The sequence below is a fragment of the Pogoniulus pusillus genome, chromosome Z (assembly GCF_015220805.1).
Source record: "Pogoniulus pusillus isolate bPogPus1 chromosome Z, bPogPus1.pri, whole genome shotgun sequence".
Lineage (NCBI taxonomy): Eukaryota > Metazoa > Chordata > Aves > Piciformes > Lybiidae > Pogoniulus > Pogoniulus pusillus.
This window is the reverse complement of record NC_087309.1, coordinates 26,409,284-26,481,372: the sequence shown is the minus strand read 5'-3', so window position 1 is coordinate 26,481,372 and position 72,089 is coordinate 26,409,284.

Here is a 72,089-nt window from a genome sequence, read left to right as displayed (position 1 = left end):
GTGAGATGCTACCTCCTGAGTGGATACTTTGGTATTGAAACACCATTATGGGAAAAGTAATTTGAACATCTTCAACTATAAACCCATAATAGCTATTTTTCACCTGTTTTCTAAAAGTTTTGCACTGCAAACCAATATAGTAACTCAGTACTGAAGAGTCAGTGTTTAATTTTTGTAGGTGTAAACTGTCTTTATGGTGATAACCCAAGCTTCTTTTCCTAAAGTTATTCACAGTATCACAGTATCACAGTATTATCAGGGTTGGAAGAGACCTCACAGATCATCAAGTCCAACCCTTTACCACAGAGCTCAAGGCTAGACCATGGCACCAAGTGCCACGTCCAACCTTGCCTTGAAGTGCCCCAGGGACGGTGACTCCACCACCTCCCCAGGCAGCCCATTCCAGTGTCCAATGACTCTCTCAGTGAAGAACTTTCTCCTCACCTCCAGCCTAAATCTCCCCTGGTGCAGCCTGAGGCTGTGTCCTCTCGTTCTGGTGCTGGCCACCTGAGAGAAGAGAGCAACCTCCTCCTGGCCACAACCACCCTTCAGGTAGTTGTAGACAGCAATAAGGTCTCCCCTGAGCCTCCTCTTCTCCAGGCTAACCAATCCCAGCTCCCTCAGCCTCTCCTCATAGGGCTTGTGCTCGAGGCCTCTCCCCAGCCTCGTCGCCCTTCTCTGGACACGCTCAAGCATCTCAATGTCCCTCCTAAACTGGGGGGCCCAGAACTGAACACAGTACTCAAGGTGTGGTCTAACCAGTGCAGAGTACAGGGGCAGAATGACCTCCCTGCTCCTGCTGACCACACCATTCCTGATGCAGGCCAGGATGTCACTGGCTCTCTTGGCCACCTGGGCACACTGCTGGCTCATGTTCAGGTGGGTATCAATCAGGCATTAAAATCCCACCTTTATGTTTACCTGAACTTAAAAAAAGAAGATTCAGAAATAAAATGTCCTTGAGGAAATAACATCCTGATTTAGAACACTCAAATGAAATGTGATTTTTAGAAGTGTTAAACGTATATGATGTTCAGATGAAATCAAGAGGAACAGGACAGTGTTGTTTAGCCACAGTTTTACACCTTCATATCTAGTGAATGCTTGTGGTGGAGGGGCAGCAGCCCCAAAACTGAGGCTTCTCTATGCCTCTACATGCCTGGACATGTTTTTCTGACAGGGACCCACGAGGCAGTAAACAGGTTGTGTAACACACACACGCCCAGTCCCTGTACCCCTGGGGTCTGCCCAGGTAAGCCCGTGGGTGGGTCCAGGCAAACAGCTACTGCCTATTAAGGTAAGGTTTGGGTTACTGCCAGCCTGATTGGTCACTTTAGATGTCCAAATGAGCCATAAATCTTGGCTCAGAGTCTTTAAAGAGAGGTGCAAAGGAGCACCACATGTTCGGACTGTTCAGAGTGTTCAGAAGTTCAGACTTAGAGGTTCAGACCCAGCTCTCTGATCCATATAGCAGCACCCTGCTGCCCTGACCTGCTTGCATGGCCTAGACACAGGATCAGGCCTTACTCTGTTGCAAACATTACTGAGGCTCAGCCCTCTTGAATTGATCTCAAGGTGCAGTTAAGCTGTCTGCAAACCCTTTGAGAAGCAGAGCGCATGCACGCCTGCACTTCATACATATATGGGGAGCTGAGACCCCCCTGCTTAAGCCTAGAGCAGCCATACATACTGGCTTGCTATCCTGCATTTATCTATGGAGCTCAAGTCTCCCTGCAGCCCGGCAGACCCTGATTGACAGCTGTCCTGTAGTCTGGAAAGATCCAGGCCCAGCAGATCTTTCAGACTGACTGCTAACCTACAAACACAACCTGCTAGCTGTGTGGCGACATGGACAAATCCTTCTCCTGCACCTGGAAATCCTGCCAGCTGATCATCCCTGGACACCGGCATCCAGAAGAAGCAGCAGCACCAAGGCAGAGACCACTTCACTCCAGGAGAGACGGTTAGAGAAATCCTGTTTATCCCAGAGACTGGGAACACTTATCATTCATCTGCAAGCCAGGACAGATTCCAGCTTCACCAAGACCCAAACACTGGGCACACTCTGTGACACAATCCCGGGAGGGTGATTAATGTTTAATACTTAAGAGGAACACATTTAAGCAAGCTTTAATTCCTTTGTAATATAAGTTACCTCTATGTTAAGAGCAGACACAGTTTCTGCCCCTGCTGGGCAATATCGAGCCCCACGTTGGGCGCCAATTAAAAAATGTGATGGTTTGGGGGTTACCCCACCCCCCCACACTTTTGTATTTGCCCCAGCTAACTCAGACGGACCCTGGGAATATAGATGAAGCAATTTATTTACAGCTAGCAGAATTTACAAGCAGCTATTTACAATATATACAGTTATATACAATTATATACAGAAATATACAAAGGATAAACAATACAAAAGCACAACTCCCCTCCCAGAAACCTGAGTCCCCAGGAGGGGCTCTCAAACCACCCCAACACCTCCCCCCGTCCCTCTCAACCTTACCCCAGTTCTCAGGAAGAAAAGAGGTGCAGCCAAGAGGTTAGGGAGCAAGGTTAGTAGGAGCAGGGTTAATGAGATGTGACCAGGTCTAAGGCAAAAGCAAGAGTGAGAAACAAAATGGAGAAAAAGTCTTTCTTCTTCCCAAAGTTCTCAGCGTGACTGTGAGAGAAGTAGACACAATTGTTTTTCATTTCACTGCCTGTTATCTAGTTCTGTTACCAAAACATTCTAGCTTGCTTCAAACTAGCACATGGAACAATTGCAGTTGCTCTTAGGAGCTGAAGAAGTGACAGCTACTTTCCTGGCATTATTGCCTCTGTTTCTGCCACTCTGCAGATCCCTGACCCTCTTTGAAAGAGCTGAAGTAGGTTTACCATCCCATTTGTTCATGTTCTCCCCGTATGTGTCACGCAGAAGTATCCACAGTGACGCACGTGATTGCTGCTGTCTGGGTGGAATTTGTCTCCTCCTGGGCTGGAATTGCCTTGCAGGAGGTGGGCGTCTGTTCCTGACTGCAGAAACATGCACCCATTCAGATGATGCAGGAACGGTATCCTTTACCAGATTGGAAATTGAGGTTGTAAGATCCTCCTTCAGTTCTTTCATAGTATTTTTCATCTCTGTGGTCATAGTTTGTATGGCAGAGATTATACCAGAATGTGACAAGCTATCCTCAATCTGCCTGAGCTGGTCAGTGAATTCACCAACAGTGAAAGATCTTCCATTATCACTCCTTGACAGAAATTTACTGGCCAAGATGTTAGCATAGGATGAAGGAGCAAGCTTAATCAGCTTCTTCATGAGACCTGTTCCCAAAGGAATATCGTCAGGCTCATGAGTACCATGATCTCCATAAAGCACTTCCTTCACAGCAAACTCCTTCAGAAGCTTAATTCCCTGCTCAATGGTGTTCCACTTCTTGGCAGCCCATGGCAAATCATCTCGGGAAGGATATCTCATAGCCACAGCCAGCAGAAGGCGTGTCCACAAGCTAACCCTACCAAGAGGACTTGCTAGGTGTTTGTCCACTCCACTCTCCTTAGTGAGTGGTCCCAGCTGCTTGGCAGACTTGTCTCCTACCTGCAGAGCATTAGCACCAATGCCACGGCATCTCACTAGCCAGCTTAGGATTGGCTCACCTGATTCCCTTGTGTATTCCTTCCTAACTTCCCTGACCTCTCTGAGTGGATCCTTTGAGCCTTGGATGTCATCTTCCTCCTCTTCCTCCTGTTGTTCTGGTGGTGCCGGGCCTAACACAATCTTCCTCATAGCATTCCTAAACTCATTGGAACCATCCTCTCTCCTGGCAGCTAACCTCACAGCACTCCTCTCACTTGAGTATTGTTGTCTCAGCACATCTACAAGGTCTCGCAGACTAACTGCCTCCTCTTCCTCCTCTTGCTGCTGATCACCAGAGGTCCCCTGTCTTACATCCTCCTGCGAACCACTCTTGGTCTTAGCTTTTGCCTTAGCAGGTGCCAGAAAAGCCTGAGCAGCAACAGACTTGGATGTGTCTGCTGGAGGATTTGAATCTTTAGGAGTCTGACTTGGAGGGTTTGAATCCTTAGGGGTCTGACTTGGAGCATTTGTATTACTGGGGGTCTGACCTGGAGCATTTGTATCCTTAGGGGTCTGACCTGGAGCTTGTGAGTTCAAATCTGCCTTGCTTTTAACAGGAGGATTTTGGTTCTGGTCTGCTGGCTGGGGGTTCAAATTGGCTGAGCTGGTGTCATTAGGATTTGGACTGACTGGGCTAGCGTTACCAGCATTAGCATTAGCATTAGTGGGATTATTTGCCTGTCCTCCTGGGATGCCTGCCAACCCTGAGGTGTTTTGATTGTTGCTAGGAACATTCTGATTTTGGGTATTTGCCTGTGCTCCTGGGGCTCCTGCTAAACTCTGCGGCTTGTTTTGGTTATCCTTATCATTGTTTACGTTATTGGCGGGAACACTGGCTGTCTTCCCAGCACTCGGAGAAGGAGGGGCAGAGGCTGGCAAGGGGGAAGCTGATAACTGTGTTCCCTTGTTTTTCTGTGAAAGAGACTGCTTCTGAGACACAGAAATTTTCCTAGCTCTTACAGAAGCTGGTTTTGAATTTTTCACCAATAATGCCAAAATTAATATGAAATTTAAAACTACAAGAGCCAGTATAATGCCCAGCATCCCTGCCATGCTTTGTTTTGAGTAGAAATCCTTGCAGGGATTTGGCATTTCAGTTTGGGGCTGGATGACCCTCATGAGAGCAGTAGATAAAGCAGACTCTCGATTGATTGTAACATTATTGACAAAAACTCTTGTAATATCACTAGTAATATTCTCAGTGACACTAAAACCAGCATAACCAAGAATAAAATCACCCCAGCTCCAGAACATGTTTGAAAGCTTAACTTTAGCCTTCTTAAAAACTACATGAAGCAAGAAATAACCAATTTGATCTTTGATCCAATTGTACACAAAAAACCAGAAAACAGGCCACACAGCAATCCCCACCAAGTACAATAGCTGCTTGATTAGCTTCATCTTAATTCCCAGAGCTAATTTCCACTCACTGAAATATCGAGCCCCACGTTGGGTGCCAATTAAAAAATGTGATGGTTTGGGGGTTACCCCACCCCCCCACACTTTTGTATTTGCCCCAGCTAACTCAGACGGACCCTGGGAATATAGATGAAGCAATTTATTTACAGCTAGCAGAATTTACAAGCAGCTATTTACAATATATACAGTTATATACAATTATATACAGAAATATACAAAGGATAAACAATACAAAAGCACAACTCCCCTCCCAGAAACCTGAGTCCCCAGGAGGGGCTCTCAAACCACCCCAACACCTCCCCCCGTCCCTCTCAACCTTACCCCAGTTCTCAGGAAGAAAAGAGGTGCAGCCAAGAGGTTAGGGAGCAAGGTTAGTAGGAGCAGGGTTAATGAGATGTGACCAGGTCTAAGGCAAAAGCAAGAGTGAGAAACAAAATGGAGAAAAAGTCTTTCTTCTTCCCAAAGTTCTCAGCGTGACTGTGAGAGAAGTAGACACAATTGTTTTTCATTTCACTGCCTGTTATCTAGTTCTGTTACCAAAACATTCTAGCTTGCTTCAAACTAGCACAAGTTGTTAAAAGGCATTAAGCCTAAGCGAATCTTTCTCTCTGTCTATAGTTGTTGATAATTTGATATTTCTATTTAATAATCCAATCCCTGTATATATATCCCAAGCTGTTTTCATAAACTTGCACATCGAACTTGATTACATAGTTGTTGGGGGTGGTACAAATTTGTAAATATTAATTTTAATAAATAATTTTATAAAAAGTTAATACCACCTCAAATTAATTTCTCACCTCCCCCTAACAGAGGAGGAATAAGAGAAACCCCTCCACCACAATGCTCACTTTGCTAGTCTAGTCTACACTGGTTTTGAAATATACTTGTTGCTCTCTGACAGCTCTTTGAAGTTATATCTGATTCCTGAAACTGTTCAAGCTGGGGTTGGACAAGGCTTTGAGCAACCCAGTCTAGTGGAAGTTGTCTCTGCCCATGGCAGGAGGGGTTGAAGTAGGTGATCTTCAAGATCACTTCCAATTCAAACCAGGATATGATTCTATGTTTCAGTCTTCACCCTAAACTGTTCAGAGAAACCAAACCTATTTTCAAGTTGAAATGGCCTGAGAGCACACTAAAAGCGAGCTGTGATGGCACAAATTTCTGTGCCCTTTGCTGACTTAAAACGTTTCTTCACCTAGAGAGCAGGCATACAGCAGGGTGAGTTACCCCATCTTAGGTGAGGTAACAGTGATAATCTACTGCAGTCATTTATACCATATCCTTGTCCCAAGGGCACAGGCTGCTCTGTAGCTCCCAGCATCTTTTACAGCTAGTACATGTAACATTTGTAAGGCAGAATTCAAATGGCCTGTTTTAGATGCCTACTGTAGATAAGAAGAATCATGTCCCAGAAGTGATATTTCTTTCCAACACTTTCCCCCCCTCCCTGATTCTAGAGAATTATCTTAGATATAGGCATCTCTACCAGTCATGTCTAAAGTTAGGCAATATTAGTCCATATCAACATTATTTAAGTTATGACACTCTGTGTCTGAGCCTACACTGCCTTTGTCCATATGACTGTTAGATAAAAATAACAACATGTAAGTGCTGTGGCCAAAGGTAATGCAGAAAAACAAGCTCAGTCTCATCTCAGTTACCATAACTATACAACCTGTGTGACAAGCTGACTCCTTCTAGACAGCTCAAAATGTAGCCAGGAACCCTGAAGGCTTCATTATCAAATTAGTGAGAACTTCAATATCTCAAGACGTTTCTGAGAAGGGCTGCCTTTTTTGACCACCTGACTTGCTAAACCACAAAATCTGCTAGGTGTCTGGCTTGACATACTATTAGTATGTTTTATTAACTTGCCACAGATAATTATTAAATGGATGTGGTGGATGTGGTTTATCTTGATTTCAGTAAAGCATTTGGCGCTGTCTCCCACAGCATCCTTTTGGCTAAACTGAGGCAGTGTGGTCTGGAAGATCAGGTAGTGAGGTGGATGTGAGCTGGTTGAAGTGAAGAAGTCAGAGAGCTGTGGTCAATGGGATGAAGTCTAGTTGGAGACCTGTAACTAGTTGGGTCCCACAGGGGTCAATACTGAGATCAGTACTATTCAATATATTGATCAATGACCTAGATAAGGGCAGAGAGTGCACTGTCAGCAAGTTTGCTGATTACACAGTGCTGGGTGGAGTGGCTGCCACACCAGAAGGCTGTGCTGCCATTCAGTGAGACTTGGACAAGCTGGAGGGCTGGACAGGGAGAAACTGAATGAAATTCAACAAGGGCAAGGATAGAGTCTTGCACCTGGGAAAGAATAATCCCACAGATCAGGGGACTGGGAGCTGACTTGCTTGTGAGTAGTGAAAGGGAAAGGATCTGGAGGTCCTACTGGGTGGGAGGTTGACCATGAGCCAACAACGTGCTCTTGTGGCCAAGAAGGCCAATGCCTTTCTGGGGTGTATTAGAAGGGCTGTGGTTAGTAGGCTGAGAGAGGTTCTCCTCTCCCTCTACTCTGCCCTGGTGAGGCAACTACCCTGGTAGGGTAGTGTGTCCAATCCTGGACCCCTCAGTTCCAGAGTGACATAGTACTGCTTGAGAAAGTCCACCATATCACCACAAAGATGATTAAGGGAACAGAACATCTCTCTTATGAGGAGAGACTGAAGCAGCTGGGGGTCTTTAGCTTGGAGAGGAGGAGACTGAGGAGTGACCTCATTAATGTTTATTAATACATAAAGAGTGAGTGTCAGGAGGCTGGAGCCAGGCTCTTCTCAGTAATGCCCAATGACAGGACAAGGGGCAATGGGTGGCCCCCATTGGATAGGAAGGCATAGGAAGTTCCATGGACGTATGGAGAAAAATATTTTCACTGTCACGGTTACAGAACACTGGAACACTGTGAAAAGTAATATCCCCATTTCTATAAGATCTATGGGTTTCTCTTTTTCTGGGAAGTTAGTGATGTCCACCTTGGAATAACTCAGACAGAAGCAGTACAGTGCTTAGTAAGCAAAACAAACTCACATATTGTCACATATAGAGATCCAGTATGAAAGATAAGCAAAGGCAGAGAATGCCAAAAAGGCATTCCTAAAGGTGTAAAACCACAGCCAAAGAAGAACTCAAAGTCTGCTGTAAGGTTGCTTTTACCAAAGTGTGTTTTCCCAGGACCAGCCTCTGATGTAGATTTATCTTTTTTTCATTTCCCTGCAAATGTCTTTTTGCCTTTTTGAGTATGAGTTGCTATGTTCTATTAGAATCAGAAATCATTACCTCCAAAATATCTCTGGAAAAAAAATAAACATTGTTCATAATAAAAGAAAGCAGTAAAAGGAGAAAGCGAGGAGAAGTAAAAAGAATGTATATAAAGAAATTCATACAATCATAGAATCAACCAGGTTGGAAGAGACCTCCAAGATCATCTAGTCCAACCTAGCACCCAGCCCTATCCAGTCAACTAGACCATGGCACTAAGTGCCTCATCCAGGCTTTTCTTGAAGACCCTCAGGGACGGTGCCTCCACCACCTCCCTGGGCAGCCCATTCCAATGGGAAATCACTCTCTCTGTGAAGAACTTCTTCCTAACACCCAGCCTATACCTACCCTGGCACAACTTGAGACTGTGTTCCCTTGTTCTATTGCTGGTTGTCTGAGAGAAGGGGTCACCCCCCACCTGGCTACAATGCCCCTTCAGGTAGTTGTAGACAGTAATAAGATCACCCCTGAGCCTCCTCTTCTCCAGGCTAAACAGGCCCAGCTCCCTCAACCTCTCCTCATAGGGTTTGTGCTCCAGGCCCCTCACCAGCTTTGTTGCCCTTCTCTGGACACATTCCAGCACCTCAACATCTTTCTTGAATTGAGGGGCCCGGAACTGGACACAGGACTCAAGGTGTGGCCTGACCAGTGCTGAGTACAGGGGCAGAATAATTTCCCTTGTCCTACTGGCCACACTGTTCCTGAGCCAGGCCAGGATGCCACTGGCTCTCTTGGCCACCTGGGCACACTGCTGGCTCATCTTCAGCCTACTATCTATCAGTATCCCCAGGTCCATTTCCTCCTGGCTGCTCTCCAGCCACTCTGTCCCCATCCTATAGTGCTGCTTGGAGTTGTTGTGGCCAAAATGCAAAACCTTGCACTTGGCCTTGTTAAATCTCATCCCATTGGCCTCTGCCCACCCATCCAGCCTGTCTAGGTCCCTCTGCAGGGCTCTCCTACCTTCCAACAGATCAACACCTGCTCCTAGCTTGGTGTCATCTGCAAACTTACTGATGCTGGACTCAATGCCCTCGTCCAGGTCATCAGTAAAGATATTGAACAGGACTGGACCCAGTACTGATCCTTGGGGAACACCACTAGTGACAGCTGCCAACTGGATGTGGCACCATTCACCACCACTCTCTGGGCTCTGCCATCCAGCCAGTTCTTGATCCAGCACAGAGTGAATCTGTCCAAACCATGAGCTGCCAGCTTGGCTAGGAGCTTCTTGTGGCAGACAGTGTCAAAGGCTTTGCTGAAGTCCAAGTAGACTACATCCACATCCTTCCCCACATTGACCAGGAGGGTAACCTGATCATAAAAGGAGATCAGGTTGCTCAGGCAGGACCTGCCCTTCCTAAACTCATGCTGGCTGGGCCTGATCCCTTGGCTATCCTGTAGGTGCTTTGTGATGACACCCAAGATTAACTGTTCCATGCCCTTGCCTGGCACTGAGGTCAGGCTCACAGGTCTGTAGTTTTCTGGCTCCTCTTTATTACCCTTCTTGTGAATGGGTATCACATTGGCCAGCTTCCAGTCTTCAGGGACCTCTCCAGTGAGCCAGGACTACTGATAAATGATGGAGAGTGGCTTGGCCAGCTCGGCTGCCAGCTCTCTCAGCACCCTAGGGTGGATCCCATCCGGTCCCATGGACTTGTGAGGATCCAAATGATGCAGCAGGTCCCTTACTGCTTCCTCATGGATTAGAGTGGGACTGTACTGATCCCTGACTCCATCCACCACTTCAGGAGTCCAGCTGTCCTGGAGACAACCTGTCCCACTAGTGAAGATTGAGGCAAAGAAGGTGTTAAGCACCTCTGCCTGTTCCTCATCCTTTGTCACTGTGTTCCCCTCTCTATCTAACAAGGACTGGAGGTTGTCCTTGGCCCTTCTCTTGCCATTCATATATTTAAAAAAACACTTTTTATTTTCCTTGGCAGCCGTGGCCAGCCTGAGCTCCAAGTGGGCTTTTGCCTCTCTAATTTTTCCTCTACAAGACTTAGCAACCTCCTTGAACTTCTCCTGGGACACCTCTCCTCTTTTCCAAAGGTGATACACTCTCTTTTTAATCTTTAATTCCTTCAGCAGCTCCCTGCCCATCCAGCCTGGCTGCCTCCCTCATCGGCTCATCTTCCGGCTCAGTGGCACTGCCTGCTCCTGTGCCTTCAGGAGTTCTTTCTTGAAACAGGTCCAACCTTCCTGGACCCCTTTGTTTCTAAGGGCTATTTCCCAAGGAACTTTCTGAATTAGTTCCTTAAATAGGCTGAAGTCTGCCCTTCGGAAGTCCAGTGTGGAGGTTCTGTTGATGCCCCTCCTGGTTTCTCCATGGATTGAAAACTCTATAATTTCATGGTCACTGAACCCCAGGCAATCTCCAACCACCACATCCCCTACCAGCCCCTCTCTATTTGTGAGCAGCAGGTCAAGCAGGGCTGCCCCCCTGGTAGGCTCACATAACAGCTGGGATAGGAAGTTGTCTTCCACACATTGCAGAAACCTTCTAGACTGCCTCTTCTCTGCAATGTTTAAGTCCCAGCAGATGTCTGGTAGGTTAAAGTCGCCCACCAGAATAAGGGCAGGTGATCTTGAGGCAGTCTCCAGTTGCTTAAAGAGTAATAAATCAACCTCTTCTTCCTGGTTGGGTGGTCTGTAACAAACTCCAACCAGGATATCAGCCTTGTTGGCCTTCGCCTTAAGTCTCACCCATAATGACTCAACTTGATCATCTTTGATTTCTACCTCCATGACATCCAGAGCATCCCTAATATACAGAGCCACTCCCCTGCCCTTTCTCCCTTGCCTGTCTCTCCTGAAGAGTCTGTAGCCATTGATTACAGCACTCCAATCATGTGAGCCATCCCACCATGTTTCAGTGATGGCGACAATATCATAGTTTTCCTCCAGCACCAGAGCTTCCAGCTCCTCTTGTTTGTTACCCATACTGCGTGCATTAGTGTACATGCACTTCAGCTGGGCTGCTGCTTTTACCCCTAGCTCTAGCCTACCATCCTCAATTCCCTTTGATTTGTCTCTGGTGCTGTCATGTTTAACTCCCTCCCCCTTCCATTCTAGTTTAAAGCCCTCTCAACAAGCCCAGCCAGCTTATGTGCCAGGTCCCTTTCTGTGGACATTTAATAAGGACCACAGTACATTTAACCTCACTCTTGCCTTACTTGAAAGCTCATCCCTTGCATGCTGCATAGTTGGTGGTGACAATCCTGTCCTGGGAGAGTAAAACCTTTGTGCTCCTCTCTCTCCTGGCACTTAAAATATATTAGAAATAAAATGTGTCCAGGTAAATGCCTGCAGATCACTGGGGAAAGAAGATCACCACAATCAGACTACTCCTGAGCAGGCTGCTGAGAGAAAGGGGACCAGGAACAGATGTTATCCTCTGGGCTTCTGGTAGAGCCATTTGAAAACAGTCTGACTGAAACAGCATCCTTGGGAAATTTCTCTGTTTTGTTAAGAAAAAATGAGCAGCTTTTTCTTAACAAAGAGAGTTTATAGATCTGCTACTTTGGTGTTTCTTTGGATTTGCAGCTTAACTGAATAATTCTTTGTCCAGCTTAAATGATAGACACATAATGGAGGAAAAGGAGACAGATGAAAAAGATAATCAATAAGAGAGAAATAATTTCTCTCCTATGGAAGAAATTTCTATAGAGAATCTCACAATATGTTCATGCTGATGGACACAGCACATCCTAGTTTTTATGAGCAGCCACAAACTTGAAACGTGGTTTGGTTGAGAAGTGTAGGCTTTGAAGGCAGGAATTTGCTTGGTTTTGGGGCTATCCAGAAACATCAAGCCTTTGCTAAGCTTGAGCCATCAAATCTATTTGAAAGGTATCTGAAGTTCCAGTCAAACAGGAAATTTGACTGGGATCTTGACTCTGCTGTCTCAAGTGTTAATAAAACCCCTTGTTGCGTAAGCTCAAGGGTAAAATACTCTTCTGACTCTTTCTTCCTGTTCTGGTAGAAGATAGAAACCATTAATCTGAAAGCATGGTGAAGTCACATATGTTCCCATCAACCGAAATTTTCCCTAAAATCTGTGAAGATAAATTTTTGGGGAAAGTGAAAAGATATTTCAGTGAGGAGTAGACATTTAAAGCTTATTCTTCAGCATCATCTTCACAGAAAAACAGATCCTAGGTAAATTTTAACAAAATTGCACTCAAGTGCTGTCTTTTTGAATGCACAAATATGACAGTCAAAATTGGAACCTTGGCACTTGAGACTCTGTCTTCACTTGACATTGCCTTTGTTCAATGAGTGTCAGGCCTACTAGAGAGAACAGAGCCCTCAGTTTTGCTAGAGGCTTGATTAACAAACAGCTTTAATGCATGGCCAAGCTGCCATGTAGTATGGCAATCATACCATGCCTCTGTACTTACTACTTGACTCTATAAATGAAATCACTGCTAACTGTTGAGAGTAGCTAAGAAGAAAACAACCTTGAAATGAGGGAATTAAGAGAGTGATATGAGATTTTACCACCATTTTTATAACAATTATTCTCCAACTAATCTGCTGTCTCAGAATATGATTTGTGGATGAACTTAAAACTCATTATGAGGATAGAAAATCAATGTGAATACCATTCCGTGTATGTTTACGTTTCTTTCATTGTCTTTTTCCCCTATCCCCCACCCTTCACCCCTAGGACTTTTGACTTCTTGCAGTGAAAAACAGTTATTTTGCTCACAGAAGACTGTTTTGAAGATGTTATTCATACCATACTGCAGCCATACCAGCTTCAAAAATGAAAGTGCTAGCTGAAATGAGGATTATGGGGCTTGGTGTTCAGATTGTAACATAGGAGACTTTTGGTTCCAGTTGCTGCTTTTGGGTTCTGTGAGATATTTTAGGTGCTGTCTCTTCTGTTAGGATGGTGGCAGGACAAGAAGAGATAGGGGAGTAGATTTCTGGCTTGGGTTTTCAGCTCACTTGCTTTGTTTGCTGCTGCTTTCTGTCATGCTTTTTCTGTAAATAGGCTAAGGTAATTATGCATTTTGTAGCATGATTTTGCTCAGTAAACTCTATTCTTACCCTTTTTTTTTTTTTTTGTCTCAATCCGGAGTTTTTTTTGGTGTTACTTTTCCCTCACTTGTGTGTTGGGAAAATAGAAATAGATAGGTTCAGTTTGACCCATTTCAGAATCATAGAATCAGTCAGGGTTGGAAGGGACCACAAGGATCATTCAGTTCCAACTCCTCTGCCATGGGCAGGGGCACCCTACCCTAGATCAGGCTGGCCAGAGCCTCATCCAGCTTGGACTTAACACCTCCCTGGGCAACCCATTCCAGGCTCCCACCACTCTCGTGGTGAACTTCCTTTTGTCATGATTTAAACCATTACATTCCCATAACATGACAGACCTGTCAATGTGCTCGTAGAGCTCAGCCCCCTAACCTTCAGGAGTGTAACTTTCAAAACTAAAATACTGCAACAGTGGTTTAAAAACTTAAAGCTGCTCCAGAAACAGTAGTTTCCTTTTCAGTTCTTGTGCACCTTTGGGAATCAAGCCCTCTAAGCTTTTATTTCTTTGTTAAACACAGGATGGACTGTTACAATCTTCTCTGGAGTTGTTTTTTACTTAATGATTGCGGAGAAAGACTCCACCACAAACCAAATGTGAAAGCTCATTTTTCCTATCTCCTAGAAATGAATGAATTCCATAAATTGCAATTAATGATGCAGCTGGGGAGTCTAGTTTAGTGAGTGGCAGTCCTCCAAATATGTTGGCTTTCAGTTTAAGAAAGGGCAAAGGTGCTTTATATTTTGGCAGTGCTTGTGTGTCTCCTTGTGCCAAGAAAAGCCCACTGAAGCTGGAGAGACATTGTTGACAACAAAGCGGTAATGCCTTAGCATAGCAAACTGTATATTTTGTAAGAGCTCTACTCAATATCCATTAAATCAGGCCTGAGAGACAGGTGTAGTATTAGTCACCAATGGCTAACATAGATCTAAATTATGTCTGCACGGGGTGCAAATTTAAGCTTGAATTTGTGCTGCTAACTTGCTATATGCAGCCTTTTTTTTTTTTTTTTCAACATTCAAACTTAGGTTGATATAAGTAATAATGGCAATTTTCTGTTCTGCAGTTCAGAATGAGTTTATTGTGGTGAAGGAAGTCTAAGGACAGGCTGGCTTTCACTCCTCGTTTAACACTGTCTGATGCAGTTCATGTTACCCTGATTGTGTGAAAGCTAAAGGCCCACATGGCCTTCTGAATACTTATTAAATTGGTGGTGTCTCTGTCCTGTAGCTCTCCTGGTCCAAAAAGCAAACAAACACCACAACAAACCAAAACAACCGAACAAACGAAAAAACCCAAACAAAAAAACCCAAAACAAACAAACAGACAAAAAAAACCCAAAACAACCAACAACCAACAAGCAAAGAAATATCATAGAATCATAGAATCAACCAGGTTGGAAGAGACCTCCAAGATCATCCAGTCCATCCTATCACCCAGCCCTAACCAATCAACCAGACCATGGCACTAAGTGCCTCATCCAGGCTTTTCTTGAAGAGCCCCAGGGACAGTGCCTCCACCACCTCCCTGGGCAGCCCATTCCAATGGGAAATCACTCTCTCTGTGAAGAACTTCTTCCTAATATCCAGCCTATACCTACCCTGGCACAACTTGAGACTGTGTTCCCTTGTTCTGTTGCTGGTTGCTTGGCAGAAGAGGTCACCTCCCACCTGGATAAAACCTCCCTTCAAGTAGTTGTAGACAGCAATGAGGTCACCCCGAGCCTCCTCTTCTCCAGCTCCCTCAGCCTCTTCTCATAGGGTTTGTGTTCATCAGTTCAAACAAGTCTGCCTGAGTTTGGTGAAAGTCTAAAATGGTAGCTCTGTGCTGCACTCTCAGGCATTAGTTTCGATAAATGTTATCAGATTTGCACTGAGAAGTCAAAAGCTGGTGAAAACAGGACAGATATGCTGCACTGGGATATCTAAAAACTATGCAGAGTTTGCTAGTTTTTAATAGTGATATGAGAAGAAGTCAGTTTTAGAATCTAGACAGAAAAAAAATTGCCTGTGAACGTCAAGGAAATCTCATATAAAGAATTCTGAACTTACATTAAAACTACACAGATTTTCCCAACTAAGCTATTTCTGAAGGATACAAGAATAGACACATGGTGTAAGGAGAAAAAGGCTTCTTTAAAAAAAATCCACTGACGTGTGTGTGTGTGTCTGTATGTTAGCGCTGAAAAAAAAAATTGGAAATGTAAAACTTGCTATCTCTCATTTCCCTCCCTTTGCCTTTTCCTCATTTCACCATCTTGAGAACCACCTTAATTGGTGTGCCCTGCATTAACAAAGGCAGGGTGATACTTGTTACAAGACGGGTTATATCCGTCAGAGTTGTGCAATCAGAATCTTTCCTCTACCAGAGTGCTTTTTCAGGTCAGATCCTGAGCTTTTTCTTTTTTTCTTTTAGTGTGTGTGGTGTTGGTTTTTTGTGGTTTCTTTTTTTTTTTTTTTAAATTTTTTTAATCTGTTTTGACTACTGCACAACTAGGCAGAAATGTCAGCCTGGATTTTGAAAATACTTCACCTGCTCAAGTTTATAATCTTTTTTATATTGTGTACCAGTTTTGTAGCTGAATTGGCTCCTGGTGGGGCCAGGGCCGTATGGCTCCAGTGGGGATGTGCAGGCTCGCTGCAGGTGAGGACCTGACTCCTTCTAACAGCTGCTGCTATTATGTACTCAAATAACACAGCAGACTTTATGTTGCTTTGTTTGCACATTTCTGGTATTAAACTATAAAAAACCCCACCCAGCTGTGTTTGTCTTTCTCTTTTTTAATGTTTCCTTTCCTCTAGTTTTCTCCTCAAAGTATTTGCCACCTCTTCTGGTTTTTGCAGGGTATTTTTATTCAATGCCTGGCTTATTTTACATGTATAGAACAGCCTTGTTTTATCTTGATCTTTTTTTTACCTTTCTTTACTCTCCTGCTGCTTTTCCTGCCTTTCTTCCTCTCCTTTCTTGTCTCTGATCAGCACTCTATGAGCATCATAAAAATACCAGTGTAAAGTATGTTTCCTAGAATAAGGCGGAAAGGACTTATGGAGCAACAATGGGTCTTGGGATGTGTGTCTTGCTGGCAAACATCCAACTACCAGGTGAATTGTGACCTTATCGAAAACACTTCCCACCTACAGAACCTACTCCTCCTTACAGGAGGAAGATCATTGCTGATTGGCTTGTAACATAGATGTAAGAGTGTTTGCTGTATGTGGTAAGGATCTCAAAAAAAGCTCAGGAGTGGTTTCATGAGCAGGTATATCATAGAATCAACTAGGTTAGAAAAGACCTCCAAGATCATCCAATCCAACCTAGCACCCAGCTCTAGCCAGTCAACTAGACCATGGCACTGAGCGCCTCATCCAGGCTTTTCTTTCTTAACACCTCCAGGGACGGTGCCTCCACCACCTCCCCAGGCAGCCCACTCCAATGGAAAATCACTCTCTCTGGGAAGAACTTCCTCCTAACATCCAGCCTATACCTCCCCCAGCACAACTTGAGACTGTGTCCCCTTGTTCTATTGCTGGTTGCCTGGCAGAAGAGATCAACCCCCACCTGGATACAACCTCCTTTCAGGTAGTTGTAGACAGCAATGAGGTTCCCCCCGAGCCTCCTCTTCTCCAGGCTAAACAATCCCAGCTCCCTCAGCCTCTCCTCATAGGGTTTGTGTTCCAGGCCCTCCACCAGCCTTGTCACCCTTCTCTGGACACATTCCAGTATCTCAACATCTCTCTTGAATTGAGGAGCCCAGAACTGGACACGGCACTCAAGGTGTGGCCTTACCAGTGCTGAGTACAGGGGAAGAATAACCCCCCTTGTGCTACTGGCCACACTTGTTACTTATATAGGCCAGGATGTCACTGGCTGTCTTAGCCACCTGGGCACACTGCTGGTTCAAGTTCAGCCTACTATCTAGTAGTATCCTGAGGTCCCTTTCTTCCTGGCTGCTCTCCAGCCACTCTGTTCCCAGCCTGTGGCACTGCTCAGGGTTGTTGTGGTCAAAGCTCAAGTTTTGCTTCAGTAGTGTGGGTGTCATGGGACAATCAGAGACCAACCATGAATTGCAGCTGCAGTGGAGGGGTCCATGAAGAGGTTTTTGATGTTGGAGGTAAAGAAGAATCAGGGAAGCCAAGTGAAGGGGTGGGAAGTTTGATGAGCTTGGCTTGCAGCATGGCATTTCTATTGATTTCTCTGGCAAAACACCTGGCCAGGGCAAGCATGCTTCAGACATGACCCATGCACGGGTCAAGCTTGGAAGCTGAGCTTTCTTTTATTTATTGTTGGCTTATTTAGCAGATTTTTTTTGTGTGTGCAGAGCCAGCAGGCCAGCTCATGGAGAATATCTAGCTTAAGATGAGGCTGTAATTTGGGTCTTCCTTTCACAGTCTAGTTTCATTGATTGCTCCTGAACTGAAACGTTTTCCAAGTGAAAGTTTTCTTATGGGTCCACAGCTGCCTGGCAAATCTTGGTGGCTGGGCTGTGGAAGAAGGTGGGGAAAAAACATTCGTTTTTGACATTTTCTTTATAGTGCTACTGAAGCAGTCAAATGTCATCAAATTGGCTTCCTCTTTGCACTCTGGCCACTGTACCCAGAAGATGTATGGATGTGAATGGTCTTTTTTGGTTGACAGTGCCAACATTTCCTATGGCATAAATTTTACAGAACAGTATTAAGAAGGAAAAAATGTTCTTATGCAGAAAGCATAAAGTTGAGACTGAAGTGCCTGTGGTCTAATATAAAAGATATAGGAATTGTTATTTCTAATTTTACTTTCAGGATCCTAAATAGACTAGAATTCTGATGAAGATAATATTTAGAGTCTTGTAGGTTTCCACTTGTGCATTTTGGTTGGATTTTGGTTTTGTGTTTTGTTTGTTTGTTTTTAAAGTCACAAATACTTTTTCTTTTAAAAGGAGAACTATAGTTAAGAGACATTTCTGAAAGATCAGCAAAGGTCTTCTCCAGGCCGTGGTAGCAAAATGGCTGCTTCCTCACTCCTAAAGAGTATGCTGTAAACCACATAGTAATTGCAAAAACATAAACAAGAAGGTTACAGAGCTTCAAAGTATATCTGCACTATGGCCAAGGGCAGGATAATGCCTTGTGTCAGAATAACAGGATTGGCTTCATCTTGAAACCGTTGCTACAAGTCTGGTTGAATCTGCATAAATCAAATGCTTAGGGCTTCATCTAGCAATCTGGGCAAAGGTTGATCTCACTCTCTGCTCTGCTACAGCTACTTGAATGAGCTAATTTGAAGCAATGAGTACATTTATGTGATCTGCAATCACAGCTCATTTGCCATGCAGTCATGCAAAGAGTTACATGCATGGTTCAAGGCTCTATATTCTGAGATGTGCTAGTTACAGTGATGTGAAACGGACATAAACTCACTTTGGACATTACCAAAACAGCGCACCACTGAGTTTGAACTGACAGGTTCAAAACATTCCTCTTGCCCAATGTCAAATTTCTCTGCTGAGCTGTGAGATCAAGGATTCCTTAAGGACAAAAAAACCCTGGGATGTTTACATTATAGAAAGAGAAAAGCACACTGAAAAATCACCTGTACGCTAATGTTTCTAAAATATCAATATAAGAAATCTGAAACAGAGTAAATTTGGCTCATAAGAAGCAACATATTGCTTGATTTTGCACACAAAATAGCCTCCATGCATGGCACAAAGGACATAAAATTGGAAGAATAAAATGAAGAGTAGATGAGAAATTTATGGCTCATATGATTAATGAGGGGTGACAAAATCTTCTTTCTTTTTAAAGACACAACAAATTGACAGCACTGAAATCTTATTATCTGACATAACTAGGACAGTGGGTTGTGCTGAGAGAGCTTTCTCCACAGTGATGTACCTGCTGAGTGGCTCAGTAGAGATTTTCAATAGCCAGCACTATCACCCAGACACCTCTACTGTGCAAAAAATGTAATGTAGATTCATAGCCCTAATTTGTTGAGCTAGAGGCAAGAATCACTGGGTAATTCTACTTATGTGGAGATTTTCAAAACCCACCTGGACACATTCCTGGGCAACCTTCTCTAGGTGAACCTGTTTTAGCAGAAGAGTTGAAGAAGTTCTTCACAGAGAGAGTGATTTCCCATTGGAATGGGCTGCCCAGGGAGGTGGTGGAGGCACCGTCCCTGGGGGTCTTCAAGAAAGGACTGGATGAGGCACTCGGTGCCATGGTCTAGTTGACTGGCTGGGGCTGGGTGATAGGTTGGACTCGATGATCTTGGAGGTCTCTTCCAACCTGGTTGATTCTATGATTCTATGATTCTATGATCAACAGAGGTCCTTTTCAACCTCTACCATTCTGTGATTCTGCTGTTCTGTGAAATACATGGTCTGCACTGTGCAACAGAGCAGACTTCGGTCATTGTATGGTCTGACCTTAAAACTCATGAATCCTAGCACAGTGATGAACAATTCCTGCATAAATAAAGAGGATAAATATACCTATGGAGCAGAATGAGATCTGAGAGGCTGTATGGGAACTCAGGCAGTTTCCTTTCAAAATCCTTTTGCACAAGGATCATGTCGAGGAGCAGGAGGATTTACAGCCCAGGAACTCCTGTGTGCTCCCTTGGTGTAGATGGTTGATGCTTAGCAAATGGGCTGTAGCTACCTCTGCTGTCACACAGCAGAAAGGCCAGAGCCTGGGGAAAGTTGGAGGTGCTTCAATTACGACTTTTAAGTGCCTAAATCTAAAATTGTAATGCTGATTCAGCTGTTACTTAGCTTCACAGGCAGTTATATTTCAAGGGCACCTCAGGTTTTATGCTTAATTTTTCCAGATGTCTGACATTTTTTTCTTACTCTCAATAAATTTCCAGAAATCAACAATGACTTTGGTTTTCTTCCCTGAGAAGCATGAGCAAATGGGTGTTCTCATGTTACCTCCAAGGCTGGAGTTTCGACTTTTGCCATTTTGCAAAACAGCAGAAGGGAGACCTTTTGTTCATACAGCAGCACTCATACACAAAGGGGATATCCACACCCAGTCCTTCCCCTCCATAAGGGTGCCAAATCCCTGTTTCTGGCCTCTCAGGAAACTGCTGTAGCCGCTGGTCTGTAAAGTGGTATAGGAAAGAATTTAAGACTCAAAATCATGGTCAGAAGGAGAAAGGTTGGTTCAGCTAATTTCCGCTAGCATGCGAGAGGAGCTGGATTTGCTGTCAAGGGTAGAAGAAAGTTGAATTTTACAAGAAAACCACTGAGAATGGCCATGCAGAAATGGAAGATTTAGGCAGATATTGTGTTACTATTCATACAAACAGTATTGTTGCTCTTGGAAGGCAGTAAGTTAGTGTTGGATCTCATCTCTTTTCAAATCACAATAAGTGATCCTTTGGCTCTTAAAACAGATTTTCTCTTTTAACACTGTAGGGAAAAAAAACCCAACCAAACAACAAAACAACCCCAAACAAACCAAAACTAAGCAAACAAACAAACAAAACAACCCAAACCAACAAATCAACTACCAAACAACCAAGCAACCCTCCTCCCCCCCAAAAGAAACCAGAAAGAAGTCAAATCAAAGAAACTATTTAAAGTAAGAATCATTAAAATTTGCTGTTTAAGTTCGGCTGAGACAGTAAGTTGTTGTCTGTCTTCTCTGCTCCAAATAAAGTATATTTTGTTTCCTGCTGTAGAGATGGCCTTCCATTTAAATAACTATTTGTGCAATAAACCAAATCACAGTGTCAACACTGAGCATCTCTCAAAATTCTTCTATTATGAATGGTTGCTGTTTTCATAAATCTTTCCCCAGCCCTGATCAGATCCCAGAAATTCCCCCAGATGTCAATAAGAACTTTCCTTTACTATTCATGGATCTTAAATCACATACTTCAGAAAAGAAATCATTGCTGACGAACTGAAAAATTAAAAACAAATCAGTTTTGTCTTAGTTTTGCTGGAACAGAATCACAGATCAGCCACAGGCTGCAGACCATTAGCAGTTCTGATTTAGCCAGAACAGCTGACCTGAGTTGGTTCATAAATGTATCACATACCACAAACCTCACATTCAGTACAAAGGGGAAAATTTGAGGACTCCTCACACTGCTCCTCATTCCTCTCCTGCTCTCAATGACTGCCTTCCTCTCTAACATGACTGCTGTACCTTTGCTGGACCAAGAATAATTTTATATATCTGGTATTGATGTTAGTATGAGTTTGGCTAGCTCATTATATTTGTTTTCATTTCAGTCTGTGGGTCTTCTCTCCTTTTCTTCAATCTCTTTCCTCTGCTGGAGAGAGTTCATCAGGTGGTAGAACAACTACTATAGCTTAGATCCAGATCTGGGCTAAATGTAGAGCTTCTTCTGGCTTTGTCTCCATTGGGATGACCTTATCTTTTCTGTTCTTTTCTGTCCTCCAGGTGCTGCTAGGGAGATGAATTCCCTGAGCAAATCCTTTATTTCTCTCCTTCTAGACACTCTTTGATCCAGCCTTTAAGCTGCAACTAGGAAGAAGAAAGCTCAGAGCACTTAGGAATTCACAGGTTGACAAGTGATCATCAGTTTCATGCACAACAGCCAGCTGGTAGCTGCAGCTGTGCAGAAAAGCTGCAGATTTTAATGAAAAACATTGGAATTTAATATCTTTAAGATATCTATCCTTTAGACATTGGAATTTAATATCTTTAAGATATCTATCCTTCAGACGAAGTTGAGCAGTCTTATAGATGGTTGGAAAGGCATGAAACATGAACACACAATCCCTGTTTTCTCAAGGCAGAGGACCATAATTAACCTCTAAAGCCCCAAATTCAATGTATCTAGATTAATCTTATCTCTAGTAGTGCTTTATAAGCAATTTACAGTTAACATGCAATATGAATTATGTGATGCATATGTAGAAACTTTTCCAGCACTATGTACTTCTAAACTTCTGTGTTTGATAGCATCCTCCTCCACAGAGCAGCATGCTCAAGTCAGCTAAAAAGATAAGCAGTTTATCTATTTTTAAGTTGCTCTTCTTTTGTCTTTCCTGAAGCTACCTTATCAGTTAGAAAAAGGCCATTCCTAGGAGAGATTCAGTAAGTAGGAAAAGGAAAGAGAAATATGCCAAGACAGCTGAACCTGTTGTGGAGGGGATTTCTCTATTCCTCCCCTGTTAGGGGGAGGTGAGAAATTAATTTGAGGCAGTTTTGATTTTTTATAAAATTATTTATTAAAATTAATATTTACAAATTTACACCACCCCTAACCACTATGAAATCCATTTCGTTTCAAGTTTATGAAAATAGCTTGGGATATATTTACAGGGATTGATTATTAAGTGGAAATATCAAATTACTAACAATTATTGACAGAGAGAAATATTTCTTAGGCTTAATGCCTCTTAACCACTCTAGTGTCTACCCAGCAAAGGCTGAAACTGTGTATGCTCTTCAGATAGAGATAATTTGTATTACAGACGAATTGAAGCTTACTTAGGTGTGCTGCTCTTGAGTATTAATCATTAATCACCCTCCCGGGAATCTGTCTCAGCGTGTGCCCAGTACTTGGGGTCTTGCTATAGCTGGAGTCTGTCTCAGCTTGCAAGGGGAATTGATAAGGGTTCTCCCAGTCTCTGGGGTAACAGTATTTCTCTAACCTTCTCTCCTGGGGTGATCTCTGCCTTGGAGCTGCAGCTTCTGGGTGCTGTGCATGTCCAGGGATGATCAGCTGGCAGGAATTTCCCGATGCAGGAGAAGGATTTGTCCATGTAGCTTCTGACACGGTCATGCAGCTACCAGGCTGTGTTCGTAGGTTTGCAGACAGTCTGAGGGTCTGCTGGGCCTGGGTCTTTCCAGACCTACAGAATAGCTGGCAAGCAGTATTTATGCCAGGCAAGCAGGGTCTATGCTGTGCTGCATGGGATTTAACTCCGTAGATGAGTCAAGATAGCTCTAGGCTTAGGCAGGGGGTTCTTGGCTCCCCATATATGTATGGTGCAGGCATGAATGTGCTCTGCTGCTTCTCAAAGGGCTCGCAGGTAGCTTGACCCCGCCTTGAGATCAATGCATGAGGTCTGGGCCTTGGTAATGCTTGCAGGTGAGTGAGGCCTGATCCTGTGTCTAGGCCAATGCAAGCAGGTCAGGACAGCAGGATGCTGCTATGGATCAGAGCTGAGTCTAAATGCTCTAAGCTTCTGAACTGGTAAACAGTCTGAACTGTCTGAACAGACTGACCACGTGGTGCTGCTGTGCACCCCTCTTTAAAGCCTCTGGGCCAAGATTCGTGGCTCGTTGGACATCTAAAATGACCAATCAGGTTGGCAGTAAGCCAAACCTTGCCCCAGTAGGCAGTAGAGACATGCCTGGACCCTCCCAATGGGGATTACCTGCCCGGCCCTCAGGGGCACACGGGCTGGGTGTGTGTGTGTGTTACACAATTTGTTTGCTGCCTCATGGGTCCTGGCAGAAGAACATGTCTGGGCATGTAGAGGCATAGATAAGCCTCAGTTTTGGGGCTGCTGCTTCTCCACCACAGAACCTCAGTGATTTGAAATGTCTCCCCAATACTATTGTAAGTAGATAAATGTTGCCTCTAACTTTGCTTCTGGGTGTTCTTCTTTCTTGTGCATCAAATGTTAACTTACCAGTCAGCCTTCAATACTTCATTTGGCAGTTTCCCTACTTCTTGTTGAAAGTTTATATCAGAAAAGAAACAGGGAGAAATTATGAATGAAAATGTATCCACAAGTGTCTTTCCAAAGAAAGTGAGCAGAACTAGTGCATGAAACATATCTCACTGCCAGGCTTCATTTTCATAGAATGGTTTAAGTTGGGAGAGACCTCAAAGATCATCTAGTTTCAACTCCCCACCATAGGCAGGGACACCTCCCACTAGAACAGGTTTCTCAAGGTCTCATCCAATCTAGCCTTGAACACCTACAGGGGGGGAATATCCACAGTCTCCTTGGGCAACCCCTTTCAGTGTCTCATGACCCTCACTTCTTCCTAACATCTAGCCTAAATCTCCCCTCTTCCAGTTTAAACCCATTACCCCTTGTCCTCTTATTACAAGACCTTGTAAGCAGTCCCTCCCCAGCCTTCCTATAGGCCCCCTTCAGATAATGGAAGGTCACTCCAAGGTCTCCTTGAAGCCTTCTTTTATCCAGGCTGAAGAGCACCAGCTCTCATAACCTGTCCTCATAGTAGAGATGCTCCAGCCCTCTGATCATTTTTGTGGCCCTCCTCTGGACTTCCTCCAACAGTTTCATGTCCTTCTTGTGTTGGGGGCTCCAGAACTGTATGCAATACTATAGGTGGGGTCTCATGAGATTTACATTTGTCTCTGAACACCACTAATTTGCACAGGTAAGCTGTTCCTTTTTGTGTCTGTTTCTCTCAGGAGCAGATGACACTGTTCACTTGCTTCCCTTTTTGATTTTTATTGGCATCTCAAGTTGTGCCCAGCAAAAATGAGAATTCCCCAATAAGCTGAGACACAGTAGGTAGCATTTCTTATGGTGTAAGCATCTAGAACTGAGCTACTACAGAGAAAGAGCAACTTAATTAGAAGCAGAAACCTGAAATACTATCGGTTGTGACCCAATGAGTTTTTAGCTCAGATGGTTCATTATTTTGCTCTGATGAAGTCCCTAATTGTGACCACTGGGTGTTGCAGCAATGGGAAGGAACCATGGAGGAGATGTCTTCAATGCCTCAAGCAGCTGAGACAGAAGGAAGGGGGAAGGCTAAAGTTTTTTTTCCCTCTTGATGTATATCTACATACCTGTTTCATCTTGCAGCTAGAGTAAATTAGTCTTAAATGCTCAGAAAAAGGAAGGTGCCATGCAGGCAGAGTAAATCTGAAAGATGAGTGGAGGATATGCAAGAAGATCAACTCAAAGTAGATGCATTGCAGGAGGAAAAAGTCCACTGTTTTTTCACAGTCACTTAAGAGATACCTTTTCACAAGCCACTGACAACACTTAGGAAAGCCACATATCTGACTTCAGCAAATACAGCAACAAGGGTGGGTAGCTGTTAGATACTAACTTCTCTTCAGCTGTTTAAATGTAGACTCAATGGACTGTATGCAGATTCTGGCTTTTGAAATGTTTGTAGCAGGAAAGTATGTCAGATGGCTGTCCCTTAGTCCTTGATAGGCAAGTGTACAGTGGTCTATTTGACATACTTTCTGTAATTTCCTACTTGGAATTCTACTTGGATTATTCTTTCTGACCAGAAGATTTACTTAATTTTCTTATCTTCTACAATTTGGTACTTAAAACTATCCAGTTTTTTTTCATATTTTTTTTTTTTCATTAAAGAAGCAAACTCACTGACCTTCTACCTCAAATACAGGATCAAGTAAATGGGAAGAGAAACACCTTTGCGAAACTGAAAAAGTCTGCTGTGAATTATACTGTTGTTTTTGTTTATGGTTTTTCATTTTGTTTTGCTTTTTCATTATTATCTGAGTTTTCCCACTTAGCATTTTTCCACTGATTTTTCAGCTGCAGAATGGTTAGGAATCATTGGTTTTTAAATTGCCTGCTCAGAAAAAGTTCTGATCAACTCTTGTAATCAACCTATGGCTTCAAAACAACCTAATTCTAATGCAATTTGCATGAGTCCTGTATCATCCAAATGCCTCTGACAATTCAATGAACTCTGTCCTGCATTTTGCCAGAATACTTATGAACCATATTGGGCACAGCAGAGTTGTTAATGAAGCTGGAAAGTATAATTAGAACATGCTCATCCTTGAAGGTACAGGCAGATATGGGGAAGTGTACACCATTTGTCTCATTTAAATACCATTGCAAATTACCTCTGCATTATATTTAGATGGGGGGGGGGGGGGGGGGGGGGAGGGGGAGGAAAAAAAAATCTTCCTTGATAATGACAAGAATAGCCTTTAAAAGGGAACAGAGATGTCGTACTCCTTTGCCTGTGACAGGTTTTTTTTGTTCACATGGCTTAAGGGCTTTGTTTCATGAGAGTTTATGTTGTCAGCTCTCAGGGCCCTTCCATGCATGATTTATGTGTGCATAATAAAGATATTGTGGTTGAGGAATTGATCTGTGATTTCCAAGAGCTTTGTAACTAACAGTAAAAAAAAAAAACAAAAACCAAAAACCACCACAGCATATTAACAAAACCCATCAAGTTTTGGAAAATGGAAGGTACATTTATTTTCCTTTGTTTCATTTGCCTTTTTTTTCTAGTTTAAAGCAAATGAACAATAACTGTCAAGGCGAGAGGACACTGTGCAGAAAGCACTGCATGTACCCTCCTCTCTCCCACTACACGTCTTGAGCATTCTGTGAAAGGGCAATTCTTAGGTACAAACCCAGTGCTAGTCACATCAACTCAGGTTTAGAATACAACAGAGTGATAAGTTATTTCAACATGCATTTATGTGAGCTTTTCCTAGAGTTTCACATGTTTTCCCACACCACTTTTGCAACAATGCTGAGGTACAACTAACTGGCTGCTTGTAATATCCTGGAAGAGTATTGAGAGGCCATCAGCAGAGTTCACTGCTATCATACTCTTACCATGCAAAGATGAACAGTGTTGTGATGGCCCTCAAACCAATGACTCTTGCTGAAATATGTCCCATGCAGCTCATTAGCTTGCATGCATTTTGGACTTGCACAGACAGTATGACTAGGTTACAGAGATGGTTGTCTTGAGCTGTTGACTGTTTGCAGCACAGGACAAACACACTGGAAGAGGCAATGTTCTTTCTGAAAAATCTTACTAATTCAGACCCTAGATAAAAGAGTGGTGTTTTTTTTTGTTTCAGTTTGGTTGGTTGGTTGGTTGGTTTGTTTTGTTTGGGTTTTTTAATGGTAAAATAAAAATACAGGATATCTGTGCTAACCAGTCCATAATTCCTGGCTTATTGTCTATCCCAGTGATTATTATCCATTTTATACTTACAGAACTTTCCCAGGCATCTAGGAAAATTTTACTGATCCTATGTTGCAATCACGTGTCAAAATTTGCCTCTGTTCAAGTTAAAGAAATGAAATGGAAGATTAGATTGTGCTTAATGGTAACAAAAACATGGCAAAGGTGCAAAACCCTTCAGGAGTTATCTCCAGATTTACATTAAAGTTCTCATTTGGCTCTGTAAAGCAGGAAAGAAGACAGAGGTCCTTCATAGCCCCAGAAACTATTTTAATTATTCCCTTGCTAGATAATTATTAACAGGGGAGGAGAAAATTGCCTATGTGTAAATGCTAATGGGTTCCCCTGAGAGCATGAGTCCAGAACATCAAGGAACAATATGATGGACTAACAGCCTCTCCAACACGTTGCTGCTGGCTTAGAGTAAGGATGCTGCAGTTGCAATGCTGATGACATTCCTCAATGAGTTGAGGACTTCAGTTACATGTCTTTAAAATAACCAAAGCTGTTCTTGCACAGAAATGACATTCTATGAATAGGGAATAGCTAAAATTTGGTCTTTTGTCATAGTAAAATCCTGTCAGAGTGAATAAGGAAGGGAAAGTCAAAAGGGAATCTGAAGGAGATGGGAGCTCTGTTCTTAACACTGGTTAGAATGATGATTTTTAGTAACAGCTCTCCAAGTTGCTTATACAGTGTAAAGAGGCTTTATGACAAACCAGAAAAGGAAAACCAGTTCATACTTGTACCATGTCGAAGGCATAATAAGGCTTGTTAAAAAAAGTAAAAGTACAGACATCTGTGGAAATCACCAAGCATCTGTACCTTGAAAAAGCCAGGTCCTGAGGCATTATCTCATGTTTAGCACATCAGGTATTTGTTAGGGTATGATTCAAAATGACCCACCTATATGGTAGGTGCTCTGGGTGTCAGACAAAAATAATGAGTGGGCACTGGCTGTTAAAAAAAAAAAAAAGCTTTTTTCCAGAGCCTTGAAACCCATTTTGCTGTGTGAGGGAATTTAGTACATAAGTGTTAGGGCAGAAGACAGAGTTAGAGGAAGTGATCCTTTCATTTCATAATGTGTTTGCCCCTGAGCAGAAAACTGTCTGCAGAAAAGCTTCTGAATGGAGTTGGCATTAGAATATAAGAACAGTGTTTCTTTGGTAGCAATTTTGCTCTGAAAGTGACTCAGAAAGTTATTTCACATTTGTTGTCCCCTCTTAATGTTATGCATTGAGTTCATAAGCTTCTTTTTTTCAACCTCTCCCAACCCATCACTAAATTTGAGATCTCTCTGGAATTCATCCCAGCTTGAACCCAACCCTCAAGCCACACAATGATCATTGAGGTTATTTCCACTCCTGCCTTCCCACCATAGGACCTCCTGCAGGGCCTCAATAAGCAGAGACAAAGAAGCAGATTGCTCCCTGGGCACTATATATGCTGGGTCATTCAAAGACACATGAGAACAGAATGAGAAATGTGGTTATGGACAAGCACATGAAAGCTTAGAAGAATTACTCCAGATTGGTCTGCAGTCATGTTTATCACCACTTGTGTCACATATTTCTGCTTTTTATACAGTGAGAATGGTTTGGATTTTCCCCCATGATGGAGCTCTTGAGGGTGTCTATAAAACAGCATTATTTCCACATTAAAACTAGAGAGAAGGCTTCCACAAACTTTCTAGAGGAGGACTAATAAGACTAAATGCTCTTAGAGCCTTTATGAACAAAACAAAACCTATTGCACTGTTTTCTAGGACCTGTCTACTTACTGGTCCATTGGAGATTGGTACAGAGAATAAACAAATTAGTCCCCAAACCAGCATTTACACCCAATCTAACTGGTGCCCTGAGATCAATTATTCTACTCATATCAGCTCACTGACCTGATTGTCATGATTTCAGGGCCCAAGACTGGTGTCTTGGCATGGTGGAGACAGAACCCTGGCTATCCCATCTTTGAAAAGTGGATGGGTTACAAACAACTAGAAGGAGGGTAAGAGTCTGTGTGATGGGTAAAGAGGAGTATGCTTATACTGAGGACCCATAGTCAGAACTGGGCCATGATCTCAAGGCCTCCCTCCTCATATCACATGTCTAATTTAGACAGTGCTGCCTCCCCTCTGCTGCAGTTCTCTGTAACACAGACATACTGCTACAGCTTTCTTCCTCTCTGTCTTCTGCAGTTGTCATCATCTTGTGCCAACAGTTCAACATCAAGAGAATTTTGAGCTAAAAAGCCCTGCTCGGCTGATCATGCTTATCTCAGCTGAAAGACTTTCAAACCTTGACTTAACCAAAATACGGGATACACAGAACAAGTCCAATCATCCCCCTTGTAACCATCTATAAATAATTGTTTTCTAAAACCAAGCTTTTCCATTATATTTTTCTTCCATTCTTGTTTCAGCTCACTAAATATTAAGCGCCATGAACTACTGCATAAACCCAAACCATATTAAACAGATTAGGTTTTTAGCCAAATCCTAACACCCTATTTATGGAGTTGCTACAATGCCTGGCTGTTTCTATAGTTCTGTGGGTTGGGTTTGGTTTTTTTTTTTTTTTTTTTTTTTTGGACAGAGTTAAGTCTTTTTACTTGGCTGAAACTTTTTGGATGGGCTTAACACTATGCCTCTAAAGCAAAACACATAGACGGAGCCAATCCTTTTATTTAAGAACGGTACTGAAAAAAAATAAACATTGCCCACAAACCTATCTGCAGTGTACATCTAAAATTTGTAAAAGAAACCAGTAAGTTCTTATTAACTAGTTTATATATATGTGTATATTTACATTTTGTTCTCATTTATGTCAGAACATAGGAAACAGCCTCTACTTTTCAATCTAAGTTGTGGCTCGACAAAATCATGTGCTTTCTTGTGGATAGGAATACATCACTCGAGCGGAGATGCCAGCAAGCTGATATAACAAAGAACACTGCTGGCTATCACAGTTTTAGTGTTCAAATGAGAAAGCAAGGGAAGGCGAGGGTAAAAAAAAAAAAGCCACATAGGATGATGTCAGCTGAAAAAAAAAAAAATGACAGGTCTGAAAACTGGGATAAATCATCAACCGGGGGCATTCTGAGCAGCGTTTCCACAGAATCAGTCTTATGCTTGAGGCTACCATATATCTTTATCAGTAATCCAGAATTAGATATTAAGTTATCACAGACAGAATTTGCAGCTGATGAAGATTAGTAGAAGTACGAATGATTGCAGGGGCAGTGTAAGCTAGCTCACTGGTAAAGCCTGACTTACTTAAGCAAAAGGTGCTCTAACACAGCTAAACACAGTGTACTCTGAGCAGAAACACAGAACACATACTTTGTTCATATCACAAGGTTCTGAAATTTCACACATAGGAAAAGACAACCTTCCTGCAGGCAAGAAATGCGAATGATATTTGTGCAGGAGAGGTCATGATAGGTAAGTAACTCAACCTGAACTTCATGTTGTGCTGAGCCACTGAGCATTCCTGGCGGTTCCAGGACAGGTGGCCCCCTGAATAGAGAGATATTATTGCTGTGAATGGCAGAAGCAGGAGCGTCCCAGTAGAGGTGGATGACTTTGGTCTGAGTGTTAGCTTCCAGCCCCCATCATCAGGAATACTGCTGTGTTGTGTGAAGCCTGTTCTCCTCCAGAAAAGAGGTGGGAAGTGAGAAATAACAGTCTCAAGCCAAAGAAGGTATGCCTCCAGAGCAACACAGTTGGAAGTACTTTAAGTGAAGTCTTGACTAAATCATTTAAGTCAGAGAATAGGGAATGTGATATGAATATGATATAATGAATTAATGAATGTCTGAGTATGAATGATATTGTTTAGAAGACACAGACATACAATTTGCAAAGATTAATCATGATATCAGCCATACTTAGAAGCCTAGTCTACTTGGAACTGAGTTTTAGCTGAGTGCCTGTGATCCAGAGACCAACTTTCTCATCAAAGATCTTGGAGTAGACAGGGACCTCTGTTTGACCATGAGTTCAGGATAGGTGGTCTCTACTTAGAGATGAGCATTAACTTAGGTCTGAACCTCAATTTATTAGGAGCCATGCTTAGTGCACTTGCCCCAGATACACAAGAGCTTGTTTCACTCTTGGTTTTGACATAGCCTATTTCTCAGTTCTTTCCACCTGGTTTTCCTTTATTGGTATTAGTCAGCTAAACTCACCTGAAGGCACAACCTGCACTACTACATACATCTATATATATGTGTATACACTATACGTACAGCATCAATTCTTCATATACTGTACTTCAGGACTCTTAAAGTCATGATTCTTCCTTATATGCATATTCCCACTTCAATAGAATCTGTCTGGTGTGAAAGAAATGCTAATGCTGCACGCATCACTGTTTGCTTTCATTCAAAAATGTAACAAAACAAAACAAAACAAGACAAAACAAAACACCCAAAGCCAACCTAGGAGAAATCTCAGAAAAGAGCAAGACAAGAGCAGCAGGAAATTCCAGAGAATGAAAGGCTTTTCAAACTCAGTCTGCTTACTTGGGAAAGGAGAAGATGGAGAGGTAATTTGACTGCTGGAGAAATATTTGCATGAAGAGAAGAACCTCTTTGGAAAAAGGCTCTTTAATCAGACAGAAGACAGCATGAGAGGGACCAATGTGAGTTAGAGCGAGATTAAATTTTTCCTCGGTAGGATTACAAGTCAGAACAAACTTTGAAGAAAAGCAGCAGTTTCTCTGATTCAACGTCCCTACAAATCCAGGCTGAGTGCTCTGTGGAAGAGAATTTTCATTGAACATCAATTACTGGGATCAAACTTGGGGAGGGCAGCTGGATGAAATATAGCAACCTGTGACACAGGTGATCTGAGCCTTAAAATCCCTGCATCTTGGGGATGGTGAAGCACAGAACTCTATATTGCATTGGAAACATAATCAGAATGTAAATACTGAAAGGGTAAAGCAATTGGGTCTAATCAGCTAAGATCATATAAGTGCCATATTATTTGTTGTTTTTTACACCTTGTCCTGGAGTCCCGTATACCCCTAAATTCCTCTCCCTCTGTGGCTTGAATGGGAGAGGAAAAGGTGCCTGTTTCCCCCCCCCTCCCCGCTCCTTGCCCTGCAGGCGTGAAGGGCGGGAGCAAAGGGCCCTTCCGGCACGAGGGGTGCTCCGTGCAGTACCTGCGCTGGAATCAGGCTGGGATTGGCTGTGGTCTTCGCACCTAGAAAGTGGTAACTCTGCTCTTTGTCTAGGAAGGGTATAAATACTGAGGGACTTTCTGCTCTTGGGGTTCCTGCCTTGGAGTTTGTTCCTGCATTAGAGATCATGACTGCCTGAGCGTTCGTGCCTGCCTGAGTTCTTCCCTCCCGCCCCACCTTGCCCCAGCCTGGATACAGAGAGAGCTCAGCACTCCAAAGGACTGCTTCACCCATCAACACCTTTTGTGTAGACCTTAACGACCCTTAATGACTCTTCTATGGCATCAGAAGAGAGCGAGAGCACAGGCCTGGGACCAAGTCAGCCTGATCGTGAGTTATTTTGGCTCAGCTTTATTATTAAGTGGGAAACCCTATTCATTAATAGCTAAAGCCTGACTTCCAAAATAGTCAGATTACCTATGGCATCCTGTAGATCTTCTCAAAGGAACTGAATCTAGTAATTAAAACTAAATTCATTTCTGTATATAGTTTTGGGGGCAGGCTTTTGGGAAAATAAAATATCTCTATTTTTCTATAAAATTCCTGACTCGGCCACATTAATTCCCTGCCTCCACAACACACTTACACGTTGGCTGAATGTTTAGGGGAAGTTTTGGGACCATGAGGGTGGCATAAAGCCTTTGTACACAGAGTAGTTGCACCTCAGCCTTACTGCATTACTAGGGTCTTTTTATGATCTCCTCTTCCAAACCTTGAGCTCCGGGGAAGAAAAATGCTTTGTCCAAAGAGGAATTACACTAAGCAAGGATGAGGTATTGTATGAGGAGTGACATGTTTCGGTTCGGTATTGATGAAACAATGGGCAAAGAATCTAAATAAGATAAAAGGAAGTGTGAATGGAAGGAATGCGGGTGGGGGTCTGACTTAATTAGGCAATGTAATTAACCTGCATGTGGAGCAGAGTGAGTGATTTGAAGACTGCCATGTGAATACAACTCAGAGTGTTTATAGGCATATATTGTGCATATTGCGCAAAGTGTATATTGTATATTAGTGTATATTGTATATTGTGCAAATAAAGGTCTTTGCCTGAGTAAACTGTGGAGTCCATGCCCTCCAGTTCCCAGGTACCTTGGGCTACAGGCAACCTTTTCACCCAGTTTGTGTCCTGCTGTGGTTTTGTCAAGAGGATACAATATTTCATTAGTAGAAGAAACTCTTTTACCATGCTTTCTCTCAGCTCATGGTTTATTGCAAATATTGAAGATTCATAGTATAGACGTTTTATTGTTGAATATTCCACTGGGCCATTACTTGATTTTAACAGTGGACTCCAGCCTGCTTACTTAGGTATTTACTTCATTTAGGGAAAGGTAACATGTTTCACAAGAATTATGTGTCATAAGGAGCTATTTTAGATAATTTAAACAACAAAATTGCAAGAGCAGGAAACCTCAGCATGCAAACCGAACTTTGTAAGATGCATACAAAGTGTAATAGGTTCTCATTGTGGTAGAGGTATCTACTGAGACAAAGGACCATTGCACCTGGCAGTGTGCACAGGCGATGACATTCAAGATGCTCCCACCCCATGGAGACTGCAGCAAGTCAGCTTGCTGAGATGACAGCTGGTACTGCAAGATAACCACTAAATAACTTCCACTGGCAAAAAAAACCCCAAACCAAACCAATTCCCCAACAAATGTTTTATAATGGAGGTAAACTTTCCTGTTTTAGGAAGCTGAGGCACATGGCAAGGTATGTTGCTACTCCTGAGGTCTGTTAGTAGATTAGCAGTAGTTGCAACCAAATGGTGCAGAATTCCTCAAGAAATGAGGGAGTCCCATAAAATCACAGAAAGCCAGGAACTGTCAATCCAGTGGAAATCTCTTTTGTCCCACAGTAGTAAAAGACCCCTCTCACCTGCAGCTGGCCGGGTGGACTATGCACACCTGAAATATGTAGTGCAATCACTGAATACAAGATACTTCATACTTGAATTTCCTCTCTCTTTAAAATATATTCAGAAAGTTTTTTTCATTCTTAGAACTTGACCTGGAAGCTAAATTCTGAAATGAGTCCTACCAAAGTTACCTTAATATTCTTGAATATTGATTAAAATTGTTCTTGATGAGTTACATTTGTTATCAGAAAATTAGTGCTATGTTATTACTCATGCCCTTTTTTCAGTGTGACAACTTTCCTACCTCCCTGACTATGTGTCATGGAGGGGATTTCTCTATTCCTCCCCTGTTAGGGGGAGGTGAGAAATTAATTTGAGGCAGTTTTGATTTTTTATAAAATTATTTATTAAAATTAATATTTACAAATTTACACCACCCCTAACCACTATGAAATCCATTTCGTTTCAAGTTTATGAAAATAGCTTGGGATATATACATTCACAGGGATTGATTATTAAGTGGAAATATCAAATTACTAACAATTATTGACAGAGAGAAATATTTCTTAGGCTTAATGCCTCTTAACCACTCTAGTGTCTACCCAGCAAAGGCTGAAACTATGTGTGCTCTTCAGATAGAGATAACTTATATTACAGAGGAATTGAAGCTTACTTAGGTGTGCTGCTCTTGAATATAAATCATTAATCACCCTCCCGGGAATCTGTCTCAGCGTGTGCCCAGTACTTGGGGTCTTGCTATAGCTGGAGTCTGCCCTGGCTTGCAAGGGGAATTGATAAGGGTTTCCTAGTCTCTGGGGTAACAGTATTTCTCTAACCTTCTCTCCTGGGGTGATCTCTGCCTTGGAGCTGTGGCTTCTGGATGCTGTGCATGTCCAGGGATGATCAGCTGGCAGGAATTTCCCGATGCAGGAGAAGGATTTGTCCATGTAGCTTCTGACACGGTCATGCAGCTACCAGGCTGTGTTCGTAGGTTTGCAGACAGTCTGAGGGTCTGCTGGGCCTGGGTCTTTCCAGACCTACAGAATAGCTGGCAAGCAGTATTTATGCCAGGCAAGCAGGGTCTATGCTGTGCTGCATGGGATTTAACTCCGTAGATGAGTCAAGATAGCTCTAGGCTTAGGCAGGGGGTTCTTGGCTCCCCATATATGTATGGTGCAGGCATGAATGTGCTCTGCTGCTTCTCAAAGGGCTCGCAGGTAGCTTGACCCCGCCTTGAGATCAATGCATGAGGTCTGGGCCTTGGTAATGCTTGCAGGTGAGTGAGGCCTGATCCTTTGTCTAGGCCAATGCAAGCAGGGTCAGTGCAGTAAGGTGCTGCTGTGGATCAGAGCTGAGTCTAAATGCTCTAAGCTTCTGAACTGGTAAACAGTCTGAACCGTCTGAACAGACTGAACTCCTGGTGCTGCTGTGCACCCCTCTTTAAAGGCTCTGGGCTGAGATTCGTGGCTCGTTGGACATCTAAAATGACCAATCAGGTTGGCAGTAAGCCAAACCTTGCCCCAGTAGGCAGTAGAGACATGTCTGGACCCTCCCAATGTGGATTACCTGCCCGGCCCTCAGGGGCACACGGGCTGGGTGTGTGTGTGTTACACGATTTGTTTGCTGCCTCGTGGGTCCTGGCAGAAGAACATGTCTGGGCATGTAGAGGCATAGGTAGGCCTCAGTTTTGGGGCTGCTGCCCCTCCACCACACTATGTAAGTGTGTAATGTGTTACTTTGTGTAAACGGATGCTGGTTGTACTGCATAAGTAAACTCTTATCACAGAATCACAGAAATAACCAGGTTGGAAAAGACCTCTAGAATCATCAAGTCCAACCTATCACTTACACTTTCTAATTAACTAAACCATGGCACTAAGTGCCTCATCCAGCCTCCTCTTAAATGCCTCCAGGGACGGTGACTCCACCACCTCACCAGGCAGCCCATTCCAATGGCCAATCTCTCTTTCTGTGAAAAAATTCTTCCTAATACCTGCCCTGGTGCAGTTTGAGACTGTGTCCTCTTGTTCTGTCGCTGGGTGCCTGGGAGAAGAGACCAACCCCTGCCTGGCTACAGCCTCTTTTTGGGTAGTTGTAGAGAGCAATGAGGTCTCCCCTGAGTCTCCTCTCCTCCAGCCTAATCCTAAATATTCACTTGGAATGTCTCTGAAATTTGTGAGTGAAAAAAAATGGAGGAAAAGAAAATAGTAGAGAAATGGTGACAGAAATACCAAACTGTAGGTTTTTTGGTTGTGTTTCTGTTTGTTTGTCTCATTTCATTTGTTTGTGTGTTTTTTTAATTTCTTTCAATTTTATTTTTTAAAAAAATCTTTCTTTTGGAAAGTTCCAGAAATAGTCTTCAAGTAGAGCAATTATTAGTGAGAAAAAAACCTGCTCATATTTTTCTGAGAGTACCTGACCCTCTCCTTGCAAGGTGAGGGTCAAAAAATGTACAGAGCAACAATTTGTTTTCCATCCAGCATCACAAGCTGACCTCCTAAAAGCATCTCTCCATTCTGAGCTGACTTCTCAGAGCTCAGATGTGGAGATCAAACCCTGTTACGATTCGAACAGTCCAACTTCTTCTGGACACAGAGCATTGTGTAACTCAAGACTTACATCCTTGTAGCATGATTTCCTTGTCAGTGCTTTCTTGCACACTAAAAAAGTCTTGAATGAATGACTAGCTATGACAGCACCACCTCCTAAAACATGTCATGTTGTCATATTTCTTGACTTCACACTGCGTGTTCCCCAATCGTGCAAGTGAGCATTTGCATTGGCTCACCAAAGAAACAAGCAGAAGGTCTCTGGATTGTACTTCTGATATTGGCCAATGCTAGATATTTACCAGATGGTAAAAAATCATCTTCACAGACCTAAAGGCACTGATGGGGTACTGTACCAGGTGACACTAGCTGTTGATTACTTAAATCTTGTAATTTTTATTTTCATTAATGTACATAATCTGCAGTGCTTACTGTCATATGACATATATACAGTTGTCTAATCTCTGTATTGTCCTCCAAACCAGGAACTTTTGTTAATACAAATATTAGACATTAGTATATCTGCTTTGTTCCTTCAATTCACAGAAGCACCCAGAGGACTATATGAGCTGTAGAAGAACAATTTAATTTAGATGTATCGTTCCTATATACACACATTTTTGAGAGATCTTTTATTTATTCAGCTAAATCAGGAAAAATAATAATCTGTCTTAATTTTCACCTTTAGAAGCAGTATAATAAATGCCAAATCAAACACATATCTAATTGATCTTTAATAGCTTTCTTTGTGCCATATAACTGCACAGCAGCTGCCTTGTCAAATGACCAAGAAATTAGAGTTTGGCAAAACAGTAGTTTTCATCTTTTCATCAGCATATGACCTTAAGATAACATTTACATTTCAGGAGATGTTGTTCCAGTCAGAACAGAACTACAGGGCAAACTCACATCACTGGATACTCACATGGAGGCATATGACAGAAAAGCTAATAAACGCACTAGATTAGTACAGTTTTATTTTCCATAAATCTGGGACATGTTCAGCAGTGTCAAATTTGTTCCTGTGCATTTAAATGAATAAATAAAACCAAGCTCATTCTGAAGCTCAGAAGTGAGGTGGAATTCATTTAGCTCATTACCATTTAGATGATAGATGAACAGGGTAAACTCTTTTCTTCTGAGGCAGGGGACGGACAATGTGGAGACAAAAGCAGTGGTATTGCATAGATGTGGGCTCCCAGGCTTAGATGATTGGATTCAGATGTTTCCAAGGAAATAATTTTCTCCAGAAGGGCTCTTTGGTTACTAACAGGTATAGCAATCATATTTAAAATGTTTTTACTTACAGTTAGACTTCTATAACTCCAGTCACAAAGGATTTACTGTCGGGTTGATCCTTGGGCTGCTCTGTTGAGTGCAGAGAATTCAGGTGGGTGTTTTCAGAGGGTTAGGCTGCCAAGACATACAAAATAAAACCCAACATGTTTCAAGGAGAAATATTTTTGCTGTTGCCATTTTGGTTACAATTCATTCCCCATTTTTGCAGTAGGTCATTATTTGCCCCTCCTAAATTGCAGAGAAATGCAAAGGTGACATAGGTAACAGGTAGGGGTTTTGTTTGCTCATTTCTTGCATGAAAAGAAAGAGGTACCTGAGTAGCCAAGAACAAGAAGGTAAGTTCTTCACACCTAGTACAGAATGACAGAGAAAGAAACATTTCACTATTTTGTAAATTGAGAAAATTCTCCATCAATCTTCTTCCTTTAAGAAGAAGGAATAAAATTATAAATTATTTGTATTTGTGTTATTTGAAAGGGAAAAATGGAACAGAACAGAAGGGAGAACAGGAGATTTCATATGTGACACTTATCCTGGAAAACTGATTTCTGGCTTTCTTGTAACCTAGAAGTCTGATGTAAACTCAATGAATGTTTTGTGGGCACCCACACACCTCTTGTCACCAGTTTCCAGGGAATTTATTACCTTTTGTATTTAGTGTACATTTGTGAATATAATTTTCATTTAACTTCCAAGTTCTCTGCAAGTGTTATTATTTACTCCTTTGGGGGAAAATCCCACATTCTATCTGGTGCAAAACCAGCACAACAGCTCTTTAACAAATTTTCAGAAATGTTTTCTCAATCCAGTCGGTGGCCTCTTGACTGATGACAAACTCTGTGTTAGTTCTGCCAGATCCTAGGACAAGCCTTTTCCTATTCCTCACATCTGAAGCCTGATGTTCTGCCTAGATCTGGCTTCTTAGAATCATACAATCATAGAATCGTAGAATCATAGAATCGTAGAACCAACCGGTTGGAAGAGACCTCCAAGATCATCCAGTCCAACCTATCACACAGCCTTGTCCAATTAACCAGACCATGTCACCAAGTGCCTCATCCAGTATTTAATTGAACACCTCCAGGGACAGCAACTCCCCCACCTCCCTGGGCAGCCCATTCCAATGACAAATCACTCTCTCTGGCTTGAACTTCCTCCTAACATCCAGCCTATGCCTTCCCTGGCACAAGTTGAGACTGTGTCCCCTTTTTCTGGTTGCCTGGCAGAAGAGACAGACATTCACCTTGCTACAACCTCCCTTCAGGTAGTTGTAGACAGCAGTGAGGTCACCCCGAGCCTCCTCTTCTCCAGGCTAAACAACCCCAGCTCCCTCAGCCTCTACTCATAGGGTTTGTGTTCCAGGCCCCTCACCAGCCTTGTTGCCCTTCTCTGGACACGTTCCAGCACCTCAACATCTCTCTTGAACTGAGGAGCCCAGAACTGGACACAGTACTCAAGGTGTAGCCTGACCAATGTTGAGTACAGGGGAAGAATAACCTCCCTTGTCCTACTGGTCACACTGTTCCTGATACAGGATGTCTTCTGCAGACATCCTTCTTGCTTGGTATTTCACATTCCCCCATGCACTTCAGATCTGATAGGTTAACATGGCCTGAGTACCTTAGGGAAATCACAGCCTCTCCTGCCTCCCAGATTTTCTTTCCTGCAGCAACTGTGAAAATTATGAATAGACAGTTTTCAGTTATCCAGAAACATCTCTTGCATGACCATGACATAATAAGGAAATATACCAGATCGAGGCCATCATAGCACCTTGTATTTCCTGTCATCCTTGCAGCCCTGTCTCAAAGCAGGCAGGACACAAACCCATAAATTATGCTCTTGCTCACACATACAGCATAATGCAACTTTTGAGCTGAAAGCTGGAACAACTAACTGCACAAAGAGGGAGACTACAAGTTGGAAAGGGAAACTACATGGGTATCACTGGTACTGGTGTAGCCCTTGCAATGTTACTGGTAATGTTAACTGCCTCAGGTTTAGGACTGCTAACACACCACGTCAACAAGACAACCTGCAGAATATGGAGTATCTGGTATTTTGAGTAGGTAGACTGTCAAAATGTGCTCAAGAAGAAATATGTGAAAATCAGTGTGTTGGAAGTCAGTACTACTGTAGATTTCTCCTTTTTCTCTCACTCTTTTTTTTTCTCATAGTTTTGGAAGTGTTTTTTTTCACAGTTTGCAAAAATTATAATGCTTTCTCATTTTAGAATTAGGAGGGGTGGAAGGGTAGTGTAGGACAGTGAAAACAATAGGATGATTCTTCACTGGATTGGAAGAGACAGTTAAGGTGATAAGGTCCAACCATTAATGCAGTACTGACAAGCTACCACCGAGCTACATCCCTCAACACCACATCCTAAATACTTCCAGGAATGTTGACTCTACCCATTGCCTGGACAGCCTTTTCTAGTGCTTAAACCCCCTCTCTTCTTTTGGTGAAATAATTGACAATGTAAGTAGTAAGAAGGAATTTAGATGAAATAAGGCAAGTGACTGTCATCCTGAGTGCCAAAGGGTGTTAGTAGTATGGGCAGGTCTGCAAAAGTGACTATTGGGAATTTGATGCAAAAATGTCTCTAAAGCAGAATTACTGGGGTTGACTCAGTAACTTGGATAGGTTGGGTGTGTCAACAGAAAACAGCTCGGGAGGATGCTGTACTTAACATCTAACTTAGGGAAAAGACTATAGCAGGGGGGATTGCAGGGTAGGTTGATGGTGCTCGTCTGGATGGTCCTTTTAGGTGAACTTACCGAAGAGCTGCAAGGGGAGTGGGACACTTTTTCTCATAAATAATTTTTAAAAGAAAATAGTGTAAGGTGACTTTTTACTGTCTCAGGAGTAGACTCTAGGCCAGACCTGCCTTCTACAGCTGAGTGTAACTTGACACTTTGTTGACATTAAGGGAGCTCCAAGAGGGACACCTTCTTCAAAAGGTTGTAAGTTTTTTTCCCCCTGTCTTCGACTAGAACAATTTAAATTTGGTGGCAGAAGAATACAGTGAAAAGTGCATTTCTTTTGGGAAAGGCTTAAGTGAGTGAACATGGGATTTCCTCTGAGGAGGAAAGTTTTTTGAAAGGAGTGTATTTATAAGCAAGTTTCCAAGACGGGTGACTATTTGTGAGATGATGTGTTGGCATTTCCTCTCCTTCCTCTCACAATTTAGGAGTCTACACCAGGCTTTCTTTAATATGTACAAATTAAATGAGATTAAAATGAAAGTAGTTAAAAAGTATCTGAAGATGGAAGGACACAGAAAGAGGAAGGGAGGGACTTTTGGTTCTATAATACCGAAGAATGAAAACATCTGTGTTCACTTCAGTTTCATAAAGGTTCACATTCCCTTAATCAAATCCATCTAGGGCATATTGCCCGAGCTGTAGTGTTTATATCAACATTATATAGCTGGCTCATGGGCAGCCATTCACTGGCCAGATAGCTAGCAGAGCTGATGTATTTGCTTTTGTGTGACAGTTTTTGGTTTATTTTAAGCAACTATGCTGCATTTGCAAGCCACAAATTATATTTCTCTACTTTAGACAGTTGCAATCATTCTCATAGATGACTAGTTGCTCTGAGTTTGAGCCTCAGCCATGGTAATACGTTGTCTATGCCCACCTTTCAATTGCTGTTGATCCACCATCCATCCCCTTGATTCCCTGGCAGAACAGCCTGAAGTTAGGCAGGCATGCTACCCCTCATCTGCTGCAAGGTTTTTTATTTTTGTTGGCATGGGAAAAGCTGTTGATCTCAGTTTCTTTTAAAATATTTTGTGCTACAGAGAAGAAATGAAGCTGAGCCGCAGAGCCTAGGGGCTCCGTTCACTGCTAAGCTTAACTTCTTCAGGTCAGCTGCCAAAAGCTACCAGCACTGTCTTCCAGCATCTAACATGTCTCCTTGTAAGCCCATGGGTTGTCCTCCTGATTTCAGTGACAGTACTCAAATAATTTACATGCCTCAGCTATGAATGGAGGTGGCAATGGGAAACAAAACAGAATATAGAGGTGTTTTCCACATTTTGTGCACGGAAGTGGATACAGGTCCTCCAGGCACAATACGTAGTTTTAAAACATATATTCATTATAAAGGCCTACTCGTTTAATTTCTAAGGACTAAACAAATGGACTTCTAAACTTAACATTCTGTTTCCTCATATTTACCAGGGATCACACTTTTTCTAGCATACTCTGAGCAGTAGGTACAAGGTGCACTTGAACAGCGTAGAGAGCATTAGTTTCTGTATTCCCTAGATCAGCATCTAATTTCCTTTTCTTGCAAACCATAAATTTAGCTTTGCCACACATCCACAAATGGATCAAATGGAGGCTACCTCCAGGAAGAAATTGGAACTTGCATCCTGAACACAAATTACAATGCTTATACTGCTTTTCTGCCTCGCCTAGGATATTATCTGTGTAAATACTTGCTTAACTTCAGAATACGGTGTTGGAACTTAGTAGTTGCAGAGGAGTCATTGGTTCTTGAACATCATTTGAAGAGTTATAAATCACCCTTTGCCTCTCACAAAGATACCTTTTGCCTAAAGTAGCTTAGAGTGATTAGTAAAAATCTGGCAGGACAAGGACAAAGAGACCAATGACCCTAGGGTAGCCCAGTTATCCTCTGGAGAGCAGCATACACCTCCTGTTACTTGTGTCATTATCTCATGTTTTCCTAAGGATTTAGTGTGTATGAGGAGAATCAGAGAATTGCAGAATCATAGAATGGTCTTGGATGGAGGGGATCTCCAAAGGTCATCCATTCCAACACCCCACCCCCCAGAATCAGCAGGGACAGAAAGTGTTAACACAGAGTAGGTGACATGCCAAAAACACACACTCATTCTTAGTTTGTGGTGATGTGTTCATTGCCCTTGCCTGCGGTAGTGGTGGGCCTATGACAAAGAGAACCTGCTGCAATGCAATCCATACTGGGAATTTGCCTTCTGCCTTTTTTTTTTTTTTTTTTTTTTTTTTTTTTTTTTTAATTTAATAAAAGAAATCCCAAACTGTGGGAACTATGGAAACTCCTCTGACATGCACATCTTATTTCATTTGATTGACATGGATAATATCCCAGATTGTGTGGTTTTTCTGCTGGTCATTCAGGGAAGTACCCACCGGCTTTCTCCTTCTGGTAATAGTTTGTGAAGAGTGGAGAAAAGAGAGAAGAGTCTTGTGAAAGAATCAAATCTGATCTGGAAATGATTGAGACCTGTTAAACACAGAGTTTGCAAAACCACTTTTAGACCTCAGCTTTATAAATATAGTCCTTGCCACGAGCACCTGCTCTCCCAATAAAGTATCATCTGCGAGATGTCACTCACTGACACTGAGTGTCACATACAGAAGCAGGCCAAGCATTTTCCAAGCTGAGTGCATTTTCCAGAGGGAGGAAGATAGCTACAGATTATATGACCTGGATAACATTTGACAGGATTATGCCACCATACATGTTTACTCAGCATCTTACACACTGTGAAACTCCCTCAGTCTGGAGTCACAGAACATTACTGTAACCCAACAATTATTTATGTTGGCAACTAAGAGACAGATCACGGTCGAAGAAAGATAAAAAGAAGCATAACTAGTGAACAATTTTGGGCATCATGTCCTTCACAGCATCAAATGTGCTAATAGAGACCCTACTGACCCAATACATAGCAGAAAAATTCTGTCCCCAAATCTTTATTTTCCACTAGGATCTTGATCTTTAGAGGTCATACATATTTTTATATACTTTGTTATGGTTCAAACTTATTCATTGCTGCATACCAACTCCACTTGAGTAAGTGATGGAAGGATTTTTCTTGAAGAGAGGAATGGAGAAGGGAGGTGTCCTTACTTATCAAGACACAAAATTGCAGGGAAGAGACAACTCTTTAAACACCATTTACCTCTTTAAAACACTCACAGATTTATAACTGGACGTCATGGTTTGTGACTGACTATGGAAATCTTGATATTTCAGCCAGACTTTGGTCATCGCCTCCCCAAGCTATACTGAGATGTGTCAGGTCAGGCAGCTTGGGTTTAGAATGGGGATCCCAGCATTTGTCTGGATTTTCCCATGCTGAGGCGATGGGGTCCTGTGCTGTGGTCACTGTAGGCATTCACTAGCAGTGCTGAAGTTCAGCTCTGCATGTAACCTGGAGGAGGCAAGCATGCAAAAGAGACAATGCATCCAAAGTCTTGGTTGTGGAGATCACTGCCTAGCCATGTCACCACCACTTGCCCCAGTCAGCCATTTGTAGGATGTAAGGCTGTTAAGGGCAATGCTTTCCACTCCTAGCTTTCAAAAGATGCAATTGTAGTTCTCATTGGTTTTCAAAGCATATCAACTGAGCTGTAGCCATGCAGTCTCTTTTCTCCTTCTTTTTGCTGTTCCCTTTCTCCTTTCAAAGTACCTACAGTGTCTTCCACATGCATTTATTCTCTCTTGCTTGCAGCATATACCATCAAATTGTTATTTCCCAGCAGATGTATCACATGAATGTATTGAATTCCCACCTTCCCCACCCCTCTCTCAGAGCACTGACTTTGCTCTCATAAAAGCATCGATTCATTATAACAGAGATCAGCATTTGAGCTTCATTCATCTGTCTTAAAACAGAAGATGTTAAAAATATTGATGACGGTGAAGCAGCAAGTGTAACCTCCAAATCTCCCCTGTTCAGATCAGATGTAGCCTTCCTGCCGTAATCATTCCTCTCTCTTCCCCTCCTCCCCTCCTTTCTCTCACTTTTTGGATATGTGTTTCTCTCTGACTGCGATTCTGCAGTGGCAGAAAAGGGTCAATCTATCTGTAAAAGATGGACTCAGCCAAGCTTTTCTAGCTCTTTCCTGCTGATGGCAATTATCCGGAGGTTGGCAGCAGTCCCAGAAACCTGCAGTTCCTGCAGTCCTGCTGCTATGGGTCTGCTCCACAAAGCCAGCATCCTAAGAGGATCACTTGGTGTGATGCCCAGGAAATGACAAACAGAAAAGGTCACACGTACTCCAAAAAGATATACTGCTTGGCAAATTTAATTGACATTGTGCAGCTTTTCAAAACGTCCCTGCAGACATTCCAGCATTTAACAGATGCAAGCAAAGAACAGCAAAATAACAGGGCTTTAGAGAAAGGGAAGAAAAAAGGTATTCTGCCCCCCCCTCCAAGATTTTTTTCATATGCTGGTAATATCCTTTCACATAGCCTATTAGATCAGAATAATTTTCTGTTACCTCTGGTCGGGCAAGTTAAATCTGCCATCCTATCCCCCAGCCTATCTTCCTTCCCTCACTCACACACTGCTGTTTCTTAAATCACTGAGCTTTCATTACACTTTCCTTTTATTCTTCCTTGCACGTTTATCTGTTAAAATATTGTACTAGGAACCAGCTCCCTGTCAAGCCCAGTGCTCCCTCGAGGTTCACCATTGAGTTCTGTGTTATCTAGCCAGAGGGAGAAATATTGTCTGCATCAATGGGTGCTTTCTTTAAAGAAAGGAAAGAGGAGATCTGTGGAAATTTAAGAAGGTATCTGATATCTAACACCATTAGCAAGATCTTGTGAGTAGGCAGAACTGACCACAGTGAATGTAGAAGGAAGGCAGGTAATTTTGGTTCAACAAAGCTTGTGCTCAATTTTTTTTTTTCCCCCCCCAGCCTCCTTTTTCTATGAACAAATTTAAATTTTTTTTTGTGATATTTTAATTTGAATGTGCTTCCAAATAAATGGAAAGCAGTAGGGAAAAAAAGTATACTACTGAACATGAAACAGATGTGACACAACAGATCTGAGTCCTTGGTTCATTTACATCCATATGATTTGGGATGAAAGGCTGAAAGGCTTCCCTGTATAGCTTCCATATATAGGTCTGAGTCCACAGGGAGCCTTGAATCTTCATGTCACAAGTCTCAATAAGTGTGTCAGCTAGGCTTCTGTAGAGAGAAATGATTGATATTTCCAAAGCTTTCACAAGCTGCTATCTATACAGAGAGCCAAAACTGTCCACTTGCATAGATGGTGCAAAATCACTGTTATTAGACTAAACACTTCAGGACTATATAAAGCAAACACAACAGCTCATAGGAGTTTTTCTCTGCTTACTACATTTAAGAAGTAATTACCATAGGCAGACTCGGAATGCATGCATGAATAACATCCGTGAAATATAGTGACTTATTTGCCCAAATATGTAAGACTTTAGTCAACCAACCTTACAACTGCAATTCCAATGTACAGTCAGTGAGACAAATCTTTTCTATTTAGCTGGAGAGCAGTATGGCCAGAGTTTTTACAGAGCATTAACAGCAGCACAGCAGCAGGCCATAGAACCAAGGTAAATGGTCAACTGAAAAAAATTTGCTTTGAAATACTCTTTTGAATAATAAAATACACGTCTGGAAGTGTCAAGCTACCTTCTGAGCAATACCTAGATTTGTCAGACATAAAAGATGATGAAACATGATTTGATTTATGTTTGTTGAGTTTTTTTTTTCTTTTTTTTTTTTTTCCCAGCAGGAAAAAAAAGCTTTGTAATAACTGTTGGGGACCAGAACCCAAGACTCTCAGTTCACTCCTGTGCTCAAAGAGCCCATCATACTCAAAGGGGACTGGATAGTGACAGATCCATCTCAAGGCAACTTTCTCAATTTTGGTATTTATCTGCTTAAAAAAAATCTTATTGGGAAGAAAACATGGCATTTGACTTCTTTAGCATGGAGCTGGTAGCGTTCACCTTCTGAAGAAAAACTGAACCTAATAGTTTAATGAGAGCTGATACCCTATAGCTAAAACACAGATCTGGGGAAAATTTTCTGGTTGCTATTATTTCTGATTTTGAACTGGATTTGTCCATTCTTCATCTATCTCTGTAGTAGGGCAAACATTCAAAGCCCACAGCTGTAAACCTCATGTCAGTAGATACATCAAGCCATGCACATTGGGAGAAGAATTAGTCCTTCCTTTGAAAGGTCCTTTAAAACCAGCACAATCTCACAGAGTTTTCAGCTCTGACAAAACTTCTCTTTGTTCAAAATGTTCTGAGTGCCAAGAAACGCGTGAACAAACGCACTTCAGTTTACATGCTGTTGTAAAAGGATTGTGAGCTGCGGACAAGACAACTCTAGTCTAAGAGCCTGCTATCAGAAATAGTTAACTTTTCATCAGAAAATATTTCCAGGAAAGGGTTTTCACTCTTTAAAAAAAATAATCTGTTAATATTAAGTGACTCATAACTGTGCAGCACTAATGGCTGGTTTCGTAACACATTCTCTTGTTACACTGGACTTCACAGAAAGAGCACAATAAAATTCAGAAGTTGATCTCCTCTGTACTGCGACTTTTGTTGCCACAGTTATATTGGGCAGGAGACGTAAGAGGTGAGATCTCTGGCTGAAGAGCAGCGTCAAGAAAAGCCTGATCGTAAAAAAAAAAAAAAAAGGCAGAGACCTCCAAACTGAACTTTTACCATATCAGTGCTTTCACTTCAGGACAGATGGGGCAGAAGAGGAAAGCTACACTTTTCTCCCTTGGTAGCCTGTTTGTTTTTTTTCCTTCTGGGTGGGAAGTCCTTTAAAGCATCTTGAGATTTTAAACACAAAATATTTTCTGAATTAAAGCCTTATTTAGTTCTTCTGTCTCAAAAAAGCAAAACCTCCAGTCCTTTAGGCCACAGGAAACTTGCCAGCTGTGGAAATATTAAGCCTTTTACTCTATGTAAGTGAGCTGTTCTGACTCCATCTGCTAAAATGGTAAATTTTCACATATGCTTGTTTTGTCTGATACTCAGTCCTGACTACTTTGTAAGGCAGCTACCCATACAGGCCTGGTAGAAAATACTTCACTCTTGCCGACTCAGTAAGAAGACCAATTCATTAGAGGAAAGTGACAGGGCGGACTTCATTATTTAAGGAGAGAGATACAATGTTTACTTTAAGGAGAGAGATACAACTCTTCCACCTTTTGTCAGCAAAAACGTCATTAAAACAAGAGGATCACGTTTTCTGTTCATCGTGGGAAAACAGGTGAGATGCCTAAAGGGAAGCACAAACATTCTGATTAATTATTTTATATATATATTTTTTACCATTAATATTCTTCCAGTCAGTGCTGGGCCAATCTTATAAATCTTGGCATTTAGCTTTCCTGTTTTCATCTCTTGTAACTAATAAGTGCTTGGAAATCTTGGTAGATCAAAAAATTCAGATAACATAGGGCAATCTCTCTCTGAAGCCACTCCTTTCTTCTAGTGGAACATCTAGAACCAGAATAACGAAAAATTCTAAGAATAAATCTCTGTGGCATATCAGTGTGAAATATTGTCAGTGGAAATTCAAAGACTATGGACTCTCAGGAGAAAGGAGAGAACATAACTTAATTAAAGCTTCTTATTTTAATTGCAAAATTGTATGATTATTTAGTTTAGTCTTTACTAGAAAATGAAAAAAAAAAAAAAAAAACCAAACCAAAACCAAAACCACACAAACACAACACCCTGAAATGAAGGATATCCAACTATGATAAATGCTATTACACAACTTTTTAGAAGGCAATCATGGAATCTAGCAGTAATTTTGTTGAAGAGACTTCGAGAGTTCACCTAATCCAACCCTCTCAAATGCAGGAAGAACTGTGTAATAATATTTCCAATCAAAAGTGTGGGGAAATCAGGGCACAAAGTCATCATCTGACTTTAGGTGCCACCATTATAGACCTAATGATGAGAGTAGCTTTTTAGTAGTAATGATTTATATTGCTCAATTTATCTACTCTATTTAATGTGTATTTTGCTGCTCTTGATCAAGAAATGCTTTGCCCTTAGTTTTCCCATGCTCAGCTCAGATTTAAAATACAGTTGCAGGCTCATTAAAGACAATAAGGGTCAAGATTTTGGTTTTAAATTTTGCTTGAAAGACTTGGACATTTCAGCCTGCACCTAGCTTTCTAAAATAATTCTGGAACTTCTGTCAGTTTTGATTTATAACAACACATATCAGATTAATTACACCATCACTCTGTCCATTTATCACCAGCCTTGCTCTCTGCAATGCTCCTCACCGAACCTCCATGGAACATAGTGACCTGGACTTGTTTTACCACTGAACAGCCGGATTCGATGACTCCTTGCCATCATCTTTTCCACATTAGTGATCGTGCTAAAACTGAGAGGTATGGTCAGAAAACACAGATGTATAAAGCAGAGATGCTGAGGTTGCCCTTGCTAAAGTCTGTTCCATAACCAGCATTACTGTTAACAATTCCTGATGAGGTAACACAAAGCAGACCTGTACTGTGTGTTATTCTTTGTATACAAATTTAATATTATCTCAATATTTCTGAGTTGCACTGTTTTGGTGCACCAGTTTCATTAAGTATTGTCTCTAAGGTCTTTGAATTTTGCTACATTGTCTTGTTACAGCTAATTCATGACATTTCTAACTTGGTTTTAAGAAGGAAATTACCCCAAAACTTTTCTTTCCTTGAATTATTGGAAAGGAGGTTTTAGTCACTGCCAAAGAACATACTTCTGAGAAGAAGTAGAGGAGATAAAAAGTTATAGAACTGGTCTCTTGCTTCAAATCAGCATTTGCTGGAATAATCAAACTCATCAAATCTGAGGCCTTTCTTATGATGCTTTAAATATATAGTCAAAATACATTGTTGGTGTTTAATTTTTGTTTTACTTAGCTTGTTTTAATTTATTCTCAACTTTAAATTTCCTCACATCCATAAATAGAAATAGCTGTGAGGCTACCCTGGCAGAAGGTTCTTCACTTCTAGCCTAGAGAAGAGGAGGCTCAGGGGTGACCTAATTTCTGCCTACAACTACCTGAAGGGAGGTTGTAGCCAGGTGGAGGTTCGTCTCTTCTCCCAGACAACCAGCAATAGAACAAGGGGACACAGTCTTAAGTTGTGCCAGGGGAAGTATAGGCTGGATGTTAGGGGGAAGTTGTTGCCAGAGAGAGTGATTGGCATTGGAATGGGCTGCCCAGGGAGGTGGTGGAGGCACTGCCCCTGTAGGTGTTCAAGAAAAACCTGCATGAGGCACTTCGTGCCATGGTCTACTTGACTGGCTAGGGCTGGGTGCTAGGTTGGCCTGGATGATCTTGGAGGTCTCTTCCAACCTGGTTGATTCTATGATTCGTTGAGCAGAGACTAAAGATTAAATGTAGAATTTGAATTTGACATTGGACAACGTTTGTGTGAGAGAAAAATCTCTCCCCCTTTACCCCCCCTTTCTGCTTTGTTTGTTTGTTTATTTGTTTTTCTTTCTTTGAAACATTTAACTCTCTTTAGAGGAAGTTTGATTTGGAAGGTGAAAGTCTGAAGCTGGGCTCTGAAGAGTTAAATCATAAACAGCATTTTGGAGCATGGAGAAATTTCAGGTAGTCAGCATAGAGGATCAGGAATTCATAGAATAGTTCAGAGTGGAAGGGGATCTAACCTGGTTTGACTTTCCACTCAAGGCAAGTTATTCTTCAAACTTAGATCTAGACACTCAGGTTTGTTTTCAGCTGAGTTCTGAAAATCTCTGTGGAAGGAGATCTGCCCAATCTGCTTCCATATATAACTCCCCTCCAGGTGAAAAAGATTGCCTTATATCCAGTGCCTAATTCCTTTGCTGTATCTGGTAATCCCTTCAGAGAAGGTCCAAGGCCTGTCAAACCTGTAAATCCTCTTTGGTAGCCAAAGACTGCAATTAGATCCCTGGCTAAATATTTCTGTTTGCGTCTTCACATGTAAACTACTAGGTCCCCAGAAGCAGCAGGAGGTTGAGCTCCTTAAGTATGGTTTTCTATTTTGATTTATTCCCCTTCATCCCCATCACAGTATTAAAATGTCTTTGGGTGGTACAATTCACTTAAATTGCCTCTTCTAAAACATCTGAATTCTTTGTTTACTTAATGCAAAATGGAAAAGGCAAATCTGGGATCATCATATATGAGAATTGTGTTCACGCTTAGAGACAAGACACAGTCCAGATAAGTGACACAGGAGAAAGTTTCTTATGCAAAAAAAAACCAATTGAAAAGCTAACAGCAAAAATTGTCAACTGTGCAGGAATAGGGCCATATGATTTTGTAGATGGGTACAAACATCTAGTCCTTATCATGACATGAAACCTTGCAACATCACACAGTTTCAGCGTCTAATTCTGAAGCACATACAAAGATGAAAACCAAGGACAAACTGTCAGTCATACAGAACAACTAGATAAAAAAAAGAGTGGGATAAATAAAAATGTAAGAACTTCAGAACTAAAGAACGTTGAAATTCTGGCACCAGATATGGAAGTCCTCACCACAAGATGTCTTTGAGTCCAAGAAATTAGTGAGATCTACACAAAAAATAGAAACACCTTGAATGATCATGTATAATACTAACAAAATCTTTGTGAAAGGGATGTAAAACTTCACATTTTGAGGTTTAGGCCTATCTGCAACTGTTATGCTCAAGGATGAATCACTGAGAACAGATTACCTAACATCTGTCTTCTGCAGGCTTAGCGCCTGTTCGTTGGAGACATCTGGCTTGGACTGCTGCTGAAGACTGGATATGTTCTAGCTAGTACATATGGCTGGTAATCCCTGCTTCTCTCTGGACATCATTTTTTTCTTTCCTTTTTATCAAGGTAAAACTTCATCAGAGAAAAGAAAGTGCATTTTTCTGCAGTATTCCCTTTGTCCCTGATCACCTGAATTTATCTGCAGATTGATAGAGGCAAACAAAAACCAGAACTCCTCCACTGGTACATCTCTGGAGCTAGAATCCATCAGGACAAGCAGTCATTGTCATTTTCCCACTCTTTGTCATTTGTTCTGCTTGCTGTCTAGACATGCATTCCAAAACCACATATTTACCACTGTTCTCTGTGCACCCCCATGCAGTCTATGCTCATTTCTTTGCCTAAGTGCTTTGATTTTCCTAGCTACAATGAAAAGTTCAGGTCAAAGTTTTCAAATCTCCAGCTGCAGATATCTGCTAGGAGTGAAAAACATGAGCAACTATAGAATCAGAATCACATAATCACAGAAACGTTCAGGTTGGAAAAGACCCTTGGGATTACCAAGTCCAACTGATACCTCTACTCTATGTGGTTCACCCTAAACCATACTCCCAAGCACCACTCCCAAACAACTTTTAAACACATCCAGGGTTGGTGACTCAGCCAACCATTCTAATGCCTAGCCACTCTTGCTGTGAAATTTTTTTCCTAATGTTCAGTCTAAACCTACCCAGTCACAGCTTGAGGCCATTCCTTCTTCTTCTATCACTATTTATCTGTGAGAAGAGACCAGAACCAACATCTTCACAATGTCCTTTCAGGTAGCTGCAGACAGTGACGAGGTCTCCCCTCAGACTCATCTTTTTCAAACTAAACAGCCCTAGTTCCTTCAGTCACTCCTCATAAGATTTATTCTCCAGGCCCTTCACCAGCTGTGTTGCCTTCCTCTGCACTCGCTCCAGAACCTCCACATCCCTCCTTTACTGAGGTGCCCAAAACTGAACACAGTACTCAAAGTGTGGCTTCTCCAGATCTGAGTACAAGGGGACCATCACCTCCCTACTCCTGCTGGACTAATTTCTAATTTCTAGTACAAGCCAGGATGCCATCGGCTTTCTGGGCCATCCGAGCACACTGCTTGCTCACATTCAGCTGCTCGTTGATTAGAAACCCCTAGGTCCCTTTCTGCCAGACAGTTTTGTATCTCATCCTGTTAATGTTGGCTGATTGATCCAATCTACCCAAGTGCCTCTGTAGAGCTCCGGTAACCTAATGAGGATCAACATTGTCACCTAACTTGGTGTCATCTGCAAACTTACTTATGATGCACTCTGTGTCTTCATCAAGGTCATAAATAAAGGTATTAAAGGGAAGTGGTCCCAACACTGAGCCCTGAGAAGCACCACTTGTGACTGGCTGCAAGATGGATTTAACTCCATTGACCACTACCCTTTGGGCCCTTTTGTCCAGCCAGTACTTTATCCATCAAAGTTGTGCTTGTACAAACCATGTTAAGTTTGGAGAAGACTTCTAAGACCATTGAGTCCAACCATTAACCCAGTAGTGTCAAGACCACCAGTAAACTATGTCCCTTAGCACCATATCTACAAGTCTTTTAAAATATCTCTGGGGTTGCTTACTTCACCACTTCCTGAAGCTGCCTGTTCCAGGGCTTGACAACCCTTTTGGTGAAGAAATTTTTCTTAATGTTGACTCTAAATCTCTACTGGTGAAACTTGAATCTGTTTTCTTGTGACTAACTTCTCACCGTATCACACATTGACAACATCATTTGTTCATTACAGCATAACACATCTGACCTGAAGAAGAGAGGACTGAGAGGAGCACTTACTCATTTTGATAAATATCTGAAGGGTGAGAGTCAAGAAGAAGAGGACAGTCTCTTTACAGTGGTGTCTTGTTAAACCATGAGAAACAATGGGTACAAATCAGACTGCAGAAAATCTCATCTTGACAAGAAGAAAAAGTTCTTTACTGTAAGGGTGATGAAGCACTGAACATGTTGCTCAGTGAGATTGTGGAGACTCGTTCTCTAGAGGCTTTCAGAACCCACTTGAGTGTGCTCCTGTGTAACCTTCCCTAGGTGATTCTGCTTTGGCAGTGGCATTGGACAAGGTGATTTGCAAAAGTCCTTTCAAATGCTTACCATTCTGTGATTCTATGATCCTCTTTCGTAATTCGTTGACAGAGCTCTCCCTTTCTTTGTTTCTGGAAGGCTTCCCAAAGCCCTGGGGTAGATCACCGCTCCATTCTGCATGCACATTATTCTCACCCAACCTTCAGTACTATGTTAATTATAGTACTCCTGCTATGGATTTAAATCACTGGTACAATTCAACTTGCTGTGTTACTCAAACTAAGTGTATTGGGGGGCAGAAGAGATTAATTTAGTATCCTATTTTTATATCTCAATGATCATTGTTTTTTTAAATATCACATGAGTTCTAAATATGTAACAGAAGATGATTAATAAGTCTATTTTCCATACAGTGTAACACAACTTAATGGAGTCACGAGGTTTCTGCCAACATATTATAGGATTTGGAATCTAAGTATCACTTAGATTACTGGCATCTCTGTTTCCTACTGCAAATGATCACATAACATGGGGCAGCTGTGATATAAATCACAAGAGTATCTGTGTCTGTCATTGCTATAACTAAGTTCCAGGAAAAGTAAATCAGAATCTATCTACGAGCAGGTGAAATCCACAGCACTTGTAGCCAGAGGTTTCAAAGCTAACAGTTTAATTGCAATGGCAATATCACACCACACAAGTTTCTGGGAACTGAAAAAATAGGTTTTGCTTTTGAAGACACTGTGCAACCCTGGCTCTCTCTGCATTCCTCTCTGGCTGATAGAGGCTAACTCCATGCCAGAGCTACGCAACTGCGTTGGCTCTTCCCCATCAACTCTACTAGAGAGATGGTGCATCTGAACTCTGAGATATGTAGGTAACCTGAGTTTTTAGACAATCTTATTCCCTCAGACACTTTTGGTGCTACAGCAAGATGATACTTTCACCAGTGAGTGTTTGTAGCCAAACCCAAATGATTTCTCCAAAGCAAGGAGACCAAACTCAGGTTACATCTGCAGAACTGCAAGTAGCTGTGGCTCATAGTGCTAAACATGGTGAAAAGCTATGTGAAATTTTCACAAAAAAGCAAGGCATACCTTGATTCTACAACTCTACAAATGTTGACATGTACTCAAAAACTTGGCATGCACACATTTCAATCCAAGTTAAGGGCTTAAATTTGGCAGCACTGTTGAAACAGCTTGATTGTTCACCCCATTCACAGTTGATAGCATGAGACTCTCTGGTACGTGGAGACGTAGACATCAATCAACCAAAGAAAAGCTATCAGTACTGATTTGTTTCACCCCCACCACCATGATATATCTTCTGCTCAGCCCTCTGCACTGTGGAGAGAGCTTCTGAGGGTAGACCACATCCCTGCTCACAACCCTGTGGGTAAGAGAATTGCATGGGGGTCATAGAATCAACCAGGTTGGAAGAGACCTCCAAGATCATCCAATCCAACCTAGCACCCAGCCCTAGCCAATCAACTAGACCATGGCACTAAGTGCCTCATCCAGGCTTTTCTTGAACACCTCCCGGGATGGCGATTCCACCACCTCCCTGGGCAGCCCATTCCAATGCCAATCACTCTCTCTGGGAAGGACTTCCTCATAACATCCAGCCTAGACCTCCCCTGGCACAACTTGAGACTGTGTCCCCTTATTCTATTGCTGGTTGCCTGGCAGAATAGACCGACCCCCACCTTGCAACAGACTCCTTTCAGGCAGTTGTAGACAGCAATGGGTCCTTACCAAACATGATTTAACCTCTCATAGAATCACTAATAAACCCTGTGGGAGGAGCAGAGTCATTCCAAAGAACACAGAGGCTATTTGAAAAGGATTAAAAGGATTTGGATGCTGATTCTGACAAAAGAAGAGGAACTTATCTCTGCCTCATCTTAAATTGCAGACAGCAATTTTAAGAATGGTTTAGCTACACTGCACTATATCCTGCTGGGAATGAAGCATGTTCTGTGTTGCAATGTCAATACTATCTGAGTCATTAGATGTGGTTGCCATGGATGAATCCATTTCAGGCCTCAAAATACAAATTTCTCTGGACAAAGTGCCTGCAAGCATTGCTGCAGTAATTTCATACTTGGATTCAGTAGCTGAAATTAATTGTGAGACTCTACACTGTCACATATTAAGAAGGAACTGTAAAATACTGATAAGATGCCAAAATGAAGGGAAGGGGATTTAAAGGTCATTCTGTTGGTCTTTTTTATGTGCTGAAGATTTTGCACTGAGCTAATTGCCCTGGCATCTGAACACTTAATAGTCTGTGCAGAATCTGGTAGTGATCTTAGCAATAAACTGAGCATGCAATCATATCTTTAAGATCTCCAAACATCTTCAATCAGTGCTCATGATGGACTGTAAGATTCATATGTAATTTTTAAAACAAGTGAACTGTTGAGAGTTCTCCCTTCTCTCTTGTTATCATCATTTAGAATGTGAGCTCATGAGAAAAATAGCAGGTCTGAGTATGTACTGACACACAATACAGAGCTAGGTCTCTGAGTAGTACAGTAATATAAGGAACAGTTCATACCATGCTTCCTAAGCTAATGGAGCTGAGGATCAGGTGTAAGCACACCAGCAGGCTTTGAAATTGAGAAAGAAGGGCTGCTTTTTTGGTATCTGTTCACCTTCTTTCATTCTACAAAGATGAATTCTTAGAATGTAAGTTATCTTTGGCCTAAAAAAATTAAAAAGTATGAAACAAACTAAAAAGAAAATCTACTAACCATTTGATTTTTTTTTTGCATCCTGAATTTTAACTACAAGTACAGTAATAGCAGAATGTTATTCAGCACCAGGCAATGTAATTTACACAAATATGTGCTCAGAAGTTTTGAAATACAATTTTTTTGGGGTAATTTTCTTAATCAGAACCATTGTGAATTTAGAAGATGGTCACAAATCTATAACTTTTTTTTTTTTTTTTTTTAAATTATCGTTCCGTGCCTGAAGGTGTTCAAGAAACGGCTGGGGGATCAGTTGGTCTGGATGATCTTGGAGGTCTCTTCCAACCTCGTTGATTCTATGATTCTATGGGAACAGAAGTTTATAGAAAAAAGAAATCAGCATTTTGGGTACTTATATTACACCCTGTACAGATATCTGTGTTTCAGCTACATCCTTGCTAAGCTGCCATGGGTAATCACTGTGGTCAGAGAAAGAAACATTTATCAGTTTCTCTTTCTTGTATTTTTGACATGAGATGCCATCCTTGTTTGATACTAGTATATGAATTTATACAGTACCAGACCCCCAATTCACAAAGTCAGTCCTGTTGTCATCTCTTTATTTATTCATGTGACTGGGTATGTAATTATAAGTACATATGAATTGCACTGTGGGGGGCAAGGAGATATAACTTCAAATCAATGCATTCTTCTTTTGATGTGTGCCATGGCACAGCCTATTTTTTATATTTTTTTTTTCCTTTGGCTACACTCCTTTAAGTACTCATCATTATGTTTCACATTATATCACATTTGATGTTCTTTGAGCTGCTCCATGCCAATTTATATATTTCAGAATTTGATCCAAATAGTAGGTTATTCTTGTATTTTGAGAGACATGCTTTTACAGAGCTGCAAAATTGCTATTAAGCTAGTTCTCTTCATCTCAGTTACAAATTTTATAGTATAAAGTTTTGGGCAAGAATATTACAAAGTAAAAAGAAGTGCATTAAACACAGCCAAGAACCTATTCCACATGGGTGGCTTAACTGTATTTTTATTTTCAGTGGTATAAGATTGGGGCCAGACTGTATCTAGTGCAGACATGGCTTATGGTTTTAGTCTTATTCCTGTGTTTTTTTAAGAGATCCTGTTCAAACATTTCTTTATGAAACAAGACACTCATGGTTTTAGCAGTTTGCTCTTCTATGAGCACATGATCTATAACCCTGGCAGTTGGGCAGATTGTTTCAAATGAAATAGAGAAGCTGTTATAATTAATCATTTGCAATTACTAAAAGCACTGATTGGTTGAGGATTTTGATTATTTCTACATTGACTTATATGTGAACTGAACTTTGCAGCAATTACTGTTATTGGTTGACAAGCACTATTCTTCCTGTGTTGTTCATAGTTTTATTCACTGCTGATTTTTCTTGGTTTTATAACCGTTCCCTGCTCCCTGCAAAGGAAGATTTTCATAGGGAAGAGAAGGTCTAGCAAATTAATACACCCCCCCCCCCCTTTTTTTTTTTTTTTCTGGTGTGTGTATGAGGTCAAAAATCCTCTTTAGAAAGAAATCTTAGACTTTATATATTCCACACATTGTGTGGAACTACTTGAGAGCTTTGGGTCATGAATGGTTTATTTCCATTAAAAGTAATGGCTATGAGAGCTTGCGTGACTTTGCTCACAAGCAGTGATCTACCCATACATATAAATCAGCCCCTGCAGTTCCAGGAGAACAGAGGAAGAGGAGACACAGCTCATCTCTAACTCCTAAGCTACACTGGTAATTTACTTTTGCACTCTCACCGCTGAGATTTCCATTGTTGTTTTAGTTCTATTGAACTCAGGATTAAATTTAAGAAAGCAATTTTGAAACTTGGCCTTGGGTGTCTCAAAGGCAAGGTTGTAGGGAGAGCAGATCATAAATAGACTGCAGACTAGGGTCTGCCGGGAAATGCACACCTGCCACGGAAAAGCACAGTTAGCGCCTGCTCAACAAGTCTCGTTTGCAACACGTCTGGCAACCTCTCCTTGCCCTCTCCTAATCAGGGCTTAACTTGTGAAGAGGTGAAAACAGCCTCCACTCAGTGCATTCCTCACTGTTTTTACTTTTAATTTGAAGAAAATCCGAATTGAAACTCTCCTTGGTGCTGTGACTGACAGAGTCCGTCCTCACACAAAGAATGCATCTAACCTGCTATCCTCACCAAGGGCTGGAAAGAAAGTGAGGCATTTTGGCTTTTTGCCCGGAAAAATAACACTCTCTGAAAGGTCACATGCATGCACACACACATGCACTTACCCAGATGTCTCAGTGGAGAAGGAGATGGAGGAAAAGATATTCTTTTCTGCAAGGTTAATAGATTATAAGGTGAACTTCAACTGAGGACAGCTGCTTGTGCTGAATGCCTCTGTTTGTGATTTGGATGTGGGGGAATAGATGATGTGCCCAGAATAACCGTGCAGTAGAAATAAGTGCAACACATGGGGGAGCTGATTTTTATAATCTGGCAATAAGAAACAGCAGGCAAGACTCACTAGCCAATGCAGTTTTCCTTCTCAGAAACACTGTGTGGATCATGCTCTCTGCTGACATCAGCAAACAGTTAAGTGCTGGGCACCTTTGTAAAAGAGAATTTACTTGCAGTGGAGAGTGTGGGCCCACGGACCCTTGTTCAAGACTCTCAATCAGGATCATCCAAGGTGTGTATAAAACTGACTCACATTTTCAATGAAAATCTTGTTAAATCTAAGTCTTGAAATTTAATGTAGGTAAAATTATGATGGGGTAATTATATCACCATGTTAAATCAGTCATGTGCCCTAGGTAGATTTCAGGAGATGTGGCTCACCTGTATGTATTATTTTGTAGTATCAAGACATCAAGAGGAATTCTGACAGCTTATCTTTCCATGATGCCTTTTTCATGGAGATTGGTAGCCTTTTTTGTTTATAGTGCACCACATCAGTGCAGTGATTTAATTTAAACAGATACTTGCTTCCCCGAGTTCTTTCCTTTTCCTAACAAAGCAACAGAGAACAGTGGGAAGCAGCCTGTATCATTGTGGGTAGAAGGAGTGGCCCATCAGTAGGCAAGACCTGCACTGTATGCTCTCAGGAGCCTCACACAGATGCCAACACTTCAGCTGTTACCTCTGCCGTTAGCATTTCCCCAGGTCATTCATCACCAGAGTGTCATGCCTGGCTGTTTTCATACCATGAGTAAAAAAATACAGAGAAGGTTCAGAATGGCAAGTGGCCTCACAGAATGTGAGTCAGGTCTGGGTCCAAAATCTCCTTGCATTGTGTTGGGGATGATGAATTGCTCCTAGGATAACATACAAACTGTTATAAGCGATCTTGTCCCAGTGCTAAGAAAGTTCAGCTATGAGATTTCCAGATCATAGAACCATTCTGCTCACACAGGCTGAGAAAAGCATAACTGGGTACATCTCCTCTACTCAGCATTGGTGAGGCCACACTTTGAATAGTGTTCAGGTTTGAGTATCTCACTATAAGAAAAATCCAGAGAAAGGCAACCAAGCTGGTGAAGGGTTTGGAACACAGACCTTATGAGGAGTGGCTGAGGGAACTGGGGTTGTTTAGTATGGACAAGACCAGGCTGAGAGGGAGACTATTTTGCTCTCTACTACTACCTAAAATGAGATTGCTGTGAGCTGGGTGACTTTTCTCCCTGGTATCAAGTGTCAAAGGAAGGACCCTCAAGTTGCACTAGAGGAGGTTTGGGTTGGATATTAGAAGATTTTTTTTCAGTGAAAATGTTATCTGGAATAGGCTCTGCAGTGAGATGGTGAATTCCCATCCATGGAGGTGTTTAAAAGACACAGAGATGTGGTACTAAGGGCCATGGTTTAGCACCAGACTCGATAGAATTACATGATTACCAAAGCAATTTTATGATTCTGTGATTCCGTATGCTTACAGATGTGTGTGGAAGCTGTTGACAATGAGCCAATGCTTGACTACTTATGTCTTTTGGCCATAAGGAAAATTAACATCACAAAGATGGCCTGCTGCAAAAAGCCAGGCTACAGAAGGAAGCTCTAGAGTTTCATGTTCATCTTTACAGAACAATGGTGAATTGTTATTTACAGCAGTGGAGTATCTGGACATTCCAGCTGGACTCAGGGCCTTGTTTTGCTGGCTTCTCTCCACTTCCATTCTCCCACTTCTCACAAAATACACCTTACACTAGTATCAAATCACTACTGAAAATACATTGTTTTATGGTGAAAGCTTAATCCTTCAGGAAACAGATCCTGGATACTGTCTTATCATCCACATATCATTTGCCTTGATTTCAGGTTTCATCCTATCTGCAGATGAATTAACAAGTTTCAAGGTTGTGGTGGAGGGTTTCACAGGCCCCAAATAACCGTGTTTACAGATCTATTCATGCCCAGACATGTTGTCCCCTGAAAAGGTGTTGCCCTGCCTCAGCTTGGGGAAAACAAGTTAAGGGGAACAAAGTGGGACAGTAGAACTGGTGCCTTCCAGTCTGGCTTTGCCTACTTGAAGGTTGAAGTAAGCATGTTATGTAAGCTCATGTGCCTAGGGTGGGGAATCCACCTGAACTCTCTCCATATTTGGGGGTACCAGACCCCCAGACTTCACCTTATTTGGTATGTTTTGGCTTGTTGCCAAGCCCTCATTGGACAGAATTGTGGGCAAGGACCATCAATCTCGGAATCAAAACTCATAAAAAGGGACAATTCAGTGTCCCTGCTATCTTGCACCTCGCTCCTCTATCCTGCCACCCTCCTCCACCTGCTGCTCCCAGCCGCTTCCAGCCACTTTTGGGGACCACCACCGCTGCATGACTCCAGCCCACGGCACCAGCCCAGGGAACTGACCAAGGCGCTCCCGGCCAGCCGCTGCTCCAGCCGCCGTTCCCAGCTTGACTGTGCCCATGAAAGCTCCAGACAGTGCTCCTCAATAACCCCTGAGCTAATCTATTCAAACCCACGATATTTGGGACCATCGAAACTGACTCCAGCCAGTGAATAACTGAGCAAACTCGATCTAAGACAGCATAAACTTTCAAATTTTACCTGTGGTACTTTCATGCCACAGACTCTCTCCCTAAATCCTTTCAAACAGTATCACAGTATCACAGTATCACAGTATTATCAGGGTTAGAAGAGACCTCACAGATCATCAAGTCCAACCCTTTACCACAGAGCACCATGGCACCAAGTGTCACGTCCAATCTTGCCTTGAACCTCTGCTAAATTCCCAATTTGCTGTACATAGACATTCTGTAATACAATCTCGGAACCGCATACAAAGAACTTGTGTGGGGTAGCTGTAAATAAATTTGGGGAAGGGGGGATTCCTTGTGTATATAATATTAAATTATTTAAACCCTTTTAAAATTCGGCCTCATATTTCATTCCCCCAAAACCCAGACGAACACCTTCACAACAAAGGTCCAGTGATGATAACGGGGAAAAAATTCCATGAAACCTCTTTGCTTCTAAAGAGTGGAGGAAGAAAAGAAAAAAAAAAAGTGGAAAAAGCATCAGCTCAAAATATGTCCTTTTAGGATCATGTTAAAATTTATAGATTACAAAAAAAGTATCATGTATCAAAATGGAGCCAAATCAGCAGTTTTGGCCTTGCTTTTCTAAGCAGAAAGGCTTTGCTGCCTGACTTCTACTTGGCTGGCTTTCTAGGCCTGCAATTCACAGCTGCACTGAAAACAGAGCAGGTCCAATAATGCCATTTGTTTTCCACTTAAAAAACAACAGAAACCAAAACCAAGCCAAACAAGAAAACCCCAAAAATCAATCGACCAATCAGTCAACCAATCAACCAACCAAAAACCAAACCCACAAAACAAACTAAAAACCCCAAACAAGCAAATAACAACAACAAAAGGGAAAAAGAAGAACAAGAAAAAAAGGAAAAAGAGAAAGAGGGACATATAAATGGGTCATAGAAGAAGGCAGCCATTAGCAGACTGGCCTGACCATAGCTAGAAGTGCAGATGTTTCAGAGGAAAACAGACGACTTGGCGTTTGTATAAGCTATCTTGCATTTCCTCTCTTTTTTTCCTGGACTGGCACTCAGATTGATTAAAAGGTCAAATAAAGGCTGCTTCAGTGTGAGAGTGTGCATGATATATGACAAAAAAAAAAATCCTGTCTTTCAGTTAAGGCTTTCTAAACAGCATAAAAGACAAACCAATGTATAAACTAGTTCTCAGCCTGTTTAAGACTTTTCTTCCTGACAAACATATGGACCTCTTTCTTTCCCCCTTTTTAAAATAACTTAGTGACAAATATTTAGAGAAGTGAAGAAAGCCAGGCAGAATAATGGAATGTGAACACAAGGAGGTAGAATAGGAAAGATATTTTTAATAAAGTATGTGAAAAAAAAAATCTCCAAACTACTAACATGTCTGAATTATTCAATAGACAGAATAAATATTCTTCAACAAACATCTCTTCTGAAGTATAAAGAAGAAAAGCAAAAAACAAAGCTTGAAGGTCTTATCTGACTGCTTCTCATGTGGCAGCCTACATCCTGCACTGTCTAGCCTTGTGACTCATGTTTTTATTGTGCCTTCTTTATGAAAAGAAAATTTCAGCACCTTGAAAGACAATGGCAATCTGATGGAGGAAATATCTTCAATGATAGCAGAAGTAATGAACTATATATGAATTTAAGCACTTGGGATTTTGATCCACTGTGATATTTAATGTCTTTCAGTTGCCTTAGGGATATTGAATAACTGAACACCTAAATGATACCTAAATCAGAGGCTTCTAACAACGAAACACTCTCAAGACTTGTTTGGTAATGTGCTTGACTCTTTGAAAGCTTCTGGATGTAGATCCTCACTGAACTTCAGACACATTAAAGTGGTTCAGCATATGAAAATGAGACAGAGTTTATTAAAGGAAAAGTCCTACTCCTACCTCCATCTAAAGATTTGAGTCTTAACTTAAGCTCAGGTTACAATAGCTGAAACAGGCTAACTGAAGCCCTGCCTGTACTTTTAATGCTTAATTATCCCAGGTGCCACAAGAATGGATACATAGAAAACAGATGGAGAGATATTCCTTAGCATCTGAAGATAAGCAGATCAGTTAGACCAGATTCTGTAGATGTTGTTTGAGTACTTAATCACAGGAACACCAAGATGAAGAGAACCACATGGGTCATTGAGCCCAGGTCTGTGATATTTTCTCATTATGATTTACAATCTGGATAGCATCAAGAGCATGCCAGGTGCTTCATATAGTCAATCAGTCTGACAAGCTGGTATTTATTTTAGAGACAAAGGAGGCCTGGCTGCTTTATGAATCAAGGTTGTTGGTTTTTTTGTTTTTCTTTTTTGAAGCTGGGAGATTGCTAGTAATTTTGTTTACACTGTACTTTCTGGCATGATAGTTTTGCTCACTCCATTACTGTTGACTACGGGTTGTGCTTTTATACTTGAATTTAACAACCATTATTTTTTAAAGCTTTCTTCATACTCTTAAAGCTTTCTTCAACTCTTCATGAGTTATCCTTGAACATATTTTGCTTTGAGCTATTTAGACACACCTACACACAGATACTGTTGGTGGAAGTTATCAGTAAGTAAATGTGTATGTACTTAAGTCCATCCATACATATTCCACACATTTTCATGAGATCTAAACATATTTATGCATATAGCCTAAAAGCTTCTAAAAAATCCATCTGTCTGGATTTTTTCCCATTACCTGGAGAAACCAACTGTTACTTTTGCAGATAAAAAAAGTGCAGAAGGTGATACATTCACCTTTTGTATCTGGGATTGTTGATGAAATTTAATAACTTTGATTATGCTTAAAATAATTAACAAAAGCCTGAAGTTATAACTGAAATTCAAAACGCTTATCTATTGAATGTGATTTTTCATTACAATAATCATATTTTTCTGTCTATTTTAAGTCTATCATGGAATTTGACAAAATTATCTCAGTTTCTCAATAAATATGCCAGAGAAATCAGGGGTAAATGATTTCAGGAGCATTTATTGGATAGCAGAAAGTGAACATTTTTGAATAGCTCATTTTTTGAAAAGTGCTTATGTAAGGTGCTGCTAAAAGATTAAAGAATGATCAGTTGATATCTTAAGTTTGCTACTGACAGAAGTGACATCTGCAGACAGAAATGGGGATTAAGATACCAATGAAGGGTTTTAACTACACTATACCATGCATTTATTTGTTTGAGTTGAAAAAATCAATCAGATTATCGACTATTAATAATTCTGTAGCCCTTAGTAACTTATTTATGAATGTGTCCTTTTTTTTTTTATTTTGCTAATGTGATTTACATATGAAAAATTCTCTCTGACACATCAAGTGCCCAAAGCATTCATTGGGCATTTTTTTCTAGCAATGAAATGCCTTTGAAATCTGACAGTAACAAATACAAAGTAGTGAAAACCACTTAGTAGGAACTGATACGAAAAGACCAGCTAGTTTTCTGAAAAACAGTCCAGGATTGAAAAAAAACCTGGACTGGTAAGATGTTTCTCACCATAGGAGTGTTTTCAGGAATACTTAGATATACACAGTGTAAAAAGGAGTAGCCGAGAGAGTTTAAAGCTAATCTGATGCAGGTACTAAACATTTCCACAACTCAATGTTACTAGAAAAATCAAACATAAAATGCAGAGCCAAGTGAGAAAACCCTTTAAAGCAATCCTCAAATGTATAGCTGAAAACACAAGTTTAGACATATAGCAGAAGTAAATTTCCCAGATAATAAATTACAATAGTGTGCCAACTTATGACAGCAAATAGGCATGGCAGACATCTGCAGCCCATAAATACACAAGTGAGCTGGTCGTGAGCTATTGTGCCAAGACTTTCAGTGTGTGAGGACACTTTATTACAAGAAACAGAATTCAAAAGATATACAGAAAGATCAAGAGATTCCTGTTAACCCTCCCTCCAAGACTGGTAAAGATTTGTTGTGGTGGGACAGGCTACTTAATGGATTATTACTTAGCTTTTTAGCAATACAGAGATATTCAGGACATTAAGTGCCGATGTACTACTAGCTTGTAAATGATAGATTGCTCATTACAGGACTTCAGAGAAGTTAATAATCATTATAATGGGCTATGAGTCACAAGTGTCTCTTGTATATCACTTTTTCACTTTTATAGACAAGTATAAACTTATCACATCAAATACTTGCACTACATAGTCAAGTAGGGAAATCAATTAAGCTATTTGAAAGGCATTGCAGCAAAAACTGAGGGAGAAGTTTACCCAGCACATTGTCTTGCTTTTTTCAGATATTCAGAGGATCGAGGGAGAGGAGTTACAGTCTCACAACCAACATCTAAAAATCTTCTTGAAGTAAAGGCAAGTAACTTTGAGGCAGCTGTATGAACCTTTTGTAATAAAATATCTGTCTGTTGCACTAAAATAGAAATAATAAAATAATTTCATTGTGAAGCTGGCAGAAAAAACCCTCAACCATTTTTACAGAACCATAGAAACATCCACATTGGAAAAGACCTTTGGGATCACCAAGTCCAACTCATAACCCTGCTCTACAAGAGTCACCTTAAACCATATCCCTAAACACCACATCCAAACGTCCCTTAAACACATTCAGGGCTGGTGACTCAATCACTTCCCTGGGCAGCTCATTCCAAGCCTGACCACTCTCTCTGGGAAAAACTTTTTCCTAATGTCCAATCTAAACCTTCCTAGTCTCAGCTTGAGACCATTCCCCATTGTTCTGTCTCCAGTTACCTGTGAGAAGAGCCCAGCAACCAACCTCTCCACTATGTCCCTTCATGTAATTGTAGACAGCAGTGAGGTCTCTCCTCAGCCTCCTCTTTTTCAAACAAAACAGCCCCACATCCCTCAGTCACTAAATGACTGACTAGCCATCCTGGGGATTACTTGCATGGAGTGAAAAAAGACCCATTTTCCGAGGACAGTCCATCCATTGACACATCTTCATTCTCCTTTTCTCCCACTATGGACAAGGCAAAACTAGTCCCCATATTTAATTATTACAGTTATTCTAATTATTCCTTAAGAATCATCAGGGAAAATGAAAGAAATGACACTGACTGAAACACCAAAACCAATTACTAAGACTTTCAGCAAACTTTCAGAAGTTATTCAAGGATGCATATAACACAATGACTGATGTGAAGATGTCCATGTGTATTGCAAAAGCAGCAGAAGTGAGCAGCTCTGTCACTTTCCCATAGTGACCAGTTTTAACTTTTAGACTCTTGATCTTGGTATGTACACTTCCATAAGACTGGAAGGCTTCTCATAGCAGAAATATATCTTTTCCATGTGTCATTACTTCAAAAGTGACCAAAGAACCTTCTTATGGTTAATAGAAGCAGACCAAGTTCCTAAACCTTTGCAGTGCACCATTTTAAAGTACACACATGTATACTGATAGCTTAAAGTTACCTGGGACTGCATATTTAAAATATAAAAGGATGAGTTAATATAGGGAAGTTCCAAGGAGACAAGCTGGAGACATATAACAAACATTTTATAACAAAATTAGTCAAAAGTGTCCAGGATACTGCTAAAATTTTGTTTTGGTATTGTGGGATGCCAACCTATTTCATAGAATCAGAGAATGGTTTAGGTTGAAAGGGACCTCAAAAATCATCCAATTCCAACCCACCTCCCACTAGAACAGGTTGCTCAAGGCCTCTTCCAGCCTAGCCTTGAACACCTTCAGGGAGGGAGCATTCACATCCTTTGTGGGCAACCTGTGCCAGTGTCTCACCACCCTCACTGTAAAGAATTTATTCCCAACATCTAGTCTAAATCTCCCCTCTGACAGTTTAAACCCATTACCCCTTGTCCTGTCATTACAAGACCTTGTAAATAGTCCCTTCCCAGCCTTCTTGTAGGCCCTCTTCAGATACTGGAAGGCTATCTGAAGGCTATTTTTAAATTCATATTTGTTAAAAGAAAGTAAGTTGAAGAGCACTCCAATGAAATATACTATTTTAAAGCTATATACTTATAGAGATGTCTTGGACAGAGACTTTTTTGCATTAAATAAATTTATTTTTTTCCCCTGATTCAGAAGGAAAGCACAAATATTTAATAAATTTGGAAAGCCTTTCTTGGAATTAAACATCCAAGTTTCTTCTTAGAACACTTGAGACACCGTTGCAAGTTCATCCCATCTGAGTTAAAGTATTCATGTGATCATCCTAGTCCTTCATTCTCTAGGTTACTTTTCCAGACTGGAGAGACCATGTGGAGTGCATCTAGAAAACAACACCTTGTAGTTGACATCATAGAATCATAGAGTCAACCAGGTTGGAAGAGACCCCCAAGATCATCCAGTCCAACCAAGCACCCAGCCCTAGCCAGTCAACTAGACCAAGTCATCAAGTGCCTCATGCAGACTGTTCTTGAAAACCTCCAGGGACGGTGCCTCCACCACCTCCCTGGGCAGCCCATTCCAATGGTAAATCACTCTCTCTGCCAAGAACTTCCTCCTAACATCCAACCTAGACCTCCCCTGGCACAACTTGAGACTGTGTCCCCTTGTTCTGTTGCTGGTTGTCTGGGAGAATAGACCAAACCCACTTGGCTACAACCTCCCTTCAGGTAGTTGTAGACAGCAATGAGGTCACTCCTGAGCCTCTTCTTCTGCAGGCTAAACAACCCCAGCTCCCTCAGCCTCTCCTCATAGCGTTTGTGTTCCAGGCCCCTCACCGGCTTTGTTGCCCTTCTCTGGACACCTTCCAGCACCTCAACATCCTTCTTGAATTGAGGGGCCAGAACTGGACACAGAACTAAAGATGTGCCGTGACCAGTGTTGAGTACAGGGGAAGAATAACCTCCCTTGTCCTACTGGCCACACTGCTTCTGATGCAGGCCAGGATGCCATTGGCTCTCTCGGCCACCTGGGCACACTACTGCCTCATCTTCAGCCTACTATCCACCAGTCTTTGTTCTGTGACAATGTAGAAGCATTTGACAGGCAGATTCAATGCATGCAGAGCAGAACATTCATGCTATTTTCTTTCTTTTGGTAAATACTGTCCGTTATCAAGGAGTCAAAGTTTTCAAAGTGAATTAATGGCCACGTTGAACTTAGAATGTTTAGACAACCTCAATGAAAGGAAAGACAGAAGGTATTTTATTTTTTTTCCCACAGAGAAATAATACCTCCTAAAATCACTAGTACTAATTATACAGCTCTCCTAAAATGTGGTGGTAGACTGCTGAATTATAGAATCATAGAATCAACCAGATTGGAAGAGACCTTCAAGATCATCCAGTCCAACCTAGCACCCAGCCCTAGCCAGTCAACTAGACCATGGCACTAAGTGCCTCATCCAGGCTTTTCTTGAACACCTCCAGGGACGGTGCCTCCACCACCTCCCTGGGCAGCCCTTCCAATGGCAAATCATTCTCTCTGTGAAGAACTTCCTCCTAACATCCAACCTATACTTCCTCCGGCACAACTTGAGGCTGTGCCCCCTTGTTCTATTGCTGATTGTCTGGGAGAAGAGATCAACCCTCATCTGGCTACACCCTCCCTTCAGAAAAACAAAATTTCTTTTTAATAGATACATTTAGTGACAATAAATATAAAAATTGTAAGATGGCATCCAATGGCATATAGTATATGGAGCAGCTATGATCACAGAGACCTATCTTAACTTCCTAAGCCCCATGATGATGCTTAGGGAATCTGACAAACTTCAGATTCGCTGTCTTTAAGCAATTTAAGCAGTGGTAAGGTTTCTTCCTGAAACATAAAAGGACAGCTGATATTGCTGAGCTGCTTGTTTATCCTCCTGCTGTGAAATTAATTATATTCTAATGAATTCATTTTAAGTTGGAATTGTTTAGTAGCTCTGCTGTTCTACTGTCAGTGTAAGTCAGTGCTATTCTCAGTGGAAGACGCTAATGTCTAATTTTCTTGCTACCACTGCTCTGACTTTGTGTGTAGGTTGAGATCATGAAATGCTGGACAGCCACACTTGCACCCTAAATTTTATTAAGTCTAGAGTGAAAAAAGGTCATCCCTTCATCTTACATCTGAAGGGAGGAACTAAATGGAAAGGAGAATCCACTAAGTAATACAAGCAATTATATCTATTTTTCTGATTATAATTAATCTGTTAATACAGGAATATTATCAGCACTGATTGTAAACACATGCTGAGGTTATTATATAAAACAGTGAAGCCACACATTGCTGTTGTCCATCATTTATTACTTGCCTAGTAAATACTTCAATTACTTGTAATAAATAATATATTCAGGCTCAGTGAAGTGATAATTCTTGAAATTAATTATTAAATTAATGCAAAAGGTTTTATTGCAAGGACTACTAAAGGAAATTTCCACCTTTAAAGTGATTATTCATTATGTGTAGTAAAGGCTCAATTTGCATATTATTAGTGAAATAACCTTTAGCCTTCCTGACAGCAATAAAGATGCATCTTAATGTTGCTGTGCATTAACGTTCTTGGTTAGCCTCCCAAAACTAAAGTGATGATAAACAATATGTAATAAAGTCACTGTTTATGGCCTTCTACCAGCTGTTTTTTGATATCTCAAATATACTGCAATGACAAAATGTCCAGTAAATGTATTACAGCAAGTTGTTAAAAGGTGTTGCCTGCAGATGGTTAGTTGATGGGAAACAGTAAAAGTGGAACCGATTAGTGCCCTAGAGGTCTGAGTAGTAAATTAATCTCAAAAAGATTTTTTTAAAAGCACTCTCTTTGAAGGTCTCCCATGTGCTGAGCTACCCTGTTCTTGCTTCTTTTCCTTGCCTGCTGCACAGCAGAGCCCCTAGGAATTAATTGCCTTCTTCAGCAGGGCTCAATTCCCCAAATAGTAGACTCTTGAGTGACTCTCATCTCTAACACAAAATGTTTCCAATAACATTCTCATGTATCTGTCCTTAACTCCCCACCAATGTGGGGAGGAATTCGATAGGGAAGGAAGTCTCATTGACTTTCAATAGTGCAGCTTCTCTTTCCATCTTTTTTTTTTCTTCTATCCAGATTAGGGAGCCCAGAGGACCTGATTCGTTCTGTGAAGATTACCAGCTCGCAGGTCTAAAGATCTATCTCATAGATAGACACTTATCCTTCAACGTAGTATTGTCCTGGAGCTGAGAAGGCACTCTGATGCTGAGCAATAATAACTACTGGTTCATGATGCTGCCTGAAAAGGATCTTGAAATATCAAGTCTAGCTGGCACATCTGGCCAGAAGATGACTACGCTGGCTGGATTCTCCAGGTCTTGGTCCATCAATCAGCCCTTCATCCAAAGAGCCTTCTGAGAACTGACTTATTGCTGCTGAGCTAGACTATATGTGCAGCCTGGGACTGATCTGTTTTGCAATTAAATACTTGCCCACTAGAACAAAAGAGATATTTGTTGTGGAGGGGTATTCTGCCCGTACGCCGGTTGTGGCAGAGAGGAGAAATTAATTAATGTGAGAGGTTATTTATAAAAATATATATATTTATTAACTTCCAATATTTTCAACTCTCACCACCCCCAACCACTGAACTTTAATATTAGTATTTGTTTTTACATGGTTATGAAGACATTATGGGAATATCTATCTACAGAAACTTATTGAACATTGAAACTATTAACAGAGAGAGAGTTTTTCTCTGCGGCTTAATGCCACCTGGGGTCTTCCACCATAATCTGCTTTTTGCTTTATGGCAGAGGTAAGAGAAATTACAGAGGCATTCAAGTATTTACAATTCGGATTGATCAATAATCAACCTCCAGAGGTACGGCACAGCCTATTGCAAGTGTCCAATTCTTCAGGGTCTCTGCCTGGGGACTTTGAGGCTGGAATCCTCCAGCGTCAGGGGAAATAAGAGTCTCTGACCTTGCTGCTGGCTCCTGCTGGCTGCTCTCTCCAGGGGTATGCAGGCAGGATTTCCAGGTGCAGAGGCAGGATTCTGTGCAGTCTGAGCACGGGTCTAACACTGACTAAAGGCAGACATAAAGCTGCAAGGAAGTACGCAGGCAGGCAAGCAAGCAATGTGGTGGAGCCGCCAGTAACGTGGGGAAGGCTGCACGTGAGCCTGTGCACTCCTATTTATTAAATGTGGGCTGAGAGTTAATGATCTCATTGGCCACTCGAATGACCAATCAGGTTGGCAGTCAGCCAAACCTTACCATACTGGGTAAAACCCACAGGCCTGGACTCCACATATGGGAATCACGTGGGCCCAGCACCAGGCAGGCACGAGCTGGGCATGTGGGGACTTACACAATCAGGTGTCCTGGGCAACTGACTTTATGGCCTCAGTCTGTTGTGCCCCTTTGTGCTCATTTGCCCCTGGTGCAGGCAGAGAGACATGTCCAGGTAGAGCAGGCATAAATAAGCCTGCTTTCGGGCCTACAGGCCCTCCACAACAATATTTCCTTTTCAGACATACCATTTCATAATGGGCAGACTTTGTCTTATTTAAAGAACTAACTCAGAAAGTTCCTTGGGAAACAGCCCTTGAAAACAAAGGGGTCCAGGAAGGTTAGACCTACTTCAAGAAAGAATTCCTGAAGGCATAGGAGCAGGCAGTGTCATTGAGCTGGAAGATGAGCCATTGAGGGAGGCAGCCAGATTGGAT